At 39.1% G+C, this 64,436-nt stretch overlaps 1 protein-coding gene across 1 annotated transcript; it reads right to left on the minus strand.

Moving 5' to 3' along the window:
* Positions 1 to 28,687: 28,687 nt before the first annotated feature.
* Positions 28,688 to 31,964, minus strand: LOC127427235 (E3 SUMO-protein ligase ZBED1-like). The gene is made up of 3 exons (XM_051674702.1): positions 30,039 to 31,964; positions 29,444 to 29,754; positions 28,688 to 29,312 (listed from the first exon to the last, which is right to left on the minus strand). The coding sequence occupies exons 1-3, from the start codon at positions 30,764 to 30,766 to the stop codon at positions 28,768 to 28,770; spliced, it is 1,584 nt and encodes a 527-aa protein (XP_051530662.1). The 5' UTR covers positions 30,767 to 31,964; the 3' UTR covers positions 28,688 to 28,767.
* Positions 31,965 to 64,436: the final 32,472 nt, after the last annotated feature.

Below are 64,436 nucleotides of genomic sequence, written 5' to 3' on the forward strand. Positions count from 1 at the left end.
GGGCAATTTTCAAACCCAGATCACTTCAGTTTGTGTGACAATTCAAACTTTTATTGTTCGTATTTGTTTGGGTTTTTCCCAGTGCCATTAAGAATCAGTTATTGGTGCTTTATCATTCTATAAATTGTTTACAAAAACAAAAGAAGCTGGGTTTCAGTCCTCCCTGGGAGTATAAAGCTTTTTATTAGTGGTGCACCGATCAGGAAATTTGAGGCCGGTACCGATCTCCAATTTTTTAACATTAAGATCAGCCGATACCGATACCCTTTGCCACACTTTTGCAAGATATATGCTGCAGTTATATGTTTATGCCCCAAACAGTAAAATTACGGTAACACAAAAAGGTAACACAAAAAGGTAACACAAAAAGGTACCATTTGTTAACATTATTTAACAACATTACTGTAGTTAACATAAACTAATTAACTTAATGTTAGTTACATCATATACTAATACATTTTTAAAATCAAAAGTTTGTTAATGCACATTAATGCACTATGAACTAACATGAACTAACAATGAACAATTGTATTTTTATTAACTAACATTATGATTAATAAATGCTGTAAAAATATATTGTTCATTGTTTGTTTATGATACCTTATGCATTAACTAATGTTAAAGAAATGAAATCTTTTTATTAAGTGTTACCAAAATTACATTAAAATTACATTAATTGTGAATAGCTAACATTTATTTGTTCTGAAAACAGTTACTAACAGTTCTGTTGCCAATATCTAAAGGTCATTGTGACATATTGGCAACCAAAAACCATGAGAGCATCACACACAACAGAGATACTTTTAAAAATAAGAAAAACATATCCATTACAAGCTCTAAAACTGCTCCAGTGAGAAATCATTAAGACTTATTGCTGAGACACAAGACAGACTAAGTAAACAAACATACTCAAGGTGCTTATTTTACCAGACTTTCTGCACTGGGAGAAGATGTAAACATTCAACATGACGAAGGAGAGTGCGGTTTCTATAAGAATGACTCTTGCGCACTGGCTACTGCGAAATACTCAAGGAGGACCCCCGCTCGGATGCCTATATTTACACCGGGAAAATAGGATGTATTTGACCATCTTCAACAAGTTGACTAACACTACACTACAGCTGAGGAATAGAGTTAAACAGCTATAGCTTTACTGTTCATATTGTCACCTTTTCATCAGGCCTATGGCTGAATCACAGCAGTGCATATATATGGCCATACAGAACTCTTGCTCGTGTGATAGTGCTTTATTAAAAAAAAAAAAGAAAAGAAAAAAACATCCCAGGTGGATATATCATGAAACTGGTTGAGAGATTGTCCAGAGTGTGCAGAGCTGTAATCCAGTCAAAGGGTGGCTACTTTGAAGAATCTAAAATATAAGATCCTCTTTGGTAATTAATTTTGGCATAATTCACATACTTCCATTTGTGTTATTTTAATGTTTCAATGATAGTCATAATAAAGAATGAGTAACTTTGACTGATTGTGTTTATGGACTGATAGGTCTGATTTCACAAACGTTTGTCACACATCCATTTCTGTAACCTACAGACAGTTTGCATGCATAATGCAGATGATTTATATGTGCATTAGGTATGCATGTGTATCTTTTGTGATCAGATTCTGTTGCCAATATCAAAAGGTCATTGTGATATACTGGCAACCAAAAAACATGAGAGCATCACTCACAGCAGAGATACTTTCAAAAATAAGGAAAATAAATCCATTACAAGCTCTAAAACTGCTCCAGTGAGAAATCATTAATGTCTATGATTTGTTTACTGTCTTTGGCGTTTTGTTGCAATATAAATCACTAATTATTAAGCAAATGCATGAAGACACGGTGCTGTTATTTAAGGTTAAAAAGTTATATCTGTTATTAGTGGCACTGCGACCAACATCAGTCTGTTTTAAATTGGGAATAGCGCTGGGATGCCAAAGTGAGATGAGATGACTGAGTGACTGATGAGATATTGAGAGCACTTGGAGAGCGTGCATGTTTGATTGATACCAAGAGCACTCATGTTAAAAAGAGTAAAGCTAAAAGTGCTCATGAAGGCTCAAACAGTCTCTATCGCTCCACACATCGTCTGATCGTCACGACTCACATTATATCACGTACTCAGATAAGTATTTGCATGATAATTTGTTGTTTAATTAGTTTTCATACCCATTAGCAGCCTCTTTATCCTCTTCCTGCTCACTGTGCTACGAGCCAGAATAACTACCATAATGACTCCAGAAAATGGGCAACTTAATATTCATACACGTGTAATTCTTACACATTTTTAAAAACAAAACGGCATATTCATGTGAATTGCATCATGTCTGAAAGTTTAAATTCGTGAGTGCTTAGAATTGCCAACAACTCACCCTCCAAAGGCCACTCTGTCATGCTTCAAGGGCTCATTTATTAGAGGAGCAGTGTATGTGATTCCCTGTGTGCTGCAAAAAAGATTGGCCCTGATTCATTGCACAATCGGCCGATCGCCGATCATGGATTTAAGACGAATATCGGCCACTCGGTGCATCCCTACTTTTTATGTCTTCATCAGGGCGACGGCTGCTTCATTGCACTGTAGAAAGGCGCGGCTGATGAAGTCAGCAACCTGAAGCAGTTGTAAATTACTCTTGTATATGTCCATTGAGTCTTAGTATGACTACTGGAACAGTCCAACCATTTAGTGTTGGACAGGAGTCAACTGAACATGTGTGAGATAAGAATCAAATGGGGAGCTGGCTTTTATGAAAATCTCTATTTGTACAAACTATTTTAGGTAAATTTACCATTAATGTGCCATGCAATACTCTTTTTAAGATTAAAAAAAATGGAGAAGGATAAATTGTAGAAAGGTTATGTTGTTTTTCTTTTCTTTTTTCTTTTTGAGGATTTGTATCATCTTCCATCTCTCTTTCTGTCTCATGCACACATGCATCGTACACAATGTAATGTTTTGCATGATAACAAGGAACATTATCTTCGTAGCATAATGTTTTATTATATAACTAATAACCATGTACCACTGCAGTATGGTGACCTTCTCTGATATGGCAATTTTTGAAATCCAGCTTAATTTCGCAATCAGTTAAGACAGGTGTACTTCCAGGTGAGGTTAAAGCTAATTTAATTCTGGGCAGGTAGCCTGGAAAGAAGGAAAAATAGAAACTTTTGTCTAGACAAACGATGTCTTTAATACTTGGAGAAAGCATTCCCAAATGTAGCATTCCAATTCATCTCAAATATAGTTAATTCACCTTCAGTGGCAGTTGCTTAGTTGGCACCTAACCAATTAGAAGTACACAATTTTAAATCTGCTTTCTATGCTTTTGTCCAGTCAGTTCTGCATCCAGGTTTTTATAACCAGTCACCTGAGCCATAGAAATGCCATGTAACCAATCACTCTGGGATCACAGGAAAATGACATCATGACAACACTGATTAGCTGATGGCACCATGATAGTGTGTACAGTCCCAAACATCTCACTAGCTATCTATTCTGAGCTGTGATGTGATGTGAAAGGCAGCAGAGTGAAACATTTGCCCATTCCAAAAATGGGCAAATGTAAAACATCTACTACAATGAATACAGTATTTGCTATTTATACATAAAAAAGAAGAAGAAGAAGAAGAAGAAGAAGAAGAAGAAGAAGAAAAATAAAATAAAATAAAATTTGGCAACATACAAATAGTTATCAGTGGAGAAAGATGCATTTTGGGTCCAGATAGTGTAGTTTACCTGTAGGGGCTCACAGGGCCATGCTAACCATCCGAACCTTGACCTCTTCTGCTAGACTACTGATGCTAACATTGTAATTTATGACTAAACCAACTTAAAAGCTTCTTCTATTGGTATTGATGAGTCACAGCACTCACTGGAAAGTTTACTGAATCAGAATTGAGTTTATTTGCCAAATCGGATTGCACTTACGAGAATCTGACTTAGTTGCTCCCAAGGTAACACTGAGTATTGCAATCAGTCATTCAGCTTTCGGCACACAATACATATAGGGGGCATACAATGAGGAGGTACAGAGAGGTGAAACAATGCACAAAGTATTGTGCAGTATTGTGATCATCATGCATTTCATCTTCAATAAGACAGAATGAATGAAAGTCTAACTACACAGATTTAAAAGTATGTATAGTAGGAATACAGATTAGTCTGTGTTGCAGTGGATGCAAAACACTGAATGTGTTTTAGTGTTTATAGATAAAGGGGTTCACAAATTCACAAAGATTGAACTGAAGCTTGTAAAAACACTGTTTATCTGCATGAACTCTCTGTGCTAGTTTAGCGCCTGTTCACTAAAGGAATTATGCAGATCAGGCAACGGCACAAACGCACCCGCAAATTCTGTGCTGAATACAATTTGTGCATGGCGCAATTCCGTTCTTTCTGGTCAATTCAAAACACTACAGTATATAGCGGAAGATGCACAACACCAATGCAATCTGGCACACTCTGCCAGGACAGTAGAGCATCACTCCATTACTTAGATCCAGACACCTGAATCATCTCTTCAACATGTCAATATTTGATTATTATTTGATGAATTACTGCTGCCATGATCAATAGAAAATTTACAAACATCTCTTTTTAATAAAATGTAGTTTATTGCCTGCTTTCCTCAGGCATTAATAGTGCGATAGCAAACTTTTCGTGTGAACACACGAGCTATGCGAATGACCTTGTCAGATTCTCTTGTCAATGGACATTAAGATTTTCAATTAAAATAAAACTTGTTTACATTTTGGGTCATACAGGTTTGGAACAACATGAGGTTGAGTACATTATGACAGAATTTGCATTTATGGTTGAACATTTCCTTTAAATGTGAGCCTTTGTGGAATATTTGTGCTTTTAAAAATGGTTGTGTCACACAACATAACTATTTGCAGAACTGCAAAAAGCAAAAAGGTGATTAAAACCCTTGCAAAACCTAAATGAGAAATAACCTGTTTTAATAGTATACACTTTCCCTTATCCATTCATATAAATTTTAACTTAAAATCTTCATGTCCATGTCATATATCAACTACCTAATTGCAAAGATGTTACTATCCACTCAAGGTCAATCAGAATGAGCCAAATGATTTTTCAGCCATGCTATCTTGTTTGAGACCTGCCTGCTTCCTCTTGCTCTTTGTTTCTTCGGTTGCCATCAAAAACATTGTTCCTCTGGCAGGAGAATGTGGCATGATGATAAATGTGAAATAAAACAAATTGCAATCCAGCACACATGCATTCATTTTATGCATTTGGCAATTTTCTCAAAACAAAAGAAATCTCACAGATGGGGACAGATGAACTGAACGACTTAGACAAACACCTGGCTCTTCGCTGGTTTGATCATCCTGCTCTCTCACAGAGCTTTTAACATTTTCCATGCAGAACAACCCAGTCTAAATGGCCCTAATAAAAGGCTCCATATATATCTTCTAAATATCTCTGTTTTCTTCCATACTTTTATGTACATTCCAAACTAGAGCGCTAGGGAACAGCAAAACAAATCGCCTGCATACATCTTTCTACAACTTCTGCCTCTTAATATTCTAAACTAATGTAGACTCGTTTTTTTTTTTTTTTTTTTTTTTAACTGTATGTTTCTATCATAGTGCTATGTGTTTTGGGGTGCTTGTGCACCACAGCTGCCTCTCGCTGTCTGCCAAAGAGATACTAATTGGCTGTCTGTTGTCTCTGTGGCCCCTCCTCCTCACAGGTGCCTTGGGAGAGCTTCTGTGGAACAGAGCCAGGAGTTTTATCAGGTGAAGAGCCATTTTTCAGCTGTCAGCCACAGACCATGTATACATCATGGCAGGTAAAGAGAGATTTTTTTTAAAGAGTTAGTTGGGGTGTATTGAATCCCCCCTTACCCTCAGGCAAATGAGGATGAGTACTTTGGCAGATTTCTGCCCTTGTCCAAGAAAAACAAGCCATAAAGAGGGGTCTGAACTTAGGACAAGTAAGAAATCTGAGGATAAATGGAACACTCCTTAAACAGTTAACAAATCTTCAACTGATCCAGTTAAAGTAAAGTTTGCCTTATAAACAAGACTGCGTTACATTGTGTCCTGAAGAGAAACAATCCATTAAGATTCCAGCAGCATGCAATTTGTCCACACCATATGTGAAACCACTGTGTGTTGCGATACAAACACAGCAAATCAGAATATAGATTATCCACCTTTTTCCTGGGGTCTTACTGGGGAATGTGGGTGCGACTTCCGCCGGATGTCATTCTATAGCATTCGTTAGTTCTGGCTGCAGTCATTTTAGACCCTGTTTTCAGCTGGTATTAAGACACGTTTCAGATGATCCGATCGCAAGTGTTCAGCACTAAATATACTGTAGTTGTAAATGGGGTGCAAAATCTTTTGTGATTGGATCACAAAAAACACATACAGTGGTAGCCAAAAATGCATGTGGGCACATCGCATTTAATGTTTAAACGCCTCCCTGATGTGTCCCAGATGGCAGCAAAGCACCAACTCTCACCTGTCAATCACCTGTTGAACAAAGTTTAAACTTACGTACGGATTTAAAAGGAAATAACCGCCTGATCGGACAACTTGAAAAAGCGATTATATGCCCAAAAATGAGAACTTCACAGCTCTTCCTCAATGTGTCTGTCTGATATCAACATGTAGGTTGACAAGATAACAAGCACACACATCTGAAGCTGAACTCGGTTTTGGCTCCACTCTGTGGACATTTCACCTAGAAATTCGAGCTCACATGTGCCAATACATTCCACAACACTTACAGATGGGGCCACTGGGGGCAGTGGTTTGAATTTTAGTTAGCAAAGACCAATTTCAGCAACAGAAATTTCGAGAGATCAGTCTGTTAATGTACAGTTATGAAGAGTGCAACTTTGGATCAATTAAAGATTATAGTGGGCAGGTCTACCCGGCGCGACATCACAGAAAAATAAATAAAGTGATTGACAAAATGTCCAGACACTCAATCGCTTGTCACGGTAACAGTTGGTTAGTACAAAAACCAAAAACAACTGATTAACATTAAAGAGATTCCTTCTATCCTTTGTCGCTTTATCATATCACAATATCACACTTCAAATAATGCTGATGTACTGACTATCAGATACAGTCTTGTGCCATCGTATGAATCACTACAGTACTGTCCAGTACAAAAGCACTCTTACTCCTGCTTAAATGTCAGCTCCTGTTGTTGTGCTATATTGTTTAGCCGTTTCCAAGATGCTCGGCCTGGACTTTACTTTTAAATCTGTCTGTGAACACCTGGGCCGAAGCTTCCACCTGTATGTTACATATATAAAGTGTATGCCAGCTGTGTGTAAGGTGGATCAGAGGAGGGTGTGATGACAGGGCACACATGCCTGCTGAGTGCTAATTGAAAGGGCTTCTCTGAGAGTATAGCAGTGATGTCACAAATCTAGCATTCACTGACTCTACAGCTGCACAGGTCAGCATAATTTACCTTTTAAGTCAGAGCTTTTATCTCTAGTAGCAAAGACTCTTCGCTGCAGGCTGCAGGATACAATGCAAATTAAATCCCCTCTCTGAATCTGCCCATGACACCTGGAAGAGTCAGGGGAGATGCAGGAGTTTTTAGCCATGTGGGAGATTACATGCTGACAGGACACAAAGGCTGATAACATTCATTACCCTCTAGTGGGGCTATGCCTTTTCAAGGTTATGAGTGGTAACTGCAACACAGAGAGGTGTAGTTAGTTGGTGAGCTAGATAGTTTAAATGTTTCTAAAGAAATTAATGGTCATATTAAATATATGAATAAAAGCATGAGCACTCACAAGAGATGAAGACTCCAGTCATTTTAGTACCCTTATAAAAGCTGCTTTATTGTACATGGAGAGGGTTCCCTCACGGGGGCTGCCATTTTAGAATCACATGACCAGTCGAATACTACTTGCTTAACCTCAGTAACCACACTGTTATTGGACACTTTCATTCATGGATTAAATTAATCATGGCTGACTGTGAATAGTGAATTTCTAAAATGGTATCGGTAACTGAAAGCTTGTGTTTGAATGATGATTTATCTAAGCCAGGTGTCAGTGTAAGTCCAAGACATCATGCACAAAAAAATTACTGAGTGCACCTTTAAGAAACAACAAAATTTAAATGCAATTTAAGAACCATTATTCTATATAAAATACATAATAATAATTAATAAAATAAATAAATATGAATGATAATTTTGTAATTGCTGTTGTTATTATAATTGATACCTAAAACACACTTTCATAAGACAGCTGCTGTTTTGATAATGATTTTTTTTATACCGTGAAACCCTTTATAAACCTAACCCTTATGTTTTGCCAGGGCAGTCTCATGACAAAGATGTCACCATATCGACTTTTTGTCAGCATCATGAAAATGTCCTTGTCATTCCATTCTCACCTCAGATCGGAGGATTCCACCACAGGCTCATCAGTCTTCGGATTTATTGCATTTATTACTGGAATATGTTTTATTATACTTGTATTACACTTACATTATACCATCATAGCGATATTTTAGATTTCCAAACCCAACCCCACCGCTAAACCTAACCACTTATCAACAATATATTGCATGTAACAGGCAAGTCAATTCAGTCCAAATAACTTTAGTTACATTACACTATAACATACAGTAGATATTTTTGAACATCTACAACTAAATCTAATAACGTTTTCAACAATAAAAAAGACGTCACAAGCAGAAAAAAGTACAGTCAGAATAATTTATTCCAAACGACTCATACTGTTTGCATTTAAAGTCTTTTGAACCCATTCGATAGCTATGTGTAAGGAAAAGAGTGAAACTTGCGCTGAAAAACGTTCTCTCCATGAGAGCAGTCGCATCTCATTCAAAAACTTTTACCTTACTTTAAAATGTCACAAATGGTCACAAGACCCACAGGAGTCAATGGTATTTGATGTCAAAGCTGTCGTAACGCATGTTTAGGTGGCAATTTTTGAATGGCATATAATTATGACAGTCGATTGGTTTTAAATAAGTCTGTTGTTCATGCATTATAAACGAGCTAGTATCTTTAATTGCCTTATTAACTTCACTGAATGACTCCATGATGTGTGATGCACATTATAAAATAAAAGGCTTAGATATCTTTTATTTTTAGATTGCATTGCTGCTCGACTTAAGATAGCAATGTATCTGAATTTTCATACACTATGCCAAATCTCAACAGATTGTGTACTTGTTAACTCACTGTTTTACACATCACTGTTCTTTGCATTTCTCCACACTTCCTAATGGGTCTGGTAAAGGATTATGGGATATGGTGAGTTTGAGCCATCTGGGGCTCCTCCAGCAACAGAGTCCACCCACACAGCCAGTCCCCCCGAGTCCAACTGAGAGATTGCACTCCTCCGCTTATTTTGTCTGACTTTCATAAACAAGTCAAGGGGTCAAATAATCTCTCTGTATATCTGTCTGCGACTCAAGCTGACTGCTTTTAATATTTAGACAGGCAGTAATGTTCCTTATACTGATCTGCCTACACTGTTAGCCTTTAAAATCCCTTGTGGAACTGCCAAGTTGCTGTGTGGGCCAAAGTTTGGCTACCCTCAAAACAGTTTAATCATGTTCGCCTGTTCATTTGGGCTATATTGGATGACTTTAGTGTTTATTTTACATCCCTATCAGGCGCTAACAACCCATTTGTTTATGTCATTGTCCCAGAGGGTGTGTGATGACATCATAATACAGTGTCACAATGTTTTGATAACCTATGCACTCCTGTCAGTATTACAAAACTGGACTGTAAGGATATTGCGTAAAAAATGTTGATGGTACTAAGCGGGAAAAAATTGTTAATTGATACCTGATGCTGATATTAAAGTTTTTAGATGTATACTTTATGCTACATTATACTGTTTTCCCACAAATAAGGTTTTGTTCATGGGACTTTTGTGCCCAATATATTCTAAAAGATCATTTTGTACAAGTCATTTGTACATTTGCATTTATGCATTTGGCAGAGGCTTTTACCCAAAGCAACTTACAGTGCATCTGGGTCATATAATAAGATTTGAATATCTAATTAGTCCATGCATTCCCTCGAAATCAAACCCATGACTTTGGCATTGCCTACAGCATGCACTACAGTTGAGATTCATGAACACAGTCTGTTACTTCTAATTCAATACATTTATGAGAAATCATGCTAAGGCAAGCCTGGCGATACATTTTTAATACGGATGAGAACACAATGTGTACTTGGTCTCTTACTAAATGAAAAGTTTTATCATATTTTAATTTTGACCTGTCCAACCCGATCTCATGAAAATATGTACATAATTTATGAGTTGGCTATTTCGTATGGTCTCGCACGACGTTGTTCGCATAACTTGTATGACTTCATCACGTGCAAATTCCCGGATGTCTTATGCGGAAGTAAGCGTGAGTTCCGCACATGAGTCATTAAGGACATACTTATTAATATTATGCCCTTACCCAAACCCCTTATCTAAACTTAACCAATCAGTAGAGAGTGTAAACATGATAGGAAGCTGTTGTGTGTGACAGAAGCAAGTAGTCGCGGATTAGATGGAAACGATGTCCAGTGACATAATTGACTGTAGTGGAAGTCGTAGGAATTCAAACGAGTGCAGTCGCATGATATCATATGAATTAGCCAAATTTAGAAAAGTCGTACGAATCCTGACAATTTCACTGTGAAAATGTGTTAACCTGTCTCAGAATAAATGTGAAAAACCAAAAAAATACAACATCTGAGAATTGTTAACACTACAAGAGAAGAGCTGATAAATATTTCAAAAAGAGGATAGGAAATAAATATACAGTGGCCCATCCACACATTGCGATGCATTAAGCTTGTTGTCCGCATAAGAAACAAGTGTGTGTACTGTATGAGTATAGCAATGATTTAAACATTAAAACAAATCACAAAATGCATAGCAGTTACCGTCAAACACATGTGCCATCATATGTAGTGTCATATCAGGCACTGAGCTAAAAGGCCAAGTGAATAAAGATACAATGTTTTCATGAGTAAGTTATATTTATAACTAGTCTCAGCCTAATTATGATCAAGCAGGCACCTGCCTACAGTGCAATCCACACACTGTCTGACACTCACATTTTACAATGCTTGTGTGTCCATTTATGTGTTTGTCTCTGTGTGGGCAGGTTTAAGTGCTTTACGAGGACTTTTTTTTAGGTTATAAACTGGTAATTACAAGGGTATTATGCTATAAATGTGGTTTATGAGGACATTTCTAGTGTCCCCATAATTTAAATCGCTTACAAATCATACTAAACAATGTTTTATTGAAAATGTAAAAATGCAGAAAGTTTTTTGTGAGGGTTTGGTTTAGGGGTAGGGTTAGGGTTAGGGGATAAAATCTATAGTTCGTACAGTATAAAAATCATTATGTCTATGGAGAGTCCTCATAATGATAGCTGCACCAACATGAGAGTGTGTGTGTGTGTGTGTGTGTGTATGTGTGTGTGTGTGTGTGTGTGTGTGTGTGCGTGCGTGCGTGTGTGGTTATATAAATCAGGCTGGAGGCAGTCTGTCTGTTATTACAGGTTAAACACCTTCATACAGCCTGAATGCAGAGAGAGGTGGAGCACATATGGTGTCAATACATTTTAATTACACTTTCTAATTCACCCTTTCCTGCTCTGGACGTGCTAAGACACACTTCTCTTCAAAGATGTATTGCTGTGCATCAGGGCCCAAAGTTGTCTCTCCTATAGAGCTACAGTGCCCTCCATAGGCTGAGAGAAGACAAACAAAATGTGTGAATTTCACCAGAAGACAAAGTATGCTGTTTAGTAACAGACTGTAATGCTCTTTACCTCTCACAGATTATTTTGATTGCTCATGGCAAAAGCTGCTTACAGTCCCCTTAAGTGACATTATGCAAGGATAATGGACCTCATAATTACTTGCAACTAGAGTCCAAAATTAACACTCATCAAACAGCAAATGAGAGTAAAATTTGATTAAGTTTTAAGGCAATTGCAGGAAAATAGTCTGACCCTCACTGATGTGATGTGGAAGATTTAAATCAAACCATTTACTAGAGAAAACATGTTGGAACGTGCGTGTCTTTTAACACATTTTTCGTCAAGAAATGAATGTAGCAAAACAACATTCCTACCAATAAGCCACTGAAACAAAAACAAAAAAATATGAGAAACAAACTGTTTTTTGTCTGGTACATTTCCAAGAGACAAAGACTAACTTATTTAGTTTATGATGTTGACAGTGACACAATGCCATGAAATGTTTGTCACAAATATGCAAGAAATAAATAGCTAGATAATATGATTGTGATAGGAAATATATATTTTTAATACAAATACTGAAAAATACAGTTTCGGTAAATTTTCTCAGTTCACCCGCTTTTAGTCCCTGCTTACTCCTTGTGTAAAGGGGTCAAAACAAATTGACATACTGTATATTATAATGATATTTGCATTTTGTGTGCAAAAGAGTGCATTTGGCGTACTCTACTTCAAAACTAAGTTACATTTTTCAATCTTTATTCCAGAAAACCTCAACAAGCTGAGAGAGACATCAGTCGAAGCAAGGAGATTCACAAGAGTATCTTACGAGGCAATATTCACTGACATGGCAAACCCATCATTTTCAGAACTTTTACAGACTGCTAGGTTTCCAGCCTTCTGACCCCCAAAGTACATCATTTCACATATGTGTGACTGTCTGAATCTATAACCCACACTCATGTCTCTATTAAAGCCTAAGAATGTCGTTACTTCCATTAGTGTGCGATAATTAGCACTAGCATGTTTCCCACATTGTCTTTGTCATGTGCCATAGGTCAGGCAGTGAGATGAGAGCCAAATTTGTAAGAAGAGTCAATGTTCTCTTAAAGGAAATGCAGATCTAATTTATTTGATCAGGTCTGATTTACTTTTCCCTTAAAAATACTAGGCAGCAGCACCCAAAGTCACATTTGGTTTTTAAATGGCCGGAGGGCCGTGTGAAGAGAGGGGGTTCATGAACTGCAATGGAAGACTGAAGGTCAAGATGTAGAGGGAATTCAAACACGAGGAACCTTCCTTCAGCATGTATCAAATGCAAAATCTGTTTGCAGAAATCTTGCATGAAATACTGTGGGGTCCAAAGATTGTGTCTATAGTGAAATAGATGCGACAAAAGCAAATCGCTCCAATTATAATCAATGATGCTGTCTACACTGGATGCGTCTGTCATGTCACGCCGACAGTAAGCGGATGCTCCATTCTATTTTGAGCTGCATGCGCTGGCACTACTCTTGCCAACAAGACAAATAAATGGTTTACTTCCTGGTTTCAACGCAGGATTTGAACCTGGGTCTCCCACACTGCCGATGCAACATGCTTTCAGTTGTGCCACAAGGGAAAGTAAACATGTCGGAGCTGATGCAAAAATGTCTGATGGGAATGTCACTTCTCAGCATAATGTGTCCGCTTCTAGGGTACTGGAACTCTCGGAAACAACATGCTGACTTCCCATGTGATCATGTCAAAAGTTTCAAATTTTCACAAGCGGACTAAGACTTTTGAACCCCACTGTATATGGCTGAAAGAGGGCTAACAATAATTGGTATCTCTGAGAGCCCAGTTTTGTAACAACATTACAAAATAAAGAGTGCATTTTTTCAGATTAAATGACATGTTGATCTAGTGCTCTATTTTCGTGAGTGTGCAAAGCACATCGCTATGCAAAACGGCTTACCACATACATCTTACCCAATTTTCGTAAGCAAGCTAATTCTAAGTGCAATTTCTGCGCCAGTGCAAGTGGGGCGATGGTGGGAGTGTGGGTGTATTGTATTTTAATGAGGTGGCGCAAAATGCAATGTGCTATTTTCCTGAGAAAAAGGTCATTGCGCTAAGACATTTCAAAAGCAGGTCTGTTTTCAACACAGAGTCTAAACTCAGTTCCTACATTTGCAATTTGGAGATTCCACCAGCAGGTGGAAATAAAGTTAATGTCCAAACTCTGAAAATATTGTGGAACATTAAATTATGTTCCTGACTATTGCTGTTTTATGAAACAAAAATGTATGAGATTTTTGTTAAACTATCTAACAAAAGGTGCCAGTGAAAGAAATTGGAGAAAGAAATGTTTTTTTTTTATCAATTTTTTTATCACTTCATTATTTTGATTATATTTTCCTTTTGAATCAATATAATCAATCATATTTTCAGTTTTAAGTGTAATTTGAATTTAGAAATATTTTTGGCTTGAGGAGGACACGTGACACCATGCGAGAAGCAGACATGTGATTGCGAGCTCTGCGCGCTTTGCTAGTTTTTTAAGTATTTTCATGTTATAATCTGGTGAGATTTGATGAACCCAGTTATATACTTGCTCTTTGAGGTAAACATGGCAAAGAAATCAAAAAAATCTGGAGACATTAAAAGACACTTACGTGCTCAAGCTGAGGCCTCTGGTGGCCCTGCGAGCCGGGGACTCAATTTGGAAGGCACGTCGGGAGAAGAAATTCAGCGTCAACTGTCCAACATCTCGCTGATGCTGACGAAGGTTGTTGCTGACTTGGAGGATCTCGCTGTAATATGTTGATCGATTATGGCGGCGATGGAAACAAAATTCTCTGAGTTGGTCACAAGGGTGTCGGAAGCTAGGTGCTATTTTTGTTTCTTTTTGTGTTGGTTCCGCCTAGCGGCTGGAGTTTGTTTTGTGGAATGACACTTCATTCAAGAAACTTTTGCATTGATGAAAGATTGTTTTTACACTGAAGTTCCCAGCCAGATTGAGAATGGTTACTATGGATAACCACAAAATATCTACATGTTCACATAAAGGATGTCTTTTATAAAGTTGACGGGCTGAGTAAGCCTGGGCTGAGTTTTTTGTATTTATTAATTTTTTATTTTATATATATATTTATTTATTTATTTTTTTACGCGGCCCTCCGAGTGAATTTGACACTTGATCATCCGAGGAACCGGGATGCCTGTTTTGTTTCTTTTCATGCTGGTTCCGCCTAGCGGCTGGAGCGTGTTTTGTGGAATTACACTGCAATTACACAGTTGTGGATGAATCTGTTCGTTCTTTGTGCTTATGTCTCCTGTTGACTGGAGTTTGTTTTTGTGGAGTATTTTTAAGGGACATTAGAATGATTTCGTCATCTGCTGCACTCATAACAGCCAGCTCACTGAACAATTGTAACACTTGTTTGTCTGTCCGAAGAAACTGAACGGCTTTATATCAGCTGGAGTTTGTTTTGTGGAGGAACACACCTTCAAGACAGTTCTGTGAATGAATCTACAAGTTTTTTGTGTTTATTCTGCCTGCTGGCTGGGGTATGTTTTACAAGTATTTTCTGTTATGTAATTTTGCCTCACAAAATTTGTGCAGAAGCCCCGGACTTGAGTAATCCGATGGCAAAGTTGTCGCGGGGGCTCTCGTATGCGTACATGGACCTTTTGAGTTTAGAGGGATCGACGCCGGTGGGTGCTCTCGTGCGCGGGGTTAATGCGCACATTTTTCTTTTTCTGTTTGTTTTGTTCGGGGGGAAGTTCGGGGTTTGAGTGTTGCACTAATGTTGAAATGTGGTATGTGGAATGTGAATGGGTTGGGGCACCCCATAAAAAGAAGGAAGGTTATTTATTTTCTTAAAAGTAAGAAATATGATATAGTGTTTCTTCAAGAAACACATCTTTCCCCGCAGGAAGCTGAAAAATTTGGGAAGATATGGGGTGGACATATTTCCTTTAGTGCAGGCTCAAGTAATAGGGGGGTCATTATATTAATAAATAAACATCTACAATTCAATTGTCTCAAACAGATTAAAGATAAATTAGGGAGAATCATTATCATTTTAGCAGAAATTCAGGGTCAAAGTCTGATTTTGGCTAATATTTACGCACCTAACACTGATGATCAGGACTTTTTTATAGATCTTGAAGGGATGTCGCAAGCCGCTGGCACCCCTCATGATATAATATTGGGAGGAGACTTTAATCTATTGATGGATTCAGTCCTTGATCATAGTGAAGCCAAAGTGTGTAAGCCCCCTAGAGCAACATTGATGCTTCACAGGATGTGTAAATATCTTGGTCTTGAGATATTTGGTGACTTTTGAACCCATCTGGTAGGGACTATACGTTTCTTTCATCAGTCCATAAGATTTATTCTAGAATAGATTTATATATATATATATATATATATATATATATATATAAGTCCCTCATTTCATCTGTTGTTGATTGTTCAGTTGGAAACATTTTAGTCTCAGATCACGCTCTGGTGAGTTTAGAGGTGTTGCCACATACGGAGAAAAAGAAATCATATAGTTGGCGCCATAATGTATCCCTGTTGCAAAATCCTGATTTCCAACAAATGTTAAAGACTGAAATCAATGTCTATATGGAGACCAACTGGTCTTCAGTATCCTCAGTGGGCATGGCTTGGGAGGCACTTTCTTAGGGGTTGGATCATACAGTATCCAAAAGCACTAAATCCAAAGCATGAGAACTTGTGGAGTTGGAAGGAAATATTAAAAGTGCAGAGGCAGAGCTGAAGCACCGAATGTCATCTGATGGCCTCAGAGAACTGACCCGATTGAAATACAGATATAATACTATTTTGTCACATAAAGTGGAGTTTTGGCTATTCAGGGCAAGACAGTCATACTTTGAGTCAGGGGACAAAGCAGGGAAGCTTTTGGCTAGATATATAAAGCAGAGAGAGTCTTTTTCTACCATTCCCTCAGTGAAATCTGCTGGTGGTGAAATTTTTACCTCGGCCATTGATATTAATAATGCCTTTAAAGAGTTATATCTTGATCTCTATAGTTCCACGTCTTCGTCTACTGATGAAGATATTCGAAATTTTGTGGAACCATTAGAACTCCTTAAATTGACAATGGAGCAAAATATTTCTCTTGATTCTAAGATAACCTTGGAGGAGCTTGATGAGGTAATTAAGTCCTTACCTGCAGGCAAGGCTCCGGGTCCATATGGTTTTGCCGCTGAATTTTTTAGATCTTATGTTACAGAATTGGCTCCACTTTTGTTAGAAGTTTATACGGAATCATTAAAGAATGGAAAGCTTCCTCCAACCATGACACAAGCCCGGATCAGTCTGATTCTTAAAAAGGACAAAGATCCAAGCGAGTGTAAAAGTTACCGTCCAATTTCCCTGATCCAGCTAGATGTAAAAATTTTGTCAAAAATTTTGGCTAACCAATTAAGTAAAGTTATGACATCTCTTATACATATAGATCAGGTGGGATTTATTCGGGGCCGTAGCTCTTCTGATAACATTAGGCATTTCATCAATATCATGTGGTCAGTGGAGAATGATCAGATTGCTGCCATCTCACTTGACGCCGAAAAGGTGTTTGATATGGTAGAATGGGATTATCTTTTAAAGATTTTGGTAATATATGGGTTCAGGAGTACATTTATTGGTTGGATTAAGTTACTTTATAGACACACTGTAGCAGCGGTACAAACAAATGGATTAATTTCAGATTATTTTACTCTGAATAGGGGCACCCAGCAGGGTTGCCCTCTTTCCCCACTATTGTTCTGTCTTGCCCTGGAACCATCAGCAGCCGCGATAAGAAAGGAGGATGATTTTCCAAGGGTGACGGCGGGAGGCGTGGTGCATAAGCTTCTGCTTTACAAAGATGATATTTTATTATTTGTCTCTGACCCCTCTAGATCTATGCCTTGCCTCCACAGAATTATTAATTCTTTTTCCAAGTTCTCAGGATACAAAGTCAATCAGTCTAAATCCGAAGCATTGGGCATACAGATAAGTGTAAGACATCATTAGAAACTATAAAGGGTCTACTTTTATTTGTGTACACTCACAATAACAAAAAACCTTGTGCTTTTGTAAAATAAAGAAAATAAACAGGGTCCGCTTTCAGCCGTCTCTTTCTCCGCGAGCATCTTTCTGAAACACGACACAAAAATGAAGTGAAACTCCGCGAATACTTACACAAACATGAAACATATGTCTAAAGAAAGCTTAAAATGTCTAGTTTAAAAAAAAACAATTAAAATTTAAAACAAATATTCTCCTGCAATGTAATCTGTATGAAACAAAGCGATGTACAGTTTCTCCTGGCTCAGCTCATTATCCCTAATGAGATCCCACCCACCAGCAGAGCGTGCTATTCATACAGTAATGTGCTGAGGCGGTCTATGCAAATGGTAAACGCCCTTAACAATGCCTTAAAAAACATCAAGTTCATTCACTTTCCTGCGCGTTTGGAAGATGGCACACTACACAGGTAAGGAAGCTCTATCCAGTACCATCTGTAGTGATGAAGAGTTCACATTTTCCTCAGAAGAAGAGCAGGACTCCGACGATGAATGTTTACATTTTGAAGAGCGATTTGATCCAGCCGAGGATACAATTCCAGATGAGTAAGTCATTTAGTTTTACTTACATTAGTTGGCATGCTATTTTATATAAACGTACATATTTTACTTGTTGGACTATTTCCAGACTTGCCAGCCAGTATTCAGAGTATTGAAATTTGAAATATGTCCTAATAGGCAAGTTTTAGTTACATTTAAATGTTGTTTCGGCTAAAGCAGGTATTTAAATTGTATGCTGTATGATATAAATATGATATGTATTATGATATAAAAATAATATGAATGTTTAGATTATATTTTACCTAGTGTTTATGCTGCCTCATTATCTTCAATGAAGCTTGCGCTTGCAAATATCTCAAATCTTTGCAAACTTCTCAAAAATACAAACATGTACATACATGTTGTTCACATATTATTGTAGCCTAGTTTGTGCTGAATACACTGTTATCAGACTTTAGCCATTAATATGTTTTTAAGCAACTGAATAAAGCACAAATGTCAAGGCATATCAAAACTTCTCCCTAAACACCCTCAGAGGGTTAAATGACTGGCGTCCTGTTGCTCTGACCCCCATCAGCAAATGCTTTGAGAGACTAATCAGAGATTACATCTGCTCTGTGCTGCCTCCCTCACTGGACCCACTGCAGTTTGCTTACCGCAACAACCGCTCCACTGATGATGCCATTGCATCTACACTATACACTGCTCTCTCCCACCTGGAAAAAAGGAACACTTATGTGAGAATGCTGTTTGTAGACTACAGCTCAGCATTCAACACCATAGTGTCCTCCAAGCTTGATGTGAAACTCCAGGTTCTGGGCTTAAACAGCTCGCTGTGCAGCTGGATCCTGGACTTCCTGTCAAGCAGACGCCAGGTGGTTAGAATGGGCAGTAACATCTCATCACTGACCCTCAACAAGGGGAGCCCCACAGAGCTGTGTTCTCAGCCCACTCCTGTATTCCCTGTACACACATGACTGTGTGGCAACACACAGCTCCAGTGCCATCATTAAGTTTGCTGATGATACAACGGTGTTAGGTCTGATCACTGACAATGATGAAACAGCCTACAGAGAGGAGGTGCACACTCTGACACACTGGTGTCAGGAGCACAACCTCTCCCTCAACGTCAGAAAGACAAAGGAGCTTGTGGTGGACTTCAGGAGAAGAGAAAGAGAACACAGCCCCATCACCATCAATGGAGCACCAGTGGAGAGAGTCAGCAGCTTCAAGTTCCTGGATGTTCACATCAATGAGGAACTCACATGGTCCGTCCACACTGAGGCCGTTGTGAAGAAGGCTCATCAGCACATCTTCTTCCTGAAATGGCTGTGGAAGTTTGGAATGAACCGCCACATCCTCACACGGTTCTACACCAGCACTGTAGAGAGCATCCTGACTGGCTGCATCTCTGCCTAGGGTGGTGCGAACTGCCAGACACATCATCGGAGGTGAGCTTCCCTCCCTCCAGGACATATATACCAGGCGGTGTGTGAAAAAAGCTTGGAGGATCATCAGAGACTCCAGCCACCCGAGCCATGGGCTGCTCTCACTGCTACCATCAGGCAGGCAGTATTGCAGCATCAGGACCCACACCAGCTGACTTCATGACAGCTTCTTCTCCCAAGCAATCAGACTTTTGAACTCTTGATCTCTCACGATCAATATACATCAGCACTGCACTTTATTAATCATATTATCTCACACTGCACTGTCATGAGTTATATTCTCTCTTAACAACACACTGGCAACTGACTATCAACCAACAGCCTGAATGTCAATACAGTACAATACTGTACATTTTATATATACTATATATACTATTTATTGTATAATGTGTATTCTATATTGTGTGTATTGTATACTGTACATTGTATGTTATTATTTGTATATTGTGTTGTGTGTAATTATGTGTATATTAGATTTTAAATTGTGTTGTGTAAATCTGAAGATTATTGTAAATTGGTATATGTCTCATCACTGTCATGACTGCTATGTTGCTCGGAACTGCACCCAAGAATTTCACACACTATTGCATTTGTTTATATGGTTGTGTGACAATAAATGTGATTTGATTGATTTGATTTTTGACAGCGTACTGTCCAGTAACGGCCTTCCAACCAGGCGCCTTCCAATGGCCCAAACAGGGCATTAAGTATTTGGGGATTTTATTCCCAGCAAATTTGTCTGATTTAGTTAGTGTTAATTTTGACCCTTTAATAAAAAGTTTTTCGAGCGATGTGGGCATGTGGGCTTCATTACATTTATCGATGACTGGGAAGGTTAATGTTATTAAAATGAACTGTATTCCAAAATTTAACTACCTGCTACAATCTCTCCCTGTAGATGTCCCCATCTCTTAATTCAAGCATTTGATAGCATAGCAAAGTCCTTCATTTGGAATGGTAAGCGTCCCAGATTGCATTTCTATAAGTTACATAGGCCGATTGACAAAGGTGGGCTAGGTCTACCCAAGATTTTGTTTTATTACTGTGCGTTCAGTCTCAGACATTTGGCTCATTGGTCTCTTCCACTTGAGAGAGCCCCTCCCTGGTTTGTATTGAACAGGAAGTTCTTGCCCCTATTTCGCCATTGCAAAGCCTCTCTATCAAACTAATCGAAGTTAAGTCACACCCCATTATTTTACATGTACACTCGTTATGGACAAAAATGTACAGAATGTTTAAATCGGACATTTATTTAAATGTTGCCTCGAGCATATGGCAGAACTCAAGATTGTGTATCGGTAAGTCCCCTTTCTGCTGGTCGGAGTGGTTTGGGAGGGGGTTACTACACTCGGTGATCTATATGAGAGTGGAGTGTTGAGATCGTTTGAAAATCTGGTTCAACATTTTGGGATCCCCAGATCTCAGTTTTATAGGTATTTACAACTGTGCCACCTGCTTTGTACTGTTTCTGGGAGTAGCACACACACCCCTAAAGCAGCAGATACTCTAGAAGAGGTGATTACTGCTTTTGGAAAAGGTCATGAGGCATCAGTGTATTACTCCCTGTTAATTCAGAGTCTGTGGGATGGAGCTTTAACTTCTCTCAAGAGAGTATGGGAGAAAGACTTCAACTTGGTACTGGAGGAGGGAGTGTGGGCTAGGATTCTTAAAAACATTAAGTCTGCATCTAGAGATGCAAGGGTGCGTCTTATGCAATTAAAAATTTTGCATAGATTTTATTGGACCCCCTCTAGATTGTATAGGCTTGGTCTGAAAGACACACCCGCCTGCTGGCGATGCCAATTGGAGGATGGAGACATGGCCTATGTTTTTTGGTGGTGTGTTGAGATCCAGAAATTCTGGTTGAAAGTTCAGAATTTTGTGTCTGACGTGGTAGGCACTTGAGTTTTGTTTTGCCCCAGACTTTGTGTTCTGGGTGATGGGGCGGTCATTGATGTGGGGGATAGTCATACAGAGAATTGGGTTCTGACCTGTGTGATGATCACCAGGCAGGTTTTTTTGAGGGGTTGGAGGTCAGCTGGTGCGCCCCCATATCCGGAGTGGTGCATGGAGGTGAGGAGCGTGGCGGCTTATGAGGAGGTGTTATTGGGAAGAAAGGGTGGCTTGGATTTGTTTATCCAGAAATGGGGCAGGTATTTGGAGTTTTTGGAGGGCTCTCGGTGGGGTGTGGAGAGAGTAGTGTAATATAGTTAGTATGATTATTATGTGTGTGTGTATGTATGTATGTACATGTATGTATGTTTGTATATATATATATACTATATTGCCAAAAGTATTTGCTCATCTGCCTTTAGACGCATATGAACTTAAGTGACATCCCATTCTTAATCCATAGGGTTTAATATGACGTCGGCCCACCCTTTGCAGCTATAACAGCTTCAACTCTTCTGTGAAGGCTTTCCACAAGGTTTAGGAGTGTGTTTATGGGAATTTTTGACCATTCTTCCAGAAGTGCATTTGTGAGGTCAGACACTGATGTTGGACGAGAAGGCCTGGCTCACAGTCTTCGCTCTAATTCATCCCGAAGGTGCTCTATCGGGTTGAGGTCAGGACTCTATGCAGGCCAGTCAAGTTCTTCCACACCAAACTCGCTCATCCATGTCTTTATGGACCTTGCTTTGTGCACTGGTGCGCAGTCATGTTGGAACAGGAAGGGGCCATCCCCAAACTGTTCCCACAAAGTTGGGAGCATGGAATTGTCCAAAATCCCTTGGTATGCTGAAGCATTCAGAGTTCCTTTCACTGGAACTAAGGGGCCAAGCCCAGCTCCTGAAAAACAACCCCACACCATAATCCCCCTCCACCAAACTTCACAGTTGGCACAATGCAGTCAGACAAGTACCGTTCTCCTGGCAACCGCCAAACCCAGACTCGTCCATCAGATTGCCAGATGGAGAAGCGTGATTCGTCACTCCAGAGAACGCGTCTCCACTGCTCTAGAGTCCAGTGGCGGCGTGCTTTACACCACTGCATCCGACGCTTTGCATTGCACTTGGTGATGTATGGCTTGGATGCAGCTGCTCGGCCATGGAAACCCATTCCATGAAGCTCTCTAAGCACTGTTCTTGAGCTAATCTGAAGGCCACATGAACTTTGGAGGTCTGTAGCGATTGACTCTGCAGAAAGTTGGCGACCTCTGCGCACTATGCGCCTCAGCATCTGCTGACCCCGCTCTGTCATTTTACGTGGCCTACCACTTCGTGGCTGAGTTGCTGCCATTCCCAATCACTTCCACTTTGTTATAATACCACTGACAGTTGACTGTGGAATATTTAGTAGCGAGGAAATTTCAAGACTGGACTTGTTGCACAGGTGGCATCCTATCACAGTACCACGCTGGAATTCACTGAGCTCCTGAGAGCAGCCCATTCTTTCACAAATGTTTGTAGAAGCAGTCTGCATGCCTAGGTGCTTCATTTTATACACCTGTGGCCATGGAAGTGATTGGAACACCTGAATTCAATTATTTGGATGGGTGAGCGAATACTTTTGGCAATATAGTGTATATATATATATATATATATATATATATATATATATATATATATATATATATATATGTATTTATATATGTGTGTGTGTGTGTGTCTGTTTATATATATATATATATATATATATATATATATATATATATATATATATATATATATATATATTTACTTATGTTTGACCACAGGGTTGTTTTTTGGGGGGTGGGGTTGGGGAGGGGGGGTTGTGGGGTTTAAATGTTGATTTTATGTATATATGTTTTGCATTTCCTTGTTATTGTATGATTTAATAAAAAAATTTAATTACAAAAGAAATATTTTTGGCTTAATTGATTCATGTTTCAATAGATGAAATAAATTTTTCAAAATCGTCTGGTATAAGTTCATGCTGATACAATCACTGGTAATACTAGCCATGATTTGTGTGTCAGTAGATGAAAAATATTAATAATACTTACAGTACATTCTCTTTAATTTAACAGAACATGCATTCAAGTCCTGACAAGAATCAAATTTTTTATGCTTATAAAAGGAGCATGTCACTGTCATAGAAATATTGGTTGCACTTCATTTTAGGTAACTACATGTTCTTAATATGGGTTAAAGTTAGGACTGAGGTTAGGTTTAGGGTTCATACCTAGTAATTACTTGTTGTTGTAATTATATAGTATGTAAATGTAGAACAGTACTGTAAAATAAAGTGCTAATATTGTAAAATAAACTCAGCAAAAAAAGAAACGTCCTCTCAATTTCAACTGCTTTTATTTTCAGCAAACTTAACGTGTAAATATATGTATGAACAACAAAAGATTCAACAACTAAGACATATACTGAACAAGTTTCACAAACATGTGACTAACAGAAATGGAATAATGTGTCCCTGAACAAGGGGGGGGGGGCTCAAAATCAAAAGTAACCACCAGCTGCATTAAGTACTGCAGTGCATCTCCTCCTCATGGACTGCACCAGATTGGCTGTGAGATGTTACCCCACTCTTCCACCAAGGAATGGCCTAGACCTCATCCTCCGATCCAACAGGTCCCAGACATGCTCAATGGGATTGAGATCTGGGCTCTTCGCTGGCCATGGCAGAACACTGACATTCCTGTCTTGCAGGAAATCATGCACAGAACGAGCAGTATGGCTGGTGGCATTGTCATGCTGAAGGGTCATGTCAGGATGAGCCTGCAGGAAGGGTACCACATGAGAGAGGAGGATGTCTTCCCTGTAATGCAAAGCATTGAGATTGCCTGCAATGACAACAAGCTCAGTTTGATGATGCTGTGACACACCGCCCCAGACCATGACGGACCCTCCACCTCCAAATCGATCCCGCTCCAGAGTACAGGCCTCGGTGTAACGCTCAATCCTTCAATGATAAACGCGAGTCCAACCATCACCCCTGGTGAGACAAAACCATGACTCGTCAGTGAAGAGCACTTTTTGCCAGTCCTGTCTGGTCCAGCGAAGGTGGGTTTGTGCCCATAGGTGATGTTGTTGCCAGTGATGTCTGGTAAAGACCTGCCTTACTACAGGCCTACAAGCCCTCAGTCCAGCCTCTCTCTCAACCTATTGTGAACAGTCTGAGCACTGATGGAGGGATTGTGTGTTCCTGGTGTAACTCAAGCAGTTTTTGTTGTCATCCTGTACCTGTCTCGCAGGTGTGAAATTCGGATGTACCGATCCTCTGCAGGTGTTGTTACACGTGGTCTGCCACTGCGAGGATGATCAGCTGTCCATCCTGTCTCCCTGTAGCAATGTCTTAGGCATCTCACAGCACAGACATTGCAATTTATTGCCCTAGCCACATCTGCAGTCCTCATGCCTCCATGCAGCATGCCTAAGGCATGTTCACGCAGATGAGCAGGGACCCTGGGCATCTTTCTTTTGGTGTTTTTCAGAGTCAGTAATTGCCTACCGTCTATAAGCTGTTAGTGTCTTAATGACCGTTCCACAGGTGCATGTTCATTAATTGTTTATGGTTCATTGAACAAGCATGGAAAACATTGTTTAAACCCTTTACAATAAAGATCTGTAAAGTTATGTGGATCTTTACAAAATTATCTTTAAAATACAGTGTCCTGAAAAAGGGACATTTCTTTTTTTTTTTTTTTGCTGAATTTATATTAATTATATCAAATATTTTGAAATATTTCTAGAGAAGAACCTCAGAATTAATTTGCACTTGACCCAGCCCATTACCGCTTTGCGCGTGCAATTTTGCCAGACTCATTTGCGCCTAGACTTAGCGCATACTTGCAGGAAAATACCAAAACTTCATGGCTATGCCCACTGACTTAAAGCATAGCACTACGCTTAGCACTAGCACTCTTAAATAGGGCCCCTAATGTACAATTTTGTCAATCACAGTTTGAGAGGTGACCATCATAATAAAGTTTACAGAGCAATACTCAGAAGTGAGGTTAGAATGACAAAATATTAGAAAATATATATTTTTAAAACTACATACAGTTCAATTCAATTCAATTTTATTTATATAGCACAATTTAAAAACAACAACAGTTGACCAATGTGCTGTACAATGTGTTCGCAAGAAATTTTATCTTTAAAATAAACAGTTATACAGTTATAACCTGTGTATTAAGTTTATAGATATCATGTGGATTGTATTATATTGTGAACCCTGAAATACTAAGTCTCATTCTCACTAGTATTGGCCTGAATTCATTCCTGGATTTTTGTGAAATACTGTGCGAATAACATTTCAGAGCCACAAGTTTGTTTTCTGAGAGGCTCCTTGTAGGGCTGGAGTTGAAATGATGAGAGGATGTTTACTCTGTTCTACTCTCATTAGTTCAACTCAAGTGTGAGATTTTGGTCTGGACAATTGGGTACATCTTGGGTGTTATTCTGGGAAAGGATGAAACAGATGCATTAAAAGTGATGTGTGCAATTTTTCAGTGTCCAAATATAATATCCCAGCTTAATATACAGAGTTAACGGAAAGTCCTTTTTAGGTTGATTTTATCTAAAAGTGTAACACTGTGGCACTAGCAAAACATCCCTCTGTTTGAGCAACTCGTCAAGCCCTACACAGCAATACTGGCTCAACCAATGGTGTGAGTTTGGGTGGGGAACTTCAACCAATGGAAGACTGAAGGAGATTTTTTGGAATCTGTTTGAAAACATCTTGGTAACTGATGTAACCTCTGTTCCCTGATGGAGGGAACGAGACGTTGTGTCGATGTAGTGACACTAGGGGTTTGCTCTTGAGAGCCCCAATCACTTTTGCTTTATTCAGAAAAGGCCAATGAAAATTGGCAAGTGGAACTTGCATGCCACTCTCCGCCCCGGACATACGGGTATAAAAGGAGATGGCGTGCACCACTCATTCAGAGTTGTGCTGAGGAGCCGGGAGATAGTCCCGGCCATATCAGCGGTCGGTTCAGCGCCGCTGCAGGAGGGACACAATGTCTCGTTCCCTCCATCAGAGAACAGAGGTTATATCGGTAGCCAAGACGTTCCCTGTCTGTCACTCACTCAACGTTGTGTCGATGTAGTGACACAAGGGGTTTCTATACGAAACGCCGCAGGCGCTGAACCGTGTCACGAGGTATGGAGGAGGGGACATGGGCAGGCTGCTGCATGCCTCGCAGCAAGCGCTCGACCACATCGTGACCTTCTGGCAAGTTAGGTAAGGCATCTCCCTGGTCCCGATAAGGGTGGGAGGAGGCTAGAGGCGGTGGTCTTTCCTGATTTTTGTATTAAGCAATTTCCCACCGAGCACCTCCTAGAATAGTGCTGAGGAAGTGCTCTTCACTCTCCAGGAGGGAGAGCACTACGGAGACCAAATCCTACCGGAGGGAGGTTAACATGTGGAGAATACCTCACATGGACTTACCGACAGGGAAGTTCACATTTGGAATGATGCCACTGGGGAGGTGGCACAGCAACAGAGAGGGTACACAGCAACAGTGGCCGAGGCCGAGCAGAGCTCTGACAAGGGGAACACATGGTTCACCTGAGGGGAAACCGAACAGTGGAAATGCATCATACGGGATTACCGAGGGGGGAATCACCACGTATGGAGCACTGAGCCCAAGTACATGGGCTCATCTGAAAAGGGGCATACCACGAGTACTAGGCCTGGCGGTGTTACTCCTCTGCCGAGTTCGCCACCGAATAGAGCTTAAAGAATTAAAGAGGCGTCCAGTGTTCACCAGTTGCAGGGAACTGTTGTGGACAAGATAGTGCACATTATCACCTTAAAAAAGGGGAAAGGTGCAATGCAAGTGATACACCTGACCGGCTGCCCGGCCTTCCTGTTGTCACCCCGTAACACTCGGGTCGAAACCGGTTCTATGCGCAGGTTGTAGAACCTCGCAAAGGCATTGGGTGTAGCCCAACCCGTTGCTCTGCATATGTCTGCTAGAGAGGTGCACCTCGCCAGTGCCCAGGAGGATGCAACACCTTTGGTGGAGTGCACCTGGTCTCCCAAAGGGCACAGCAGGCCTTATGATTGGTAAGCCAGAGAAATGGCATCCACAACCCAATGGGGCAACCTTATTTGGAGACAGCTTTCCCCTTCTGCTGTCTTCCAAAGCAGACAAAGAGCTGCTCTAAAGTTCTGCATGCGGTCCAGATAGACGTGCAGTGTGCGAACTGGACACAGCAACGACAAGGCCAGGTCTTCCTCCTCTGAAGGGAGAACTTGCAGGTTCACCACCTGATCCCAAAAGGGAGTGGTGGGAACTTTGGGCATGTAACTTTTGGGGACTTCAGGCATTTGCTGGTGACAGAGAGCGCCTGCAGATCCCCAACCCTCTTGATAGAAGTGAGCGAAATTTTGGCGGCACTGTGGCATGATAGTCATGCGCTGGGTGCTGTGGCGCCGTATGTCCGGGGCAGAGAGTGTTATGCAAATTCCACTCTCCAGTTTTCATTGGCCTTTTATGAATTAAGCAAAGGTGATTGAGGCTCTCAAGAGTGAACCCCTAGTGTCACTACATCGACACAACGTCGAGTGAGTGACAGACAGGGAACAGTGATTATTTTGTGCAATTTCATTTGTGACACTCGTGGTGCAGCTTAAAATTAAGACATAAAAGCAACCAAACAAAACAAAATATATTGGGTGAAAAAAATCTGAAATGAAACCTGTGTATTCTTTACCCCTATCTCAGTCTAACAATGAGTTTATTCATTAATCGCTTTCAAATTTTCATACAGCCATAATTATATATATATATATATATATATATATATATATTAGGGCTGTCACGATATTCGATTTTTCACACCACGGTTATTGTGGCCAAAATAATTCACGATATCGATATATCGCAATATCTATAGAAACCTTTGGGGAAAAAACTTTATCAGTCAAATTATTTTTTACTTTGTTTATTTAGTTTTTCTTTTTTACCCATGCAACGAACATAAGGAGACAGATAAACAGGGCACATGCATTTTCACTTCTTACATTCTCAATCTATGGCAAATTTTTGTGAAGGAAGACAAGCATGTTATGTTTCTCTGGTTTCAAACTGGAGCAAAACACTGTCTGAATGTTTCCTGAAGAACTGAAAAGTCTTTCTGATGCAACACTGGTGGCAGGAATGCAAAGGATCTTCTGTGCCAGTTTTGCCAACCTTGGAAACTCTTCCTCATTGTCTTTCCACCACTGCAGTGGGTCTTTATCCACAGAAATAATGGGCAAGGCTGTGTATGCAGAAACTTCTTGAAATGCTGTTGTAGATTTTACCATGTCTGCTGATTGTCTGTTCTCCTGTTTTTTCATTGTTATCATTTTGAGAATACCAGCCAAGCCTTTTGGGGCCTCAGGGATAGAGACACTGGTCCCCTCATCTTCACATTCTCCTCTGGCAAAAGACTCCTGTGAGAGAGTAGAAGTGCTACCTACATTGTCAGAAGACTCCTGCATGAGATGCTGCTCTAGCTGTCTTTTGATTGAATCTGCCTCTTCCATGAAGTTCAACTTGAAGTGGGGGTCAAGTACGCAGGCCATGTTAATCACTGTAGATGAACCAAAGAGAAAATTCATTATTAACGGAGCTCATAAAACACAATCAGTCATGATGAGTAGTAATTATATAAGACTATGAATAAGGTGAGGTTGGAGAAATTTGTGGTACCGGCCTACTCACCATTAGCCATATTTGAATCCTCATACCGCTCTTGTAAGTTCTTGCAGATTGCATGTTTCATGCTCCTCACAAGGCTGCTGTCATCATCCTTTTCTGCCAGGATGGATTCAGTCAGATGCTGAAGGACAGGCCTCAAGGATGAGATTGTGATACAGGTCTCTGCAGCCAGGGAATCAGTAAAGGTTCTGAGTGGCTTCAGCACCTTACATGTGTCCTCAAGTGTAGAGATGTATGACCCCCTTAGCACAAGATGCCTGGTATTTCTGTCAGCCATGAGAGTTGCTGTCACGGCAGCATGTTGTTCAACAAATCTGCAAACATTATATTAAATTAAGTTAGAAAAATTTTCCTAATCTACACAACAGGCTTGCTGAAGAGCATCCAGCATATGTGTGTGTGTGCACACGGGTCTGAGAGTGAGAAAAGGCAAGTGAGTTTGTAAAACTAAAGCATTTCTTTATTTGCTGTTTTCATTTACATTTTTGTTTTCATGCACCCTTTGCCTTTTAAGCATAAGAAAGCTTATGCTGAGTTGACACTGACAAAATAATTAAATGAACAGGATTATTGCCATGCACAAGAAATTCAAAACTACCTAGAAATCATGTCGTACGTAGACTCCCATCTAGTCACAATGTCGTGGATCAGGGTATGTTGAGGAAGATTAAGTTCTGCTTGCTTTTTTGCCAGCTCTCTCCTTCTCTTCCATGAGTGGTTAAATCCTTGTAAGACACTCCTGCAAGCCCTCACAGAAGCATCCACTTGGTCAATCTTCAGGGCCTTTCCAAGAGCAAGATTTAAATTATGTCCAAAGCACCTGAGCCAGTTCGATGGGAGGAGGGATTTAAATGCAGCCTTCATATTTGTGCCATTGTCAGTAATGACACACTCCACTGCTGACTGCTGAATTCCCCACTCTTTAATTAGGTTTTCGAATGTCTCTTTAATGTTCTCACTGGTGTGGTCATCAGGTAAAAATGCAGTCTCTAGACATGCAGCTTTCATTTCCCATGCTGGTGTGATGAAATGAACTGTTAAGCTCATATAGGGGTGTCCAGTATTACTGGTCCAGAGATCAGTTGTAAATGCAAAGTGTTTGGCTTCAGCCATAGTGTTGGTAATGTCAGATTTTAATTTTAAGTACATGTTTGGGATTTCTTTTTCAGAAAAGTGTTGTCTTCTTGGGATTTTGTATTTTGGAGCAACTGTTTTCATCAGTGCATTAAATTCTGGCCTCTCTACTATTCTAAAGGGCATCATGTCCTTTGCTATGAAGTAGGCTAGTGACTCAGTGATGGCTGTGTCCTCAGATGCACTAGCCATGTCTGCTTTCCTCTTCCTTTCCACAGACTCAAAAGTGTCAGCTGACCCGAGACTCTGGGTTTCTCAGTCTTCTTTGAAGCTCCCTATGAAATTACAAGAGAGAAAATACGGTCAAGATAAACAGTATGATGAATAAATATTAACATCAAAACTGATACTTTAACCTGTTAACTTACGTACCCCTATTTTAAGCTTTTTAAACTATGGTTGCGCTGGCGCCAGCATAGATGAGGCATTACGTGCATGGCACTGTGTCAAATTTAAAAGAATCACCCTTTATTTAAATATAAAAAACAGAAAACTGCTGTTAACAGGTTAATGTAACATTTCCCATTCCATGATTAATAAAATAATCGCAACTTACTCTCTGTAAAAGGGCATAATCTGCGGGGTGATGGACACGGAGGTGGGTAAAAAGGTTGGTGGTGTTGCCCCCCTTCGCACTGACCGTAGCCCGACAGATTCTGCAAACTGGGTTGTCTAAGAAGGAGCTGTTTTCTCTGAAGCCGAAAAGCTCCCATACTGGCGAGCTTACTTTTTTCGGATGCGGACAAAGCCTCTCACTCTCCCGCTCGGACGACATGATTCTTGCGTGCACGCTGCGTCTTCATCTTGTTTGACAGCAGGTGTCAGCGTTAAGGCGCAATACTGCCACCTGGGAGATCAACCAGGCACTAGCACTGGATAATTTACGTGTCGTGTTATCATAAGAGTCCTGTTCATTTTAAATATCATGGTTATCGCCAAAACCGGTATATCGTCACACCCTAAACTAACACGATGTCGATATTTCATGATTTGAATATCACGGTTATCGTCAATACCGGTATATCGCGACACCCCTAATATATATATTTAATATTTTAAGCCAAAACTAATCCAATGGTGGACCACTGCGGAGACATCACCACAGCGAACTGAAGACTACATCCAGATTGGCAGTTGAGCAGGGGATAACCCAGCAGCTCTTGGATAAAAACAAATCAACAGTGTCGTTTAAGTGAGGCGTTAAATCGATGTCTCGCCTTCACCATGAGAAACTAAAAAATGATTGCAAGTCAATTATTTTAACAGTTTGGCTTGGACAAGCATAACAATGTTTGGGAGGGACATTTGTTTTACCAACAGCAGGAGAAGGCTGAAATGTCTTTTCAACAGCATATTTTAAGATGTTTAGCCAGTAAGATCCCAAAACCTGTTCTTCTACAGCTTGTTTTCTTGGTTGGTAGCAAGCTAGGAGATGTTTTTGCTGCCCCACAAGATAAAAGCCTACATTTAATCCTAAAATGTAAATGTCAAAAGTCCTCTTGCATAACTTCTCTCTGGCGTTAATTATGGAGATTTCACCAGAAGGGGTTTTAAAGGGATAGTTCACTCTAAAATGAAATTCTTGAGTGAACTATCCAAGAACTAACATGCAGAACAACGTGAGGGTGAGTACTGTAAATGATGACAGAATTTTCATTTTTAGGTGAAAAAAGCTTTTAATACTGAGTATTTTATTCAGGCGGGAATCAACACACAGCCTCTTGTTTGAGTAGGCGGTGTCTGTAATATCTTTATTTTCTCTCTGAAGAGCTGAACAAAGAAATAACAATAATGGAATGTCTAGTCAGAGCTTATTGCCAAGGATAACTGTAGCAGATGTCGGAGGAGGAATCTCACTCATTCTGCCAGGCTCTTGGGAATTTCATCAAGTGGAGGAGCCATCTGAAAGTAAAAGCACAGCAGAGGTGGAGAAAGCTTTTGTCTGAAACCAGCTGGCTCTTACAGGCCATGCTTTAGGATCTGCAGCATTTAAAGGCATGCTGATCTCTGAGAATTGTAGGTAGCTTTAACGGCCAAGCAGATTTGGTTGGAAGGCTGTAAGAGTAATGATGAGTGAACATGGATAAAAACTCACAAAGCCAGGATCTTGATCTTGAGTTAGTTTGGGTACCAGACAAAATAAGATACATGTCTGCAGTGAAACCATAACAAACCCAACACTGAGAGATTAAATTCCCTAAATTGCCTTCTATTACTTTTTTATGGATATTTCACTACTTAAGTGATTATGTAGTGTAGTGAAATGAAAACATCTTACCAGTTATATGAAGATTGTTTACACTGTTGTCCATAAGATTGGGCGTTGAAAATAAATGATTTCACATCCTTGATGTTTACCTAAACAACCCATAGATATTTTTTTAAAAATGTTCTCATTAATCATTAAGTTATGCTGAGTATGCACAATATATGCCAACTGAGGGAATACTGTAACAATTTATAAACTGGCATGCTGGCATACAGTATGAACAGGAAATGTCCACTGTAGCAAATACAATTAAAAGTAGCCAAGTGGAAAAATGTCATGTAATTAAACTCGTCATATGTTGGACGTGTCCCCTTTAAGAGCTGGAGTTTTGCAACACCTGCTTTTCGGCACTCTCTCGTGTTAGAGACCTGAGAACTTACGTTGTGCAAGAGAGCTCTCTGTTTTGCTCATCATTTGAGAATGCTTTGGTTAAATATAACATTTCACACAAAATGCTTATAAATTGCATTAAATATGTGTTCAAAAGAGTCGTATGTTAAAATTGAGTGTCTGTTATGGATCATTTTTGAAGGATGCATGTGGATTGCATGTGTGGAGTTTGACCACGTTTTACATACATGCGAGCACTGGGTATGTAAATTTAGAATTAATCATCTCATTTAATGATTTATAGCCCAGAGTGTTTTCCAATTAAGTGAACATGTGTAATGAGAATGTTATTGTTTTAAACTGTTATACATGTCCTTAAAACCTGGTTAAATGCATAGAATGCTTTGAGAGATTTAAGCAAGTATTTAAATGCATAAAAGACTGTGAGTGTTTAAGCATGTGTTGAAGCATATGGGTAGGTGTAATGGTGAGAGTCTGGCTAGTAGGAGTATAGAACCCAAATGCAGGCTCAGGAAAATGGAGCTACAGGAGGTAAGGGCGCAGAGGTTATGGCATCTGGGGATTCAGAGGTCAGATCAGCTAGGCAGTCGGAGAGCAAGGCACTAGGGGAACGGCCTCCGTGGCCGCGAGCGCAGGCAGAGACAGGGGAACGGGAGCCGCCGCCCTCCTCCTCCTCCTCCTCCTCCTCCTCCTGACGGCTGGGAGCACTGCTGTGGGAACTGGTTCTGGGATGGCAGAGGCCTCAGGCACTGGTTCTGGGATAACAGAGGCTTCAGGAAATGGCTCGTAGACCGTGGCAGGCGTGGGCTCATTGACCGTGGCCATAACGGGGGACACAGACATGGTGGCCGCTGAGGGAGGGATGATATCCTTATCCTCCACTACTACAGTAAATGGCGAACCAATGAGCAACAGGGCATAGTCGATGTATTGCGCCGCAGTCCAAGGAACTCCACCACAGGGCAGAATGGAGTACACAGGCTCACTTACTCCCACATGGAAAAAAAAAAAAAAAAAAAAAAAAAGTCCTTATGTGCCATACCACTGAAATCTACCTTGCAGGACAAGGCGCAGAAGTCCTCCACAAAATCCTCAAGTGGACAATTCCCCGGGCGAAGATGTAGAAGCACTACTGCTGGGTTCATTAAGGGTTTTGCATTCTAAAAATTGAGGGTCTGGCGAATAGGAGTTTAGAACCCAAATGCAGCACGTTTATTAAGTAAATGAAAATCAAAAACCATAAAGGTCAAAACAAAACAAGAGCTGAGCTAGGCAAACAAAAACTGAGCAAAACAAGCAAGAACTCACCAAACTACAAAGACATCAATTAATGCAAGACAAACAACAAGGAAAACATAAGGGCTATATATACACAAAAACTAACAAGGGTAACAAGACACAGCTGGAATGAATCAAAGGGAATACGGAGAACAGAGGTACAACAAAAACCAAACTTCAAACTTAAAGTATTAAACCTCCTAGCGACCTCTAGTGGTCGCTAGGGAAAATGTCCCAAATATTACAATAGGCTAATGCCCTGTTTGTATTTTCATTTTACATTAGCCTCTGCCGTATTTCATTATATCGTATCTCATTTTTGTATTTCATTGTACCATGTTCAATTTTCATATTTTTAATGCATCGTCCGCTGTTTTTCTTTTCTTTTTTTTTTTAAACAGCTGTCAGAATAAAATCCCAAAATATATTTTTGTATCCTGTGTTGTTTCTTTACAACCACCGACTACACTAATAAGACTTATTATAAATATGTTGGAGCACAAAGGCCTACAGTACCTTGATGGTGTAACAAATAACATGGCAGCATTTAGCTACAAGAGGAACCATCATCCAAATTAATTATATTTCTAGAGTTCTATATATTTCCCTGGTCTATGCCAAACTCCCAAAAGCTTGGGTCAAGAACTGTGTGAAGAATTCAACCAAATGGGCCTCACCTCATGCATGGGTCCCATGCTGTTTTTCCAAACATTCTGTCATCCACAGTGAGAGACAGGGAAATGTCAAGGCTTAGGCATCTATATGTTTAGTTCTTATCTTTACAGAAACCCAATGTTATCCTTAATTAAAGGTCAGTTCTAACTTGGATGGTTTCAGTCTCTCTTCTGAAAAGCTTCCAAAAACGTTTATTCCCCCCATAAGAAATTCTTTCAACCTTAAAAGGGTAGCACATTTATGTTTGTTGTGTCTTTAGAAGATGCTAAGACATCCTCTAAAATAATTAGATTAAAAATAATCTAATTAATTACATGAAAAGTAAGATGATTAATTAATCAAATGAATAGCAATTAATCACATACTGTATATCAATATATTATATATCAATGGTTGTAGAAAAGTTCCCCAAAGAAAGATCATTTAATGGAATTCAGGGAAAAGAGTCCAAGGCACTTCTGGTATCAAATTTTAAAAGCCTTTATTGCCTTTATTGACTAGTCACATCAGGACATAAAAATAAAAAAATAAAAAAAAGCAGTGACTGCACACTGATGCATTTCGACAAACAGCCTACCTCAGAGTGTGTCAGGCACAAATGGGTCACAGGTGTAAATGTAATCAACCAGTCAGTTGGGCTGAGGAATTCAAAAATCTTAAAGGGGAAACACCTCATTAAATACCACAGCCTTATCAATAAAATACTGAATATATAATACAATGAATTACATTTGTATACTGTTGCATGCACGTTTATATATACAAAAAACAACACCTATCAACAACTGTATTCATGTGATTTCTTCTGATCATCAAAGATAATTTAATATTTAATTATCAAAATAATCTTAAATATAATAATTCTGATAATTCAAAGACATAAGCCTACATTTTCTGAATGACAAATTAAGCATTGATTAGATAATAATAATTGAAAAAAAAATGGCTTGAATAGTCAATATATGATTTGTTTTTTGTTTTTGTTTATTCATATTGTTGAATATAAGCCTTTTACAGGCCTGCAGTCCACAGAAATAAATGAATAATGAGAGTTAATAAATCTGACCATGGTTGACAAAGGGGCTGTTCACACAGGACATTTTCTTGCGTTTTTCTGTTTTCATTGGTGTACATGCATATATGTCAGACAGACGCTTTTGTAGCATCTCACTGTGCTTTCACTGGTTTTCAGCATCTCTAGCCATAAATGGTGCATTTTTGGGATGCTGTGCTAGTTCGAAACTTTATAAAACATGTTGGTTTGTAGCCTGTATAGCTGGAGTTGGACTGACTGTAACCTGCTGACTGTAACTCGCAGAAACAGGAAGGTGCACTGTATTTCAAGCCTGAATTTCTCAGCTGGTAGGACAATTCCGTATTGCAGAATTTATGTATGGTCAGGAGGCATTATTAATTGCATTATTTTTTAATATGTATAATTAATCGCACTGAATGAACATGTTAAATTGACAGGCTTAAAAATTACAATTGACATTTTCTAAAGAACAGAAACGGACACCTGTGAGCATCAATGCTTAGGTGACATCAAAGCTCAATGTATGAGGGGATTACAAAATAATGGGGGGGAGGGGGGGGGGTGTTGAGTTCTTCATATACAATGAGGTAGCCACTGTTTTGCCTTACTAATTTTTACAATCTGGTTTATTTGGGTGGCCAAGGGGTGCACACATGGTGAGGAATCAGAGCAGGTATCTCACAAGTCTCTCCCTCATAAGATTCGGACGGTGGCTGCTGAAGCATTCGACAGGCATGAAATTTTACATTTGAGACAACTTTGGGAGACTGTAAGGCTTTAGGATGTGCTACAATAACATAATTCCCTCTACTTCACATTCTTATCCTCATTAAAGTTCCCTCTAGTGGCTCATTACCACCTGTGGCTGAAAATGTAAGTTTATAAGCTTCAATCCCTAAAGAGAACCTGCCATTCGCACAGCTTTACAACCCAGAGCAAGTTGGGCAAGAGAGTAAAGATAAATAATATCTATTAAGTCATATATTTACTGTCCTTTTTCAGTTGGTTGCAAATATGAGCCCCATTGCTATTCCTTGAGTTGATGTTATGGACTAAGTATATCCACAAGACTATCACTTTCACAGTGTCTCGCTGTCCCCCTCCTGCACCTTCGCATAAGTCATTCACGTTGGGGCAATTTATCATTGTGAGTAATGCTCTGGATGAAGCGAAAGGCTACAGTGAATTTAGGAAAGGAGGGCTGAGGAAGTTGTGGGTGTGGGACAGAGAAAACTGCCCAGATTCAGGACCAGTTGGTTTTAAATCATACCCCATCAAGGGGCCATGATTTAGTGTGAGGGGACTGATTTGGCATGGCTTTCAAGGGTGATATCTATTGTGGTGTTAGCAACGAATGACAAAAACAGCTTGGCTAGACAGAGTAGTAGGGCTGTTCGATTATGGCAAAAATCATAATCACAATTATTTTGGTCAATATTGAGATCACGATTATTAAACACGATTACTCATTGACTTTGGAAATATCATGCATTTATTAAACTATTAAAATTTGTTTTGTCTTTTTAACAGTGGATTTCCTTGAACTTGAAATGTAAACTGGACTGGGTAGGGGAGGAGTCTATTGCCATATGGTAATTATTTTATGTTACGTGTGGTAGTCAAATAAAGAAAAGCTTCTGTCGCCATCATTTACAGCAGGGGTGCTCATAGTTCTATGGAATAAGATCTACTTTTTCATCATGTTATTGCAGAAAGATCTACCATGTACAATAAAGGCTATACATTATCACAATACTAAAATTTCAGTAGTCGGTAGTGAAATTTGATGATTCTCAATACCAGCTTTAACACCACAACAAAAAATAACACTAACTAATATGCTAATAATGGAAGAATGGTTTCAAGTTCTTAAGTAATTATTCAAGACTAGTAAACAGTCAGTAATAAAATAAATAAAAACACCAATGAATAGAAATAGATTAAAAAATAATAGAGCAAAAAATTCAAATTAAGAAAATTCTGTGCTTTTTTTAGCAGCTTTAAAAGTTTTTAACAGCAGTAGGTATAAAGTATTCAAGTAAACATTTAGAATGAAATGCAACATAAAACTAATACTGGTCATCACTGTATGATTATAATACATTAATACTTTTTAAAGCTACTAAAGTTACTCAGTAAAAGCAGTGAGTGTTTTCTCGTTTTCTTGTTATGGTTGTTTGATTATTATAATGACACACTAGACAGCAGCAAGTCTATTAGCTTACATTTATACTTACAAGTCTGACATTTTAATACAGATCCACTTTTTTTCTCAGCTCTTTACAGTCAACTTAGACATCACTCTCTGTGTTTACACGAATACCTCACCAAGACGGGCATTTTGGCGGAATTTCGAAATGTATTTGACCGTGTGCTTTAACACTCGCGCATGTTCAGCACACACACATACGACGCCTGTCAATCAAACAGGGCAGAGCTGTTACTAGATCGCTTGCAAATTATAAAATTATGTGCTCTGGATTACGTTCAACAGCAGAATAAGAATATAAACTTTCTAATAAGTGAGACAGGCCTAGGCTATCTTACCTCATTTTGTCAAAATTTTCAAAAGCAACTGTAGCATTCTCGCTCAACAATTGACAATCTGACAACTTCTTATGAAGCTGAATATGGCATTAAACGCTCTCAGCTTCCTGATTCCCATGTATGGGCTGCCATGTAAACGTGCAAAATAATTGTCAGGCAGAAATAACATGATCACATGGGAAATCGACATGTTGTTTCAGAAAGTCCATGTACCCTGAAATCGACCCCTGTAACGTTGGCTGGCAGGCAATGACAGGCAGACGAAGAGACGATGACGTGTGATGAACCCAAGTGCAGTTTTATTTCCAAATGTGAAATCCAAAAACCCTAACTATAAACGTGAACAAATACAAAACATGGACTTGACTATAACTTGACTTGACATAACATGACTTGACTATAAACTTGGCATAAACATGACTTGACTTGACTTGACTTGACTTGAACCAACATACACAAACAAACACTAAAACATGAACCAATGACATGACAAGACTGATATTGTGTTAACAAGACAATAAACCAATGAAAACAAGACACATGAACATGGAGGGAAACATGAAATCACATGACCAGGGGACCACATGACAGGAACAAACATGGCATGGAACAAAACACATGCAACCCCATTCTACCAAATTACTAACCAGCACCAACCCCCATCAGAAACTTTTGCAGCAATTTAAGTGTGACCTCATTTCCCTTAAGAATTACTGATAGCGTGTTTCACAAGTAATCTCAGGGACACTGGTTCTGATCCCATAGGAAGCTGGAAAGAATTGTGTTCACATAAATAATGGTAAAGTTAATGGAAAGTTTTCACTAAAAAATCACATTTATACTCAACTGATGTTTAGGTTTAGACTTGGGGTTTCGGTCAGGGGGTAGAGTTAAGCAAATATTCCTGTTGACTGTTTTACATAATTTACAACTGAAAATACAATTAGCTTTTGGCACCACTCTGTAGATATTTCACCCAGAAATGAAGCTTGCACATGCCCATATGTTCAACAACACTTCTGCTGCCACTGGGGTCAGTGGTTAAAATTTAGGTACGCACAGTGATGAGAAGTCCGATTCATTCCGTGAACTGGTTCTTTCAGATGGTTCGTTTCAATGAACCAGTTAAAAAAACGGATTTAGCAGTTTTATTAAGTCATCACATAATGACGTCACTAGTGCATTGTAACATCCCGGTGTCATGGTATTCACGCTGAAACCTTCAAATAAAGCCATATGTGAACACAGTATTGCTGATTATTAGCTTTTATTATATAAAATATTTCAGCTACTGTCACTCAATCTACACCATGCTATCGTTCAGGTAGAACTATTCTTTCAACCACTAAAGATAGCTTCACTAATAATCTTCCAGAATTGTCTCATACTCAGTCAGCCAAAAAGTCTAGAAGAACTTGATGTAATAACAGAAAGTATAAATGCAGTCTTCTCTAGCACTCTTGATAGTGTCGGCCCCCTTCGATTAAAGAAAATTCAAGAAAAATGCCTTGCACCATGGTACAACGATCACACTCATGCTCTCAAGAGAGCAGCTCAGAAAATGGAGGTATTCACAGTCATTTCAGAAAATATTCTTAATGTTATTAACTCCTCGCTATCTTTAGGACATGTCCTAAGACACTTTAAAATGGCAGTTATCAAACCGCAAAAGGAAAAGGGGAAACAGAGCCGGCGTTCTCATCAGAGTAAGGCGTCGTGCAAATCGACCCCCACTACCCAGTGTTCTACTGGCAAATGTTCAGTCTCTGGACAACAAGCTCTGCGAGCTGAGAGCGCGGATCTCTTTCCAATGAGAGACGAGGGACTGCTGCATTATCTGCCTAACAGAAACTTGGATGTCTGCGGAGATTCCAGACTCAGCCATTGAACCCGCAGGGTTCTCCATGCACCGAGCGGACAGAGCAAAAGACCTCTCAGGTAAAAGCAGAGGTGGTGGTGTATGTTTTATGATCAACAAATCCTGGTGTGATCAGAGGAACGTACATTCTATCAAGTCTTTCTGCTCTCCTGATCTGGAATTTCTCATGCTTCTGTGTTGACCATTCTGGCTACCGAGGGAATTCACAGCAGTCATTATCACTGCTGTGTACATCCCGCCACAAGCCGACACAGACCAGGCACTCAAGGAACTGTACGGGATTATAAGAAAGCAGGATACCACGTGCCCTGAGGCTGCGTTCATTGTGACCGGGGACTTTAATAAAGCCAGTTTCAAATCAGTCGCACCAAAATACCACCAACACATTAGTTTTAACACACGAGGGGACCGGGTTTTGGACCATTGCTACTCTCCCTTCCGGGAGGCAACAAATCCCTCCCCCGCCAACCATTTGGCAAATCGGACCACTCTTCCATTCTGCTTCTGCCTGCTTACAGACAGAAACTGAAACAGGAAGCACCCACCCTCAGAACGATCCAGTGCTGGTCGGACCAATCAGACTCTACGCTACAAGACTGTTTTGATAACGTGGACTGGGAGATGTTCCGGTCCACCTCTGATGACGACATCGAGCTTTAGGCTGATAGCATAACGTGTTTCATCAGAAAATGCGTGGAGGATGTTGTTCTGACCAGAAAAATACAGATCTACCTGAACCAGAAAACTTGGATTAATAGCGATGTTCGCGCAGCTCTTGATGCGCAGACCTCCGCTTTTAATTCCGGGAACGTGGAGGAGCATAATCAAGCCAGTTATGCCCTCCGAAAAACATCAGAACAGCAAAACGTCAGTACAGGAGCAAGATTTAAGGACAATTTAACGCCACCAACTCTAGAAGCATGTGGCAGGGAATTAACATTATCACGGACTTTAAAGGGAATAAAAACTCTCCCGGATGAGCTAAATACTTTTTATGCTCGTTTCGAGGGAAATAACACAGCCCTCGCAGCCAAAGCTACAGAGGTTAGTTCACTCTCCGTCTCTGTAGCAGATGTAACCCGATCCTTCTGACGGGTGAATATCCACAAAGCCGCGGGTCCAGACGGCATTCCGGGCCGCGTCATCAGAGTGTGAGCGAACCAACTGGCTGGTGTTTTTACGGACATTTTCAACCTTTACCTCTCTTTATCTGTAGTCCCCACGTGCTTTAAAACGTCCACCATTGTGCCTGTTCCAAAGCAATCCAAAATCACTTGCTTAAATGACTGGCGTCCTGTTGCTCTGACCCCCATCATTAGCAAATGCTTTGAGAGACTAATCAGAGATTACATCTGCTCTGTGCTGCCTCCCTCACTGGACCCATTGCAGTTTGCTTACCGCAACAACTGCTCCACTGATGATGCCATTGCATCTACAATACACACTGCTCTCTCCCACCTGGAAAAAAGAACACTTATGTGAGAATGTTGTTTGTAGACTACAGCTCAGCATTCAACACCATAGTGCCCTCCAAGCTTGATGAGAAACTCTGGGCTCTTGGCTTAAACAGCTCGCTGTGCAGCTGGATCCTGGACTTCCTGTCAAGCAGACGCCAGGTGGTTAGAATGGGCAGCAACATCTCCTCATCACTGACCCTCAACACTGGAGCCCCGCAGGGCTGTGTTCTCAGCCCACTCCTGTATTCCCTGTACACACATGACTGTGTGGCAACACACAGCTCCAATGCCATCATTAAGTTTGCTGATGATACGACGGTGGTAGGTCTGATCACTGACAATGACATTTTCAGAGCCTACAGAGAGGAGGTGCACACTCTGACACACTGGTGTCAGGAGCACAACCTCTCCCTCAGTGTCAGTAAGACAAAGGAGCTTGTGGACTTCATGAGAAGAGATAGAGAACACAGTCCCATCACCATCAATGGAACACCAGTGGAGAGAGTCAGCAGCTTCAAGTTCCTGGGTGTCCACATCACTGAGGAACTCACATGGTCCATCCACACTGAAGCCATTGTGAAGAAGGCTAATCAGCGCCTCTTCTTCCTGAGACGGCTGAGGAAGTTTGGAATGAACCGCCACATCCTCACACGGTTCTACACCAGCACTGTAGCGAGCATCCTGACTGGCTGCATCTCCGCCTGGTACGGCAATAGCACCGCCCACAACCGCAAAGCCCTGCAAAGTGTGGTGCGAACTGCCAGACACATCATCGGAGGTGAGCTTCCCACCCTCTGTTCTCACTGCTACCATCAGGCAGGCGGTATCGCAGCATCAGGACCCCCACCAGCCGACTTCATGACAGCTTCTTCCCCCAAGCAATCAGACTTTTGAACTCTTTATCTCCCACGATAAAAATACATCAGCACTGCACTTTATTACTCGTATATCTCACACCGGACTGTCATAAATTATATTATTATTATATTATATTCTCTCTTAACAACACACTGGCAACTTACTATCAACCGACAGCCTGAATGTCAATACAGTACAATACAACCTACTGTACATTTGATATATACTATATATACTTTTTTTTATTGTATAATGTGTATTCTATATTGTGTGTATTGTATACTGTACATTGTATGTTATTATTTGTATATTGTGTTATGTGTATAATGTGTATATTAGATTTTAAATTGTGTTGTGTTAATCTGATGTTTATTGTAAATTGGTATATGTCTCGTCACTGTCACGACTACTATGTTGCTCGGAACTGCACCCAAGAATTTCACACACTATTGCACTTGTGTATATGGTTGTGTGACAATAAAAGTGATTTGATTTGATTTTGATTTGCTTATTAAGAAGCCACAGCTTGATCCTAGAGAATTGGCTAGTTACAAACCGATTTCAAATCTACCATTTATGTCAAAAATACTAGAAAAGGTAGTGTCCTCCCAAATATGTTCATTTCTACGGAGAAATGGAATAAATGAAGAATTTCAGTCAGGATTTAGGCCCCATCACAGTACAGAGACTGCACTTATCAGAGTTATAAATGACTTGCTCTTATCATCTGATCGCGGCTGCAATTCTCTTCTAGTGCTTTTAGATCTTAGTGCTGCCTTTGACACGATAGATCATTCTCTTGAATAGGCTGGAGAATTATGTTGGCATTAGTGGACTTGCATTAGCATGGTTTAGGTCCTATTTAGCAGACTGCTACCACTTTGTATGTGTAAACAAGTAATTGTTGGTGTCACTTTGTCACTTTCAAACCGATGAACACCGGTATTACCGCTGGTTGGACGCTAGGTGTTACTATGGGGTAATTTTCATTAAGCAGGGTTAGGGTTAAGCCTACACAATAAAGCAAGACTTGATTTCAAACTTTGAACTTTATTTTTTATCTATATTAACTAAAAATTCAAATGAAACTGGAAAAAAAAATTAAGTGCAATTAAAATGTGTGTTGTTGCCCTTCACAACAATAGTTGTGGACAATGCATCTATGTGAACTTCTGCAGTTAATCCAGGATGGACTTCAAAGACATTAGTCATTAATCTTAAAGTTAATTATATATATATATATATATATATATATATATATATATATATATATATATATATATATATATATATATTATTTTAAACAATGGACCTTAATGCTAACCTTAATCCTAACCCTAACCCAGAATTTCCAGAATAAAAAAAATAACTGTATAGAATGCATTTTATCACTTAACTCCTTTACTGAACACCATAATTAGATACTTAAAGAATTTACACTCTTGTTGGATCAAATTGAAATAGCATGCTTTTTAGTGTGTCTGACAGAGCTGACACAATATCCAGTATGATGTAAGTTAATAAAAAACTGATTCACAAACATGGATATGTGCTACGAGTATAAATCATATTTAAAGAGAATAATCTAGTCTAATCAAACTAATCAACTCACCAGAAACCATGAATCATCTTATAACAATTTAAAATATAATCTGCATGCACAAAAAATAATAATAAAATTCATTTAAATCTCTCGACTGAAAATGTTGTAATAAACATTTTATTTAATGAAACTAGTCATAAGCATATTTCTAGAACGTTTGTTTATTCATTAAAGAAATTTACACTTCGTCTCAGGCTCGTTCGAGTCATTGGTAATCCTCAGAAAACTTTGACAGTTAATTGGACTGGCTCATTGTTGTTTTTATTTTGTTTTGTTTTTTGTCAGACATGACCAAAAAGCTGTTTTTCCATTCTGCCTGTAGGTTGATTCGTTTATTTCGAACAGTTTATTTGATTCAATGACAGGTCTAGAAACTTGTAAGAGCCACCTAGCCTGTATGAGTCCAACTCATTCAATTCAAGCTCAGTCTCAGGCTGCTAGTCATCTGCGTTTAGTGTAGCCTATTTTAGTATGTTTTTGCTGATCCAAAAGTTAATGAAATTCAGATTTCTTGAAAATGTCCATCTTAGTTAGCTACACAATTAATTAAGTCTAATAAAAAATTTTTAAAAAAATACAAACACAACTAGAAAATTAATGTTATTAATAATTTGTATTAGCAACATCATCAAGTAAAAATGCCTACATAAGTCTGGAGACCTTCATATGCAAATATTTTTAAAATAATTCAAAAATAACACAGAAACAAACATCTGTAAGTTAATTTACTTTATAAATGTTTTATTCGGCTAATGCCATTAAGGCCTCAACACAGAGCGAGTCATCGGTAATCCTCTGCAAATATCAACAGTTAGTTGGACCGGCTCATTTGGTTCTTTTTGAGTCGGACAGTTCGACTTGCTGTGTAGCCAGTACAAGTACTTCAGCTGTGCATCTTGTGTCATCAATCCGGAACTTAAATTCAATTCAGTTCGATTTTATGACCTGGCTCAATCGGTTTTTTGCTGAGAATCTGCTCAAAAGAATGATTTGTTCAAGAATCGGACATCTGATTTCAGCAGCAGAAATTTCAACCTACTGTTGCTGAAATACACAGTGAGATTAGTCTGGGCAGAAAGTGCCTCAAAATCTCAAAATTGGATAAATATCAGCCCAGTCACTCTTTAATTTGCCATTTACAGAGACTACAACTGTCACAGAGACAGGTGTGATATTTCTGGATACCTATTTCAGTGGCATCTGTCAAGAAGCAGAGAAATTTTCTGCGTGCCATTCCATTAAAAAATAAACTGCTTACACCTTTAATAGGAAACATGGTGTCAGTCATAACAAACTCTCAGAAACTACTGATAGCATTGTCAAATAGTAATTATTAGTTGCAGAACATCTTATCAAGGTCATGAACCCGTTATATACCACTCAGCACATTGGATGTCTATGTCATATCCACCTGCACTAAGATACAACGATGAGCTCAGCCAATTGTTCTCTGTTTTAAGAGTTCCACAAGTGTTTATTGGATGAGATGTCAGACAAGGTCAGACACAAAATTAAGGTGTTGAGAGTGCTGTAACAAGGCCCACCTGTGGATTATACCATAGTTAAAGAGAAAGTACAGAATAATAGACTCAGTGTGGACAAAGATCTCCATGAACACTCTAGCAACTATAAAAAGAAACAACTAAAGGGCCAGTATTAAACTGACAGCTGTTATAAGACTAAGCCAAGGTGTTTTGAAAATGAAGTCTACAAGGGAATTAAGTCTGTATGTATTCAAAAATACTAAAAGGGTTATGATAGAAAATTTTGGCATCCTATCTGGAGTGATTTGACTTTTTGGGAGTGCCACATATATCTGCCTCTTATACAAGAGTGATGTATGGCTTATTCTCAGCAGGCACTTCAGAAGAGTTTCTCTGATTACATAATTGGCTCACAACACTGCAGGGAGAAGGTCCTGTTTGATATTTCATGTCTTTGGTGGGTCTTTTGGCCTCGAGCAATCTGCAAGCCTACGAGGGAAAGCGCCACTGTCCATTCTGAGGGTTTTATGTTTAGTTTGTGTTGGCCATAGGATGCATATCTTTCTGATGACATTCTGCAGACATTTCCAGCTTTTTGTTTAAGCTCCATCCATCTCTCTGTCTGTCTACCTCTCAGCCCTCAAAGAAGAAATGAGGAGAGAGTTATGTCTCCCCCTGTGTTCTCACTCACTCAAACCTGGCTCTGGGCTTGCGGGGTGGTAGTAGGGGGTTTGCTGCATCTCCCAGCATTCTGCTTTTTGGCAGTCTCATGGACCTTCTGACCCACTGTTTGCTTCCTGGCCCCATCTACTGATGAGTGATTGGTAATAAAAAGGTACTCTCTTGCCCTGGAGTGTTTTAAACATCTCACTGGCAACATACAGTAGAAGTTCTTTCTCAATGTCTGGTTATCCGCACACGTTCTTGTAACCAGCACACACAGACAAATGAGAGTCAGAGAAGGAAGGAGGGTTTTGGTAAATCTATTAGAATTTAATGTCATTTAGCATCCAGGTAAAGCAAACAGAGCTAAAGCGCAAAAAGTATTTTATAATAAATTATTTTATGGCAAAGACAAAAAGGATCGTTTACTCAAATTTAAAATGTTGTCATCATTTACTCATGTTGTTACAAATCTTAAGACTTCACTGGAACACAAAAGGAGATGTTAGGCAGAATGACAGCCTAAGTCATAATTAAGGTTTCTGAAAAGTTTGGAAGTCAGTATTTTAGCAGGCAGCTGTTTGATTAAAAAATAAAAATTTTAAGTTCAAATCTAACTTCAGTCCTGTAATATGATTTTATTCACTTTAAGCTACATAACCAAAAAAAAAAAAAAAAAAGAGAGAGAGAGAGAGAGAGAGAGAGAGAGAGAGAGAGAGAGAACACTATCCAACCAAGTCCTAAAATGTTAGGAGAAAACATTGCTTGAATATAACATGTTGATTTGCAAACGTGATGACAAACACAGCAGGCCTACTACTATACTCCCAAGATTTGTTTGTTAGGACAGATGGCTGGGCGTATCTTAGCTAAAGACCTATCCCAGAAAGGAAATATGGGTTGCAAATTTACAAAGCCATACACACAAATTTCCGTCAAAGTCTGAGAAGTGGCCACTCCTACTGAAAGCAGAATACACAACACAACAGTAAGAAACTTACAGGAAGAATCACCAAAAAGTCAAACCATAAGTTTACTGGGATATTGGGTATTGTATGAAGCTGATTGTTCTCTTCTCAAAATTACCGACCAGCTAGCTGTTGCAGTTATAGATTTCCTTTTGAGAAAAGCTTTGAGGCATTTTCTTAAAGCATTAGGTTTTCTAAAAATGAAAATTCTATTATCATGAACACGTAAGGAGGAATTGCAAAGGATGTCCTGTTTACAGATTTCAAAACAATTGCAGCTGACAGTGACTCGTGCTTAAAAAAAGGACCCAAAAGTATCACAAAAGTAGTCCATTTCACTCGTACATCATATTCCAAGTCTTCTGAAGGCATATGATAAGTATAGGTGAAAAACAAATGGAAATTTAAAGGAATAGTCGGAGTTGTAAAAAAAGTGTCCATTCGTCATACTTAAGGAAAAGTAAAGATACCTTCAAGAAAATTGACTCAAGTAAAAGTTAAAGTAGCTCATGAGAAAAATACTTTAGTAAAAGTATTAAAGTAACTGATTTTACATTTACTTAAGAATCAAAAGTACAGGTAAATCGCATAAATTACGAAACAGCTAATTAAACCCATGGAAACTTATTTGATTGCCGGTGCTCATCATTTACTCACTCTCATGCCATCCCAGATGTGTGTGACATTTTTTCTTCTGCTGAACACATACAAAGATTTTTAGAAGAATATTTCAGCTATGTTTTAGGTCCATACAATGCAAGTGAATGGTGACCAGAACTTTAAAGCTCCAAAAAGGAGATAAAGGCAACATTAAAGTAATCCATATGACTCAGTTTGTTTAGTGTGAGAACAGACAAAAATATAACCGCTTTTCGCTGTACATGTTGCCATTGCAGTCTCTTGACACGATCATGATTTCAAACTCGATTACACTTCCTTGTGCTTGACACATGCACTAGATGGTGCTACAGGAAATGTAATCGAGCTTGAAATCATGATCATACCAAGAGACTGCTGTCAAGATGTACAGTGAAAAAGGAGTTATATTTATTTAGTTATATAGTCTTATGGATTACATTTATGCACCCTTAAAAGAATGTTCTGGGTTCAATACAAGTTAAGCTCAGTCGACAGCATTTGTGGCATAATGTTGATTAGCACAAAAATGTATTTTGACTTGTCCCTCCTTTTCTTTAAAAAAGCAAAAATCTTGGTTCCAGTGATGCACTTACAATGGAAGTCAGTGTAGTCAATATGCAAACATTAAAATACTCACTGTTTCAAAAGTATTGCCTCAAGACAAAAGCTATGCATGTAGAAATTATTTTAGTGTGATAAAATCACTTACTAACTTTTTCTGTGTAAAGTTATAGCCAATTTTACAACTTTGTTACCATGACGATGGAATGTCAACAAACCCTGAAACCATAAAATGACTGTAAAAGTAACAATTTAAACAACTTTACAGCTAAAATAATACACAAGTTTTAACAGAAGAATTAATACAAGTGCTTTTATAAAATTATAAGCTTCAGATTTCTGTGTTTAAACCCTCAAAAATTGTACCCATTCACTTCCATTGTAAGTGCCTCACTTTAACCTCAATTTTTGCTTTTTTTAAAGAAGTCAAAATTAATTTTTGTGGTCATCAACATTATGCCACAAATGCTGTTAATTGAGCTTAACTTGTATTGAACCTGGAACATTCATTTGCTTTTCGGAGCTTCAAATGTCTGGCCACCATTCACTTACATTGAAAGGACCTACAGAACAGAGATATTCTTCTAATATCTCAGAGATATTCTTTTGTGTGTGTTCTGCAGAACAAAAAAAAAGTCATTCATATATGGGATGGGATGAGGGTGTGAAAATGATGAGAGAATAAAATTTTTTGAGTGAACTATCCCATCAGAATGATCATATTTATGAGATTAGTGTACATGAACACCACCACAAAGTCGTAAATCCAGTGAGATTGTCTTGGAGTGCCAATTTTCTGAGATGAGGGCATGTCAATTTAAGAAGCATGGCAATAATCAAGCAAATTGCTGACTGTGTAGTTTAGATTGAATGTATTTTTTGTCCTATTGATGAAGAATAAAGCTTGACAGAAAATAAGACTCGTTTAGCTAGTTTATATGAGGTGACAGGCTTACAGAATAACATTTCCCATCAGTATATGTGGTCACACAAGAATGATAAAATAAGACACATTTAATATGCAGTGTGTATGTGAATACATGTACATGTAAAGCAGGTGCTGAAAAAGCTTTCTGCTTTTTCAGAAAGTGATAAAGATGAAAAATTGCAAAACGGGCCAATTCTGCCCAACTAAAATCATTTGAACTCTCATTACATCAAAATTACAACTTGTAAGTACGAACTTCCCAGGAGGACTTGAACGCAGTTTAAACCACAACATAACTGGAATAGTGTTTATATTGGCTATGTGTTAAGCATATGTGAATTAGACATACACTGGTGGCCAAAATGTTGGAATAATGTACAGATTTTGCTGTTTTGGAAGGAAATTGTTACTTTAATTCACCAAAGTGGCCTTCAATTGATCACAAAGTATAATCAGGACATTACTGATGTAAAAAACAGCACCATCACTATTTGAAAAAAGTAATTTTTGATCAAATCTAGAGAGGCCCCATTTCCAGCAGCCATCACTCCAACACCTAATCCTTGAGTAATCATGCAAAATTGCTCATTTGGTACTAGAAAATCACTTGCCATTATATCAAACACAGCTGAAAGCAATTTGGTTCGTTAAATGAAGCTTAACATTGTCTTTGTGTTTGTTTTTGAGTTGCCACAGTATGCAATAGACTGGCATGTCTTAAGGTCAATATTAGGTCAAAAATGGCAAAAAAGAAAACTGATTCAGTCAATCATTGTTTTGAGGAATGAAGGCTATACGATGCTTGAAACTGCCAAAAAACTGAAGATTTCATACAAAGGTGTACACTACAGTCTTCAAAGACAAAGGACAGCTGGCTCTAACAAGGACAGAAAGAGATGTGGAAGGCCAGATGTACAACTAAACAAGAGGATAAGTACATCAGTCTCTAGTTTGAGAAATAGATGCCTCACATGTCCTCAGCTGACAGCTTCATTGAATTCTACCCGCTCAACACCAGTTTCATTTACAACAGTAAAGAGAAGACTCAGGGGTGCAGGCCTTATGGGAAGAATTGCAAAGAAAAAGCCACTTTTGAAACAGAAAAACATAAAGAAAAGGTTAGAGTGGGCAAAGAAACACAGACATTGGACAACAGATAAATGGAAAAGAGTGTTATGGATCTTAACCCCATTGAGCATTTGTGGGATCAGCTAGACTGTAAGGTGAGTGAGAAGTGTCCGACAAGACAGCCACATCTATGGCAAGTGCTACAGGAAGCGTGGGGTGAAATGTTACCCGAGGATCTGGACAAGCTGACAGCTAGAATGCCAAGGATCTGCAAAGCTGTCATTGCTGCACGTGGAGGATTTTTTGATTAGAATTCTTTGAAGTAGTTTAATTTAAAAAAATTATTTATTTTTTTTTTTTTTTTAAATTGTAATAGTAATTTTTCATGTTATTAATGTCCTGACTATACAATGTGATCAGTTGAATGCCACTTTGTTTGAATAAAAGTACCAATTTCTTTCCATAAGAGCAAATTCTGTACATTATTCCAAACTTTTGGCCACTAGTGTATGATTGAACAACAACAAAAAAACAGTCCATAACAAATTGTAACATTGAAGGAGGGAGCTGAGCCATATTAAGTGACCAGAATAGAGACTGGGCTCTTTAAATTTGGGCCAATAAGCAACCACCCAGAACACCTTGGCAACTCAATGTGCTAAACACACAGTTGAAACAACTTAGCAAAAGCATAGTAACAACCCGGCAACCATATACTGTAGCAACGCGCTAAAACACACAGCAGATCACCTTGACAACTGCATAGCATGCCCCAGCAACCATCCAGAACAACCTAGAAACCACAAACTGTAGCATCATTGTGCTAAAAAGCAAAAAGAACACTTTAGCAACCACCAAAACACCCTAGTTTATAAGATATTGTATGACATTTTCATAAGCGCTGGTAATTATTCATACATGTCACACCATGATTAAATGTAAATGCGTTTGATTGACTTTTATATGAACATGATTCCTGGAAAGGAGGGAGACTGACAACACATAACTTCATAATTATTTCACAACTTTTATAATGTTTAAGTTAAAACTTATCAAATTATTTAGTCAAAAAACAAATTTAAACTCATATGAGCAGTTACTTCCCCAGTGCAGACAGACGAGGGAACACAAGCTTGTGATTTTGATTCAGATTTGTGATTCGAAAAACGAATAATTCAAAATACTTTTTTAATCATTTTGATCGGTTCAAAGGAATCATATGTAAAAGATTCGACTCAAATTATTCTTTCACGAATCAGACATCACAATGCGAATCTGCATGCAGATTTGCACACATACAGCTTGTATTTTTTGTGGTGTTCAGTCACAAAAGTAATGAAAGGGTCTGGAGAAATTTATTCTGAGGAACATTATCAATTTTCTCTTCAAAACTTAGTGAAGTGTCCAAAGAAATATTTTTACTCAAGTTAAGTACCAATATTTAAAAACTGTTCTTAAGTACAGTAACCAAGTATGTGTACTTCGTTACTATACACCCCTGGGAATAGTTCACTCAAAAATGAATATTTTTTCATCATTTACTCACCCTCATGCCATCCCAGATGTGTATGACTTTATTTCTTCTGCTGAACACAAACAAAGGTTTTTAGAAGAATATCTCAGCTCTGTAGTTTCACACAATGCAAGTCAACAGGGTCCAAAACTTTGGAGCTCAAAAAGCTTATAAAGGCAGCATAGAAGTAATCCATATGTCTCCAATGGTTAAATCCATGTCTTCAGAAGGATATGATAGGTGTGTATGAGAAACAGATCAATATGTAAATCAGTTTTTACTATAAATCTTTCACCAGCCCCAACCAGTAGGTGGCTGAATGTGAAAGTGAAAGTCACTTCCACACCAGAATGTGGAAGTGAAAGTGTAGAATTACAGTAAAAAAAAAAAAGTCTTAAATATTGATCTCTTTCTCACCCACAACTATCATATTGCTTCTGGAGACATGGATTTAAATACTGGAGTTGTACAGATTACTTCTGCATTTATGTGATTTTTGGAGCTTCAATGTTTTGGACCCTGTTGACTTCTTTTGAATGTACAAACGGAGCTGAGAGATTCTTCTAAAAATCTTTGTTTGTGTCCCACAGAAGAAAAAAAAGTTAAACATATCTGGGATGGCATGAGCGTGAGTAAATGATGAAAGAATTTTCATTTTTGGGTGAACTATTCCTTTAAGAGAAAACTACAGCCAAAAACATTGTAATGCCCCGTGTAACAAATCAGTCTATATCTCAAAATCTCTCAAGTAATTCACCATCATTTTAAACTAATTCTCAGTTTTCAAAAGTAATAAATAGTTTTATGTGCTGACATCTAGTGCAAATTCTGTTGCATCATTGCAATAGCAAATGAAGTGATTCTGATTCTGATTCTGATGATGAAGACATAAAAGTTGAAACATCAATATCAACAGATGTTGTAGACCACAGCGTGTTGTAAAGCCCAGCAGTGGGCCTCATGTCATAACCTTCCATTTTTATGGCTATTGATGTGTTTTGCTAACATGAGGACAAGCAGGCTGGTATTGTGCTAGCTTTAGCTGATGAGGATGCCAATATTTCAGTGCTTTTAAAGCTTCTGCTTCCTTCCTTGGATGAAGAATTACAACTACTGTTTGTTATTGAGCCAAGAAATCACAGGTAACAGGGGCCATTCACAATCCACCAGGAGGAGGGGTTATGCACTTCACGGAGAATTTACTTTATATTGAGTCTCATAAAACACTGCAACCTTCTCAAAGTTATTTGGAAGCAAATAAATAGATGTGTTTTTCCTTTTCCCTTTCTGGAATCAAAACTGAGATGGTCACCATCCAGCTTGCATCTCTTTTGGCAAAGGACTGTAAGTATGTTTGGAAAAATACTCCACAGAGGGTTTTTGGGTCATTAATAAAGCCTAATTGCAGCTAACCTAGCTGTTATCGGCTTCTCCTTAAACAAGCAATTTGGTATGAAATTGGAGAGTCTGAACTCATTTATGCTGTGTTGGTCAGTTCAGCCTTTATATAAACACTTTATAAATCCTTCATATGAAGTTGTGTAGGCCTGCGGCTGACCTCCATTGCCTGCAGCTCTTTCTCCATGCTTGTTGTTAAATGAGGCCATCTCAGATGTTTCATATAGTTTATTGAGGAACCACAATCCATCGACAAAAGAGTCCCGGATCATGATTTCTTGATTTGGCCCTTTAGAGTTATTGCCTTTGTCTGCACTAAGCAAAATATACATGTTTCATTTCTAGGGAAAAGTAGAGAGAGAGTTGGAGACGCTGCCAGCCACACTGAAAATTAGGGCTTCGTTTAGCAGGAAAGTACAAATCCGCCTTTCAGACGACTGCATCCTACCTGTACATCACCCAGCCCTGCAGTGTGGGGGTCTCGAGGGGATCTGCCAGGGTCCTGATCAATGACAGTCAACTTGGCCCATTTATGTTTCATTCACAATATTACTAATGTCCTAAATAAGAAAGCGAGGTCTTCCATATTTAAGTAATAGTTCACCCAAAAATGAAAATCCTGTCGTAATTTACTCACCGTCATTTTGTCTGAAACACAATTTTTTCTGTGGCTTGCACGTTCACGAAACATGTTCATGAAAATTCTCTCATCATTTACTCATCCTCATGCCATCCCAGATGTGTATGACTTTCTTTCTTCTGCAGAACACAAACAAATATTTGTAGAAGAATATTTCAGCTCTGTTGGTCCTCACAATGCAAGTGAATGGTGACCAGAACTCAGAAGGTCCAAAAAGGACATAAAGGCAGCATAAAAGTTATCCATAAAACTCCAGTGGTTAAATCCATATCTTCTGAAGCGATATGATAGGTGTGGGTGAGAAAAAGCTAAATTTTTAAGTTATTTTTTTTTTATTGTAAATCCACACTTTCAATTTCACTTCCACATTCTGGTGTGGAAGTAACTTTCACTTTCAGATTTAGCAACCTACTAGTTGGGGCTTGTCAAAGGTGGAGATTTATAGTAAAAAGGACTAAAAAATTGATCAGTTTCTCATCCACACCTATCATATCCTTCTGAATACACAGACTTAACCACTGGTGTTGTATGGACTACTTTTATGCTGCCTTTCTGTGCGTTTTGGACCTTCTGAGTTCTGGTCACCATTCACTTGCATTGTGAGAACCAACAGAGATGAGATATTCTTCTAAAAATCTTTGTGATGAGAGAATTTTCATTTTTGGGTGAACTATTCCTTTAAAAGTGAGTCACTATCAATTCCCATTGTATTGAAAAGATGGACTGGGATATTCAATAAAAAAAATCTAATTTTGTGTTCTGCATATGAAGTAAATCAGTTTTGGAATGATATGAGGGTAAGTAAATTATGACAAAATGTTCATTTTAGGTTAACTATTCCTTTAATGTATGCAGTGCATGAATATGAGCTCACATTGATGATCGCAGTTGTCCATCCTCTCACAAGGTGTGCAAAAACAGAATTTGCTTAATCTCTGTAGATTTGCTCAAATATGCCATCATTCACTTCAGAGCCTACTTCCTCAATCCTCATTTGAGGGTGGGAGTTAGATGAGGATCCAAGAAAATACAACACATGGCATATAAACTACAGGCCAACCGACAAGGGACTCATCTGAAAATCAGCGCTACATCAGGGCCGTAACCGTGAGAGGAGATGAAAAATGAAGTTTTATAGTCTATGTCTTCCATATGAGGGCCGCAACCCCTCCGCCCTTGAGGCCTGATAGTCACTTGCAGCTGTGCGATGCAGCAGGAGAAATGATTTGCATAGCCATTGGTCAACAGCTGCTGATGTCATTAGCCAGGGTTAAGTGGGTGGTTGGGGGAGGAGGAGAGGTATATTTATCTGTTCCCTTACTGTTAGAGATCTGGTCATGGCCTTTGTTGATCAGCTCCGCTTAAAGCTCACCGTGAAATTTGTCTTTTTGCCAAGGGAGGTGGTGGTAGCTTTCTCAGCCATGTCTTCAAAACTCTGGAGCTGCCAGACACACACAAATAAAACATCCTTTCCCGTCTTCTTCTGTAAACTTCCATAATTCTCCTTCTCCCTCACTACATGCTCTCAATTTTGGACAAGCTTCTTTTCTTGAGGGGAAATCATAATGTATTTAATATCTCAATTACAATAGGCAGGATTCCAGATCTCAGTTAGAAGCTGGTCTTGCATCACTGACACGAGACGAAGTGTAAACTTGTTACCAGATTGTGAAAGCACCATTTACCAAAGGGAATGAGATTGAAGATTATTTGCAATGGGTGAACTTTCACTGTACTACTAAAAGCCATGTGAATGCAATAACATAAATGTACAAAAAATGCAATGATGTCCCTCACACAAAATGGTCCCTATTATAAGGGAAGATTTACTGTGGGCAAAGCTCATTAGACTCAAGAAACTAGTGGAGACACAATGAATAAAGGCTTGCCTCAGTATGTTTGTGCAGTCCTATGTAATCTGTGTCACTGTGCCCACGGTGCTGTGGATGTTGGCACACTCCCCGCTGGATAACTGACAATGCCCACCACATGCCCTTCTACTCCCGGAGTGCCCCTATTTACCCAGCCTGAACCCATTACTGCCATATTCTAAAAAGTGCTCCACCTGACCTGGCACAGTGGCTATTCCCTTCCCGACACGTAGCAGTAACTGCCGCCACCCGTCCGCCTCAATAATTACCCACAAAATGAGAAACAGGAAAATGCAATAACTCAGACTGGTGATAATGAAATAAAACTAGAAAAAAATACCACTCTGCATTTCAGCGATCAGGAATATAATCTGAGCTGCAACAATTTCCCAGATGAAGTAGTGTCTAGTCTCTTAAAATGGTAAAAAGGTGAGATGACTGTTACAAGACCTGGGAGTGGGGAAAAAAAGCAGAGACTCTCAGACTTTTGGCCCAAGAATGGTGTTTCTCTCACTATCACTCTCTTTCTGTCTTTCTTCATCACCTGATCTCCTCCCACCACTACAAAATGGTGATGGTTGGAAAGAGACCCAAAGTATAAACAATTAGCATTGCTTTTGCAAGTAAACCCTGCTGGAAAAAAACAGCTTAAACCAGACTAAGCTGGTTTGCTGGTCTTAGCTGGTTTAATATGGTCTAGCTGGTCTCCCAGCCAGGCAACGCTGGTCTTCAGCTGGTCTAGCTCGTCACCCAACCTGGTCAAGCTGGTCTTCAGTTGATCTAGCTGGTCTCCCAGCCTGACCAAGCTGGTGCTCAGTTGGTTTAGCTGGTCAGCCAGGTGATATTATATTATAATATTCTTCACTATTCTGGTCTCCAAGCCTGGTCAAGCTGGTCTCCCAGCCAGGCAAAGTTGATCTCTAGCTGGTCTCCCAACCTGGTCAAGTTGGTCTTCAGCTGGTCTACCAGCCTGACCAAGATGGTGTTCTACTGGTTTAGCTGGTTGGCCAGGTAATCTCCCAGCCTTAATTTCCTGAGAAGTACCTATAACCCCTCTAAAATGAGCAAACAGGCTTGATTGACCAGGTTGGGAGACCAGCTAAGACCAGGAAACAATCTTAGGCTGGTTTAAGCTGTTTATTTTTTCAGCAGGGAAGCAAAAGTTGGAGCACAAGTCTGAAAGCAAAACAAACTGCATCTGTACTATTATTATGACTGATAACATCTCTGAACCCAAATGAGTGCTCAAGGAGAAAAGGCTACATCGCACATAATCTGTAACATCCTGAAATTTTAGAAGACTGTGCTCAAAACAGAACCACTGTGGCTTAATTTACTCCTATCCTCAGCTGACTCCCATGCTGTTTTCACATGGGCATCGCTGCAGGATTCTCATTTCATACTGTGCCTGCCAGCTGACTCATGAAAAAATACACAGCGACACGGTGCAGTGTCTCATTGCATTTAGCACTTACACTAACCAAACCCCATTGTTATTTTAGCTCAACACTGAGAAATATGGTGAATGCCTCTTCTGAGCACCTTGCTTGTTTTTTAAAGGAACGGCCTCCCTGCTTTTCTATTTATGTTTCAAAAATGAGCCCTTCCACATATATAATGGATTAGGACCTGGTGAACAAGGTTAGAAATGTGCTCTTAAGATTCATTTAGGCATACTGGTTGATTAAAACAAAATAAGACAAAATGGGCTATAGTTTTCCTTAAATTAAACTCTGTCATTCTCTCTTCTTGTCTTCCAACTTCCATTGGAGCTTCACTATAAGCTAAAACCATCTCTAAGGTACATAAATCGGCATAATCTCATGCCTATTCATGATCTTGTCTCCTCAGGTTCATGGCTTCTATGTCTGTCAAGATGTAAATACATTTCTAATGGGGCAGTACCTCCCTTATTGTGAGTATTTTTGAGTGGGGTTGAATCCTTTATCTGATCTGTCCCTGTGCCCATTTTAAATCCAGTCAGTATCTAAGACACCCAAAACTCTATTGTGATACAGTATAGCATGTGGTATGTAGTCTGGATCTGGTGACACTTATTTAACACGGAAAGACACAATGCACAAATTTACCATAACATACAGAGACAGGCAGTTTGGGAATAGATTAGTGAGATGAGTGAATAAAAAGGCAAAATCAGGCAAAAAAGAAAGACAGATGGGCCTGGAATGGGTAGAGTAGGTCCAACTTGGCCTAATGAAGTGTTGCTTGTGTAATACCACACTCGTACTTTTGTGCCAAAGCTTTTTAGCATGTTTGTGTAAACCTGGCAGGTCTAAGGCTCAGCTTTGAAATCAATATCTGAAATGAGTTTTCATCTGTTTTCTGTCCTAAGAAACACAGATAGATTGAAAAAAAAAAAAAAAACTATTTCTAACAGAAATGAACCTGCTCTATCCATTTTCCTGAAGGCCTAATGCTGTGTCCGCTGCCTAATTAAACCAGACATGGTTCTTTTGTCTATGGGTGGGCTGTCTAAAAGCAAGGACATTCTCGGCCGGACACTAGGTTATGCAAAAACTATTGGTCATTCTGGTGGGTGTGCAATGCTTTGTTGGCTGGCCTTCCAGTTAGCACTATAAACCTCTACTATGGTGGAACAAGCTGCTAAATTGTCACAACTTTCTAGAAATGGCTAAAGTCCCACCTCTTTTGTGAGCACTTAATTTCTTGATAACCATAATTAATGATAACTTTCTATAATTTTACGCAGATACAAACAATCCTTTTCATTTGATATCTTGTGTATTTGATGCAGAGTGATCCGTTCCTCAGTAGCTGCACTGATCACGCTTCAGACAGACGTCAGAGGGATCAGCATCTTACCACCCACCATGTTTGCACTGGCATAGACCCAATGCCTATCTGTCAGCGTTGCCCACTACTGTTTGATTACAGTGTGCCACATCAATCAGTCAACACATGTTGCAACACATATGTGTATATATGTGTTTGGAGGCAGCCAGGGGAGAGAGGAAGTATCAGGTGTGGGATTGGTTAACAGAGGGGTTTTCCTCTGTCAATGTGCACCTAAAGAGCAGCCTCATAGGGCTCGTGGTCATCAGGTGCTGAAAGCTTGGCTGCAGGGTTCTGGGGGTGGGGCATTTAGTCCCAGTCTGAACAGATGTGAACAGAGTTGGTAAAAACTGCAGAGTAGGACTAGGCAATGGTAGAAATGGGTCCACTGTTACAGATTTTGCTATAGGCCTATAATGTTTATATCTCAATAGAAATCTTTGCACAGCTATCAGTGGACAAGCCTGATTTACATTATTTACATGCAAGAGCAACAAAAGAAATATGGAGTAATGTGAAAATGTATAGCTAAATACATACATTGCTGAGCAATATCACAACTTGCAACATTACATGTACTGTAATGTGATTTGTAATGTGTGATTTTTTTATTAAATGACATGAATTAAAAACATCCTTATTACCTATCAGATATTGTTGAAATAGGTGCCATGAAATATCACACCTGTCTATGTAACAGCCCTGGCTTGTTAAACAGTTGCAAAAAAGATGTCCGCAGGCCATGGCCAGATTGTTTGTTTAGCCAATCAGAAGATTTTCTGCCTGTCAACCATTGTGCATGTTCACAGGGCATATATGCTCATATAAATGCTGGTACGGTATCCTGCTTCCGCGAAACGCTCATGGTCGGAAGGCGAAACTCTCAGGGTGACCCCCCGCCCTCCATCTGCTCCAACACCATGGTCTCAAGTGTGTCTGTGTGTGTGCACGTGTCTTTGGAGTGCAGGGTTTCAGAAAGAGGGGGCGTGGCTAATCAACGGCTAAGTCTGATGGAAGTTCCAGAAAGAATTGCATCAGCACTTTTACAGAGTTCTATTGATGTGTGGTCAGAATTGTTAATTTATCGGTTATTTTAATATGGCTTTCAATTTGGTTCATCCTTTAGAGTTTAGAGTTGGTACTATCTGTTTAACAATATTAAATGTTATATTTGGATTAGAGTCTTAGGTTTTTAAACTCAAGTGTGAAGATGTTTTACACTGATACCAGATTCATCATTCATTTGTTATGAGTAATCTTACCTTCTGGTTTGCATCCATGAAAATCCACATAAAAAGAGAAAGTAATCAAATGAGATGAAATACTTTTCAACTGGTCATATCGTTCACCCTTACATGAGGAAAATGCAGTGCAATGATTACTATGCAGCTCAAGGCTGCCAAAGTAAATTCCTTTTGTTTACCTGCATTGAATTGATGTATTGTAAATGCAGTAATATTCTAACCACTTGAATTCAAATTATTTCGGCCTTTTCACCCTAAATCGACCCTCATGTTTACATGTAACATTCACCATCTTAATGTTGTAAAACTGTCAAACATTGAAAACGATTGTTATGCTGAAGAGCCATGCTTATTCTTCAGTCTATCTGCCAGCAGTGAGGGTAATGTGGTCATATTCAGTAGTGCCCAGGTCCACATGGAATCTGCACCAACAAAAGGCTTTCCAGATTTCTGCAGAATTGAAATGCCCATCATTCAAAAATTCCTAAATCCTCTGCCCTTTACTATTCTTCATCCCTCTTTAAAAATATATTCCTCATCATTTAATGTCAAACACAATGTACTCCCTTATGTAGATTTAACATAGTACTCCATAGTAACCATACATTATAAAAGAAACAATGATATACGGTATGTTAAATAAATAAAATAGCATAAATAGAATTCCAAACACATAACTCTAACTACAGCTGCTGATGTGATACAAATTAAGTTTTGTAAATGAAGTAAGAAATCGGAAACAGTAGGTTGAATTTTAATAGGAATAGTTCTCCCAAAAATGAAAATTCTCTCATCCTTTACTCACCCTTCTGACATCCCAGATGTGTTTAACTTTCTTTCATCTGCTGAACTCAAATTAATATTTTTAGAAAAATTTCTCAGCTGTTTTGGTCCATACAATGCAAGTGAATGGGTGGCAAAATTTTGAAGCTCCAAAAATCACGTTAGTCTGCATAAAAGTAATCCACAAGACTCCAGTGGTTTAATCAATGTCTTCAGAAGTGATATGATAGATGTGAGTGAGAAACAGATCGCTTTCACATTCTTCTTCTTGTGTTTTTTGTGATTCACATTCTTCATGCATACCGCCCCCTACTGGGCAGGGAGAAGAATTTCAAGCAAAAAAGGACTTAAATATTGATCTGTTTCTCACCCATAACTATCATATCACTTCTGAAAATATAGATTAAAACATTGGAGTCATATGGATTACTTTTATGCTGTTTTTATGTGCTTTTTGATGTGTCAAAATTTTGGCACCCATTCACTTGCATTGTGAGGACCTACAGAGCTGAAATATTCTTCTAAAAATCATAATTTGTGTTCTGCAGAAGAAAGAAAGTTATTGAACATTTGGGATGGCATGAGGGTGAATAAATGATGAGAGAATTTTCATTTTTGGCTGAACTATCCCTTTGCATCCGGCGTACAACCTGTACAAAGTCAAATATGCAGATCACAGACAGTCCGCTGTGGCAACTCCTAACGGGAGCAGCCGAAAGAAGAAGAAGAAGAAGGTGAACTAAGATAAAATCGATCTATGCTTACTGAATTCCAAAACACTACCCCCAGTGGCCAAAGTGGTAAATGTTATTGGACGTATGAGCACATGTGAGCTTGTTGTACCGGGTGTAATGTCCATGGAGGGGTGCCAAAAGTGAGTTGTTTTTAGCTGTGCAGACTGTAATACAGTGAAGAGGAATGCATATTTCAGAAACTGTACCCCCCAAACCAGACCTTAAACTTAAACCTAACCATCAGTGGAGTAAAAATGTAATGTTTGAGGGAAAATGCAACCTCCGAATCGTGCTCGTCACTGATTTTGCGAATGCAATTACTTCCTGGTTTCAATGCAGGATCAAAACCCACTTCACGTTGCAGGATCAGAACACACTACCAGTCGCACCACAGGGGATGGGAAACATACTGGAGCCAATGCAAAAAAGTCTGATAGGAGATGGTGCTTGTCCATAATCAGCATAATGTGGTCGATCCAAGGCTATCGGAACTTTCCAAAACAATATGCCAACATCCCGTGGGATCATGTTGGATTCCCTTACTGCCCTAATACATTATTTAGTATAAATCTACAGCATTTTCATCAAAACACTATAGTTAATGTTATAATATTATGACCAAGGTAAATTTTTTTTAGAGCTGAACACTAATGTACATAAAGAAAGCAGAAAGCTGGCTCAGCCTACAGCTGAGGCTGTCAAGAAGAGAGAAATGCCTGAACTTGTAAGGAAATTTATGCTGTCTACATTTGGCAGTCTACAGTTATAGTCAAGTTTAGTCTTTGAGGGGTACATCATTAAATCCTTTAACAAATGCAGCCTTCAAGGCAATTAAATAACCACGTAAAACAAAACACCCTAAATGTGTGGTTGTAATCTGTAAAATGATGACTACATCCCTAGTTTGTTCTTAAAACACTGCTAATATGTTAGATATTCCAACCCAGCATTTGGCAGGGAAGCGCAATCCCTCCTTGTACCACTTGTACTGTAATTTAAAGAATGCTGCAATGGCCATTAAGAGAAAATATCATCTTACTATAACATGCTGATTCAAAGTCTTTGCTGTATGTCAAATGTGCGAAGGAGAAGTCTGAAGTGTCTGCTTTGGCTTGTGATGAGGCACCAAATCAGGGTGGTAATATCTGTCCAAAATCAGTCCTGGCCCATATTTTATCGACCCTTCTATATTAATTTTTGCATCATTTTATGTAAAATAGGCCTATTCTCTTTTCTCCAGAGCTGTTTGTTCCCAAACCTGAAAACAGTTTGCCCTTAAGACAGTTTTCTCAGAGAGAATGAGACGTCAAAATGTATTAAACCCTAATCAAACTAAATATTCTCAAGAAAATAACCAATGAGAAGCGCTTATAAACAAACTGACTGATTGACAAGCATAACAGGTTCTCAAATGAGGAAATGAGAAGTGGCAGAGATGGGAGAAATGAAAGAGCCCACCCCACTCCACCCCACCCCCCAACACTTCACCTCCAGGTCAACGAAAATTCAATCATTCTGAAAACATAAAACACAAAGCCTGCCATAATCCCCAAGTGGTATGTTTCCACTTTAGCAATAATTGTATTTTCTCTTCAGATATCTAATAGAACAGCAGCAATGGCTTGGTGCTTGCTTAATTTCTTCCATCTGTTCTCCTTTGGACCCAAAGAGATGTTGAACAAAAGGGAGAGGCCATTAATAGGAATACAGAAGTGACAACATAGCCGGTAGGTTTGGGCTGGACCAGGCCAAGAATTTCAACTCATTCTTTGAGTCGGAAAAAATAATTCCTCAAATCCTCAAAAGGCCTACAGTTCATTCATCTTTACAAATATCTCCTAAAGACTTTTGTCAAAATATTTACGTAATTCTATATATAATTAACAGATGGGATTTGAATTTCCTTACATTGTACTGTAAATGCTGTGGGGAATAAGCAGGGTGCTTTCAGTTTTAGCAATAATATAATCTTGTTTAGGGACATAATGTCCCTAAATGCATCCATTTAAAAATACTTGTCCTTACCAACTACTGAATTTTGAGGCATCTCAAATATTTCTGTATGAAGCACTGAGTATTAAATAATACATTTCACAGCAAAAGTGTCCAGTCTACTCAAGTTCTCTGCTTTAAAGCATCCGCCAAGAGCCAAGTACTTGCAGATGTGGTGAAATCAACGTTGTTTCCTTAGTCACTGGTGCCATCTAGTGGGGGAAAATCTAAGCCTCTCAAGACTTTAGATGTACGTCATACAGTACAGTTGATGAATTTACCACTAACATCTCTTATGCACAACCGGCATTAATATATGTCTTACTCTATTGCACATTTGAACATGTCACTCCAGTCTACAAAAAATAAATAAATAAATAAATATTCGACTTCAAGTTAAAGCACATAATGGGGTTTGTGGTAAAGATACATAATGACATATTGATTCCAGAAGACTTCTCCTGCAAAAATTGTACTGCAAGCACCTTTAAATTAAAAGGATGTTCTTTATACTTATTATCAAGACTGGCCAACAAAGTCAATTATGACTGTTTATGTTCAGCACCATGTATTTGATATGTCTACATTCATACTTTATCAAGACTGCCC

This window comes from Myxocyprinus asiaticus, chromosome 36 (assembly GCF_019703515.2).
Source record: "Myxocyprinus asiaticus isolate MX2 ecotype Aquarium Trade chromosome 36, UBuf_Myxa_2, whole genome shotgun sequence".
In the NCBI taxonomy this organism is placed as follows: Eukaryota; Metazoa; Chordata; class Actinopteri; order Cypriniformes; family Catostomidae; genus Myxocyprinus; species Myxocyprinus asiaticus.

Excerpts from the sequence above, each read along its gene's own strand:
- LOC127427235 (XM_051674702.1), bottom strand. The coding sequence starts at position 30,766 with ATGGCTAGTGCATCTGAGGACACAGCCATCACTGAGTCACTAGCCTAC. Across the intron at positions 29,755-30,038 it reads ACGTACGACATGATTTCTAG|ATTTGTTGAACAACATGCTG; the intron begins GTAGTTTTGAAT and ends TAATGTTTGCAG. Across the intron at positions 29,313-29,443 it reads GGATTCAAATATGGCTAATG|TGATTAACATGGCCTGCGTA; the intron begins GTGAGTAGGCCG and ends GTTCATCTACAG.